The sequence below is a fragment of the Gossypium hirsutum genome, chromosome A07 (genome assembly GCF_007990345.1).
Source record: "Gossypium hirsutum isolate 1008001.06 chromosome A07, Gossypium_hirsutum_v2.1, whole genome shotgun sequence".
Taxonomy (NCBI): Eukaryota; Viridiplantae; Streptophyta; class Magnoliopsida; order Malvales; family Malvaceae; genus Gossypium; species Gossypium hirsutum.
In genome coordinates, this window is record NC_053430.1 from 21,487,100 (window position 1) to 21,559,188 (window position 72,089).

At 33.2% G+C, this 72,089-nt stretch overlaps 2 protein-coding genes and 3 long non-coding RNA genes across 11 annotated transcripts; all 5 read left to right on the plus strand.

Moving 5' to 3' along the window:
• Positions 1–2,003: 2,003 nt before the first annotated feature.
• On the plus strand, positions 2,004–6,012 carry LOC107953116 (BEL1-like homeodomain protein 1). 2 transcript variants are annotated; one of them, XM_016888342.2, is made up of 5 exons: positions 2,041–2,272; positions 2,793–3,733; positions 4,395–4,774; positions 4,874–4,934; positions 5,014–6,012. In XM_016888342.2, the coding sequence occupies exons 2-5, from the start codon at positions 2,840–2,842 to the stop codon at positions 5,758–5,760; spliced, it is 2,082 nt and encodes a 693-aa protein (XP_016743831.1). In that variant the 5' UTR covers positions 2,041–2,272; positions 2,793–2,839; the 3' UTR covers positions 5,761–6,012. The 2 variants fall into 2 exon arrangements, with proteins under 2 accessions (XP_016743830.1, XP_016743831.1); XM_016888341.2 differs by having other exon boundaries at positions 2,004–3,733.
• Positions 6,013–7,033: 1,021 nt separating this feature from the next.
• On the plus strand, positions 7,034–9,600 carry LOC107953115 (uncharacterized). Its single transcript, XR_001699075.2, has 2 exons — positions 7,034–8,569; positions 9,401–9,600. It is a non-coding gene; the product is annotated as an uncharacterized lncRNA (long non-coding RNA).
• A 26,967-nt stretch (positions 9,601–36,567) lies between these two features.
• LOC107956507 (uncharacterized) lies at positions 36,568–36,810 on the plus strand. The gene is made up of 2 exons (XR_001700135.2): positions 36,568–36,600; positions 36,717–36,810. It is a non-coding gene; the product is annotated as an uncharacterized lncRNA (long non-coding RNA).
• Positions 36,811–49,429: 12,619 nt separating this feature from the next.
• On the plus strand, positions 49,430–51,101 carry LOC107956506 (E3 ubiquitin-protein ligase PUB23). The gene has a single exon (XM_016892142.2). It carries the CDS (start codon positions 49,659–49,661, stop codon positions 50,874–50,876), a length of 1,218 nt encoding a protein of 405 aa, XP_016747631.1. The 5' UTR covers positions 49,430–49,658; the 3' UTR covers positions 50,877–51,101.
• A 1,719-nt stretch (positions 51,102–52,820) lies between these two features.
• Positions 52,821–56,613, plus strand: LOC107953113 (uncharacterized). Of its 6 annotated transcripts, XR_005930499.1 has the most exons (6): positions 52,821–52,927; positions 53,166–53,226; positions 53,816–53,901; positions 54,892–54,990; positions 55,125–55,349; positions 55,480–56,613. It is a non-coding gene; the product is annotated as an uncharacterized lncRNA (long non-coding RNA). The 6 variants fall into 6 exon arrangements; XR_005930501.1 differs by lacking the exon at positions 55,480–56,613 and having other exon boundaries at positions 53,816–54,749; positions 54,888–54,990; positions 55,125–55,421; XR_005930498.1 differs by lacking the exon at positions 55,480–56,613 and having other exon boundaries at positions 54,888–54,990; positions 55,125–55,386.
• The last annotated feature ends 15,476 nt before the right edge of the window (positions 56,614–72,089 follow it).

Sequence of the window (72,089 nt, forward strand, 5' to 3'; positions counted from 1 at the left end):
TAAATCAGTTACTTAAGTTCTTTGCTTAGCCTATAAAATCGGGTTTATGCACATATTAATTGATGACCTAGTTCAATACACAAAATCAGCTTCTTTTCTATTTATTGGTTCGTTTCTGTTTTGCCTGTTATCTCCGGTTATATTCTTCGCAGCTGCTACACATATATTATATAATAACGGTAAGTATTTGGCACATAGGTAGTGTATATTTTTTATTCCACAAATAGTTTTTATTTTGTGATAATTATATCAAACTTTATTCTTTTATATGAAATAATAACTATAAATTTATTATTATAAAAGTACGTTAAATTATTAATTAATATAAATTTATTTTATTATATTTTATTATTTAATATAAATATCTTAAAATAAATATATAAACAAAGGATATAATAAATTACTATTTTAACTATATAAAATATATAAATTTTGAGTTTTATAATAATTTAATAAATATGAATAAATTATATGTATTAATCATAATTAAAATATATGAATAATAAAAATAAATACAAATATAATTAATAGAAATGTAATTAATTATTAATAAAATTATTATTTTAACATAAATAAAAAATTAATATATATAATTTATTATTTAGTATGGAATATGATTATTTATCCAATTTAATTTAATTTAATGTCCTCAATAGTCTTTTCCTAATCATCTTAGCGCTACAACTGTAATGAAATCTAAACACATATTTCACCACTAATTTTAATCTCACCGCTATAGTAACTAATCTTATCACCATCATTTTTTTTATCCTCACTTAATCAATCTTACCAATGACCTAAAGGAAGCCTTAAGGTCACTACTGTGGTTGAAAAAATAAAATGAATTGGATCGAGGTTGAAGTTATGTTAGCTGTAATCGTTTTACAATATTAAAATTAATTAGATTGAAATATGTCAAAAGTTCATGTGCTTTTAATAATTTTGAAATTTAGCACTTAGATTTTCATTTCTAGGAATTTAATTCTTCTACTTTTTCTAATTTCAAAATTTAGGTCTAACTGTTAATACTATTAAAATTTAAATCATCGAACCAAATGATTTTCAATTCAATTGTGGTTTTACAATCATGATAAATATATATATAGTTAGCTTTCATTGTTTTTATTCACATTATTTAATTTGAACCCAAAATGTTGCCAATAAATATAAAGGTTGATTTTATGTAATGATTTTTTTTTTGAGATGCTGTTGAGTAATTAATAGGGTTGGAGATAGGGTTAACTAGTAAAATTTCATTTTGATATCAAAAGTTAAAAAGATTTTAACTTCACACAAGTTGGAATATAAATTGTGTGATTTAGATCTTTGCATAACATTGCTACCACAAATATAAATTATAAAGGACAGAAGAAAAGGCAAATGAAAGACAAAGATATAATTGGACAAAGCTTTAAAAAAGCCAACAAAGAGATGAGCCACTTCTCTAACTCTTACTCCTATTGTTGGTCATTATTATTAAAGCCTTCTCTAGAAATTGATATTTCCTTGTTTTTCAGCTGCCCCATTCTTTTAACATCTTTTTTCTTCTTTCTCATATTATACAGTTGCATGTGTTGGATTTTTTAAATAAAGGGTAAAGGGTTCCGAGATTTAAATTTGAGATTTAATAACGAATACTTAGTTGACTTGCATATATTGAATAATACTTACATCTTTTTAAGTACACTTTGCGATTTACCAACCATAATATCTCAGACTAAAAATCACATTGCATTCTAAAGACACTTGTGAGGATCTTGCGAGCCTATAACCTCACAGACATACACAGTAAGTACCACACTCTTCATTTGCATAGACTGTTTGCCAGATATCATATTTATTCATTATCGTGATATGAATAAAATGATTATATATAGATGTGAAACATTTTGAGTTGGATTATGATTATAGTTTTCATTTGGTTCCTAGCAAAGCTTGTTGCTCGCACCTAATTGGAGATAAGATTAAAAGTAAGTGTACAAAAAGCAAAAACAATGTATCAAACAGTGATTTTTTTTCTTTTAAATAGTTCAACCTCAAAGCCCCATTTACAAACCAGCAAAAGCCTGATATTAGAGGGTATCATTTTTTTTCTTTTTCTTTGCTTTCATAGTTGCAATCTTGAAACCTCATCTCTCACCTTTCTCTTTCTTTGAGTTATATTTAGTGAAAAGGGCTGAAAAATAACGAAGAGTCTGAATCTGACAAGGTCATCAAAACCACCAAAAGCTTGAAAAGATTTCTTCCATGACAGACATTTAGACAGAAACGTGTGAGTTGTCAGATGCATATCCTCTCCTTCTCTTGTGTTTTCTTGCCATAATTGGACTGCAAATTTTGTACTAGTTTCCTTTTTATCTGATGGGTTCTTTTCCCTGTTCCCCCGTTTCTTTTCTAATTTTTCTCAGAAGTTGAAGTTTTTTTTTTTTTTTTGATGAGCATATCTATTATCCCGATACCTTAAAATTGTTTCCTTATCTTTCCCTATCTTTCTCTTTCTATACATAAACAACTTTCTTCAGTATTTTATATCTCTCTTGTTTTGTCATCTTCTACCAAAGTATTCACTCAATTTTCTTCTTTTAATTATTTCCAAGTTACAGTTTCAGATCAGGATTGCTAAGCTTCTCTCTTTAATTTTTGCTGTGGGTTTCCCTTTCTTTTGCACGTTATGCTAAGAAAAAGCATGAACTGAACATCAAAATGGGTTGATTTCTTGACTTCAAGTCAAGCTTTAGTCTTCTCTTCGCCAAGTTCTTTGGAGATTTTATTTAACAAGAAGAATTTTGCAGTTCCCGTATACTGCAGCGTCTTTTTTTTTTAGGGCTTTCAAATCAATATGGCGACGTACTCTCATGGGAGCTCAGAATTCCAAGCTGCTTCAGTTGCTGCACCTGATGGGATGCAAACGCTCTATCTCATGAACCCCAACTATATACCCTACTCTGACACAAACCAACCAGTTGCTGCCACTAATCTGTTATTCTTGAACCCCGCCGGCAACGCGCTAAACCCTTCAAGCTTTCCCCACACGCCACCACCTAACTATCACCACCTCCTTGGCCTCCCTCTTCCGACACCCACCGCTTCGATCGTACCGGCCAATTCCAATGAGACCCACCGTCCATCATCCCTTCATGGTATAGTCTCCGGTGTTCACTATAACTCATGGGGATCAAGTTCAACTATTGATCATCAGACTTCATCAGCAAGTACCTATCCTCAGATTGTGTCGACTGCGGTAGATAACTCGGCCGCCAGGCCCCATGATGTTGCGTCGCAGTTGCGGCCGGTAGTGGTTTCACCAAGGCAAGGCTTGTCCTTGAGTCTATCATCCCAACAAGTTCCTTATAGTTCAAGTAACGTTGAAGCAGATCATATCCAAGGACAAGTTCCAACTATGTCACCAGCAGCTGCTGATGAAATGAGGATATCTGGGAATTCACCGTCATCGGCTTCCGTTGTTTCGAATGGGATTCTAGGCGTTCAAAGTGTGGTTTTGGGATCAAAGTACTTGAGAGCAGCACAAGAGCTTCTCGATGAAGTTGTTAATGTGGGGAAAGTGATAAAGCCTGAGGTGTCTGAGGGGACCAAGGAGAAGATAAAGGCGGACAAAGAACCGGTAGGTTCAAGTGCTGGTGAAGATGGGGCTCAACGTGGACCTGAGCTCACCACCGCACAAAGACAGGAGCTTCAAATGAAGAAGGCAAAACTTGTCAGCATGCTCGATGAGGTTCGCTTATCTTTTTCTAATCCCCATCATGTATTTTCGAAGCCAACACGCATCAAAGACCCCCATCATTAATATTTCCCCACAATTCTTTGTACTGAAACCATAATTTACCACGCAAAATAGAGATCTATTATTCTTACACTTTCATGCAGGGAAAGAAAGATTTCAGATATTTCTGGAACAGTTTTAAGCTACCCATAATGGAAATGTTACTAGTGTATGGTATTATACTATTACCCAGAGATTAAATAGCTGCCAAGGCCATTGATAGTTAAAAATCTTGCTGTGCTTGGTATTCAATAGACAAGATAATGTTTGATATATAATAACTATATTTTATAGAATTAGGTTAGTTCTGGGAAATTGGGACCCTCATAGTCATGATCAAGCATTCGATAACGTTGAGCTGTCAGCAAAATTTGTGGCTACGGCTCTTTCTCTTTATCCGATGGTTTCTATTGCTTCACTAGGCGTAAATGCTTGACCTAGAGGCTTTAGGTAAGAACCCTAAGGTTCATGTGGATCGGGTCCATTTGCTTCAATATCTATTCCACTTAAGACCGACTTTCGTACGATTTCTTTCACTTTATTTCATTTCATTTATTTTATTTCTACTGACTACTTTTCTTTTTTTTTTTTTTTTTGGTTACGAACTTTAAAGGTGGAACAAAGATACAGGCAATACCGTCAACAAATGCAAATTGTTGTTTCATCTCTAGAGAAGGCAGCGGGGTTTGGTGCAGCAAAATCGTACACCGGAATTGCTTCGAGGACGATTTCGAAGCAATTCCGTTGTCTAAAAGATTCAATATCTGAACAAATCAAAGCTACAAGCAAGAGTTTAGGAGAAGATGATTGTTTAGGTGTGAAATTGGAGGGTTCAAGACTACGATACGTTGATTATCAGCTACGGCAACAGCGGGCACTGCAGCAATTGGGAATGATCCAACACAATAATAATGTTTGGAGACCCCAGCGAGGATTACCTGAACGAGCTGTTTCTGTTCTACGTGCTTGGCTTTTCGAGCATTTCCTTCATCCGTATGCACTTCTTCAACTAAATAATGAGAACTAGCCAAAAAAAAAAAAAACCTCTTTTTCATTTTGAGCTCATCGGAAACTCCTTAACTTTGGGTGCAGCTATCCTAAAGATTCAGACAAACACATGCTCGCCAAACAAACTGGGCTTACAAGAAATCAGGTACATAGCCTAACTTGTTTAATTTAAAGATCTTTATTCTTTATTTGTATTAAAGAACATAGGGCACGTTGGTTCGCAGGTGTCAAACTGGTTTATAAATGCTCGAGTCCGCCTGTGGAAGCCAATGATTGAAGAGATGTATTTGGAGGAAATGAAGGAACATGAAATGAAGGGTGGTGAAGAAAATACAAACAAAAGTGAGCAAAAGGAGTCAGGGTCTACCAGCTCCAAATCCAATGCCCAGCAGCAAGAGATGAATGCTTCCCCTACTCATCAATTTTCCAACTCCACTATCTCCACATCTCCCATGGAAGGGTCCCTTATGCCGCCGCAAACATCCTTCAATCTCATCGGATCATCTGAATTTGACAATGGCGTGGGCCTGGCTCAAAGAGCTTCAAAAAAGTCAAGGAATGCTAATGATGAGTTGCAGAATTCTCCCATGGAGATGAAGCCGGGTGAAACGTGGGAAACCAACATCAACATGATCAAGCTCGGCGATGAAGAAAGGCTACTCAAACACAGTTTTTCATACTTGAGTGGAACAGCTTACTCTAGTATGGGAGAGATTGGGAGGTTTAATGAAGAACAGCAACTGCCACCAAAATTCCATGGAAACAGTGTTTCCCTCACCCTCGGACTTCCTCATTGCGAGAATCTATCTCTATCGGGAAACCCACAAAACTTCCTATCGAACCACAACATTCAACTTGGGATCAACACCCCGCATGCTTCCCATTCAAACGCCGCCGGCTTTGACAACATTCATGAGATGCAAAACAGGCAAAGGTTTGCTGCACAGTTGTTGCCAGATTTTGTTGCCTGACTGAAATCCAATTTCACATTGCACATTGATGCACTCATGGCATGGGGTATTATACTTTTACAATATTTACTTCATTTCCTTTCTAAACGACTGGGGTTATTGGGATTACTAGTTTGGGAAATTACCCAATAGGGTTCTCATTCATTAATGGTATTATATTTCCCCCGACATTCAAAGGATATATTTGATGAACAAGTTTGGTTAGCAAACGATTTTCTCGGCTTTAATAGATGGGAAAATATTTTGGAGTTTTAAGACTGGCCAGAGGTTTAGAAGGATTGTACAGGATATAGTATAATATCTTCAAAAATAAATAGTAAAAAAGAAAAGATAAATAGTACTTTTTTAAAGTTGATAGTAGAATAAAAAAATTGTATTTTGTTAATGTACAAAATACTAATGCTTAATAGATTATAAATAAATGATACATTTTTAGAAGGAAAAAAATAATTTCCTTTTAATAAAGTGGTTTATTTTAAATTCTAGTTTAAATTGATTTATTTAATTAAAGATCTAATATAAAAATTATTATATTAATATTTTTTAAAAAAAATTAGGTATATTTCGGTTTTTAAAAATATTTTTTTATTTTCAAAAAATAACTTTTATTTTCTATATTTAAAAATTAAAAAATATTTAGTAAATACAAATAAATATTTATCTTCAAAAAAAAGAAAATATAAGAACATGTTTGGTAGTTATTTTAATATAATAGAAACATGAGAAATAAAATTAAAAAATATATATTTATATAGATTCAAGCCAAAGTACCTGATTAAACATCTAAAATGCTGTTGAAAAATAAAAGAATATTTTTGCAGTTATATGGGTTTGAATTGGATCTGATTATGAGTCGGGTTATCCGTCTAGACTTAAAGGCTTGCCTGCAAAGTAGGAAGGTTTAGTCAAAAATAAAGACTCGAAAAATTATCTTGAACAAAAAAATAACGTCCGTGTTCTAAATAGGTCGTGTCTCAAGTACGATTTTTTGGCCTTGCCCAAATCGGTTGTTTTGCTACTATTTCGCTATTGTTTTATTGTTGTTTCACTATTGTTTTGCTACCATTTCACTATTATATTGCTATTATTTTATTGTTATTGTTTGGATATTGTATAACTCTTATTTTATTATTAATTTTGATATTATTTTAGAGGCATTTACTTGCTAAGTTGCAACTTTGTGTTATTTAAGTATAAAAAGTTTTTTTTAATTATTTTCAATTTGTTGGAAAATATTTATTTTTAATGTTTTTAGTGTATTAAGTATATTATATTTTTTAAATTTAGTTTTATATAAAAATAATATAAAAATTTAATATGGGGGGCCGAGTCGGGCTCAGATTTAGTATTTTTTATCTCGATCAAGCTTGGGCAAAATTTTAAACTCATTTTTTAAGTTGCGCCTGGAAACCAGGCTTACTATTTTGCATCGGTCTAGACAATGATCAAGTATAGTTTAAATCAAAGTCAATTCATTTGAAGTTAAAAGTGCTTTTATTATTTTAAAAAGTTGTTTTCATTATTTTCTAATTTTCAAATATTTTTATTTTTCAAAAATTATTTCTAAAATAAGTATCAATTTTCTTCCATATTTTTGTAAAACCTCTATTTTCTAAAACCAAAGAGAGCCTTACTTTTAAGGTTTTTATTTTAAAAACTAAACTGATATGACATCAATTTAATCTAAAAATTTTATAATAGATAAATGTATATCAGTCTGTCATAAGAATTTACATGATAATATTAACATTTTTTTTTCAAATTAATAGTATTTGAGAACTGGAAACAACGATTGTTATTCCTCACTTATTCAATATATATTACCAATGCTATAGAAGATTAAGACAAGTAATAATAAAAATACAAATCTATAGACAAATTTTCATATATTTGATAAATCATTTAATTTTTGAATATATTGATTGAACAAGAAATTTTTCGATAGATTAATCTTTAATGCATTTAATTTAGATAAATGTTAATAGATTTTATTTCTTTGATAATTAGAGGAGTAAGATGTGTTTAGAAAGTAAATTCAAAATTAAATATCAAATAAGATTTTATTTCACTAGAAGTATTTTACCATTATACTAGGGTTCGTTTCATGTTAATTGAAAATTTATTAAAATGGGATAAAAGTAAGGGCAGAACTACTTACCTCATTCTCACCCTTCCAAGGTGCTGGATTTCTTAAATAACCTAAAATGATTGTGTTGAAAAAAAGCTCACTTAAAAGTATCATCATAAGTTTGTATTGTTGTTAGTGCAAAAAGGATATGATTAGAGTGTGCTTAGGTGCGTCTTTTCCTCAAAGGCGAAGCTAGAGATTTTTTTAGGGAGATTAAGTTATATATTTTTACTATAGTAAAAATGTAATTTCACTATTTTGATAGTTTATATCATTATAATTTTTAAAGAATTAAATCAATTTTTTTACATTTTTAGGGCCAAAGTACAATTTTATCATTACTGTTAAGTACTATGTAAATGCACTGTTAGCTAGATTAATTAAGTAGTGGTTAAGTCTATTAGGAACAATTAATTTGTTAATGATTGTTAGGCTATTAGCATTCAATTATAAGTTAGTTGGTATTCTTCTATATAAATGCTCATGTACGAAGATTGTTCAACTCAAGAATGTAATTTTGATTTCTCTGAGTGTTCTCCTCATTGATTTTGTTATCTTTCTAAGACATCTTATCAGTAGTTCATTGACTTTATCATCGTGATATCAAAGCTGGTGTTTTCAAGGTAATCAGAGAAGTTTCAGTGGTGGTGAGCCATCAAGATGAGTCCTGCAATAGATCAGGTAGTGATGGTTACTTACACGCCTCCTATTAATAACTTCAAATACTGTGAATACATATGGTAATGTCTTTTCTTTCACAAATGCATCTGAGTTCTTTTCTACCCAAAATACAACAATTCCCTCAACATGATGTAGTCAAGTCGATAGATCAAAACTTTATTCTTTGGAAGCATTAAGTTAATCTGGTCATTGAAGGTTATGGTATTAATGGATATATTTTAGGAAATTTGTCTATACTTGCTTACTTTTTACTTGATAAAGATGGAATGTTAGTTGAGAATTCTGATTTCTTATTTTATAAACAACAAGATAAATTGTTAGCTTATTGGTTGTTGTCCATTTTCAGTAGTGAAGTTCTTCCCCATCTCACTTGTACCAATACTTCTTTTGAGGTTTGGAATGTCATCACTAAGTTGTATGATGTTAAATCTTCCATTAAAATTTCTACACTTAGGAATACTTTTCATTCACAAAAGAAAAAGGAATCAGGCTGTAAAGGAGTATCTAGCTAAAATCAAGCTGCTTTGTGATACACTGAATGTATCTAGGGTATAGTGTCAAAACGGAAACATGTTTGTGTTGTTCTTGCAAGGTTATCATATAAGTTTCAGTTAGCATTGGCTATGGCATCTTCAAATTGAGATTTTTTACTACTAGATTTAATCATTGATATGTTGATGGAGTGTGAGTCTTGACAAAATGAGTTTGTTATTGAGTCTTCTGTGTTTTCCCCTATGCATGCTAATCTTGTTTAATAGGATCATTCAATTGAATCTAATTCTCAGTTGCGTTCTTTTCAGCTTAAGTTTGTTGATGATTTTCAATCTACAGGTGGTGGTTTTCAGGCTTGAGGAGGAAGAACTAGGCATCGTAGTAGATTCCATTATTTTAATTAACCACAATGTCAACTTTTTGGAAAAGTTAGTCACCTTACACAACATTGTTTCTATAGATTTGATTAAAATTTTGAGGGTTTTGCAGTTCTACCTTTTCAATTATCTAGTTATGCTAGTTACACCCCATTCACCTTACTACAAGCTTCTTTCTCCATAGATGTATACCCATAATGTTTATGCACTAGCCTTCGGTCCTTTGTTCTCTATTCCTGTTCCTTCAGAGTTTACAATTCCTGTTGTATCTCAATGGTGACCCTGTTGGTGGCCACAGTCGAGCTATGGTCTTATACCCTTTCACCAATTGTTTAGTGTCCTTATGGACTAGCTCATGTTTACTATCCCTACAGACTACCCTGTGTTTACTGTCTAGACAGAAAACCCCATATTTAGTGTCTTGACAAACTATACTGGTTTTCATATCCAGGCATGGTCTTACACCTTAAACCTTTTAGAGGTGTCGCCCAGAAAGACCTTACCGTCGTCACGATGTCATCTCATAGAGCCTATTAACCGATGTCACGGTGTTGCTCTATGGGACCTAATAGCTTTCAATATCATCTTATCTTATATCCACCTTGATGCTTGAACACCGAAGTGTCCCCCCACAAGGCCTGGAGCTTCGCACATCATGGTTTACTCCCAACAATCCCAAAAGGCGAAATTTTAATGGAATTCCATTTTCTTCTACTCCTCTATTGCGCCTTTCTTAACCTTGATGCTCAAACACCACAGTGTTCCCTTCACAAGGCCTGGAGCTTCGCACATCACTATTTTCACACAACAATATCATACAGCGGTATCTAACAAAAGTTTCCATTCCCAAATCCTAACTTCATCTATGCCGTCAATTATTTTCCTACCATTTTAAAATCATACAATATATGTGTTTCGCTTACATACTGACATGGAATACGCCATTTGTTTAAACATGGATTTCTAATTATCTCATGCATACTAAACTATGTGGCGGATGCCATATATCTAACGATCTTAAACTTACTTATCATTCCAGGGATGGAGTGTAGTGACTCACCTGATGCTTCTTCACCTTATCAGCTTAGCTTTTTCAAAAGCCAGAGCTTCCACTCTCCTAGAAGTTAAGCATGACAACCAAATCATGAGTTAAACTCAGTATTTTTAACTTAAACCTCAGTTTTCTAAAAACATGTAGATCCCCTAAAATGGTTCTGAAACCCTTAACTTCATTTACTTAACCTTACGTGTGCAGAAGGACTAAAAACCTTAACTGTTAATGGATTCTCTACTTTTCCAACTCCAGCTTCATGGTTTTTGCTCCATGGAAAGCTTCCCATAACTATCTCTTCTTCGAAATTATCCAGGAAGAAGATTTAAGAAAAGAATAAAGTGAAACATATTCGAGAATAAGTCTCTCCAAGAAGTCATTTCCCAACTATTTATAGCCATTCTCACGCGGTCTTCAACCGTTTAGAAACCATTCATTGACAATTATTTTGTCCCCCATTAAGGGACTAGTTGGTTCTAATCTAACCGAACTAGATTTGGAACTCAACTATGTCTAAACCTGCCTCTATATTTCTCTAATTTTTCAATAGAGACCACTAGCTTACGGTCTATTTCAATTTAAACCCTAGTTGTTCCAAATTTCCAAGTTGAAAAGGAATCGGTGTGACAATGATACCCAAAATAGTCTTGAACTTGGGAGGCTTAGGGGTATTGGTATCGCGATATCATTGTAGTTGGCCTCAATTTTCCTCACTTTAGTATTGTCAAGGTTATCACGACTTCCATACTGCAATATCATGCTACCCCCATCTAAGTGATGTTTTCTTCAAGTTCGAGTCATTATCAACTCTTTACACCACTCAAGAACATTATTAGGTTCCTCATAGCACATTTGGCTAATTTGGGTCTCAAAAGTGTATAAAACTCACAAAAATAATTTATTAACAACAAAAACTAAAAGTCGACAAAAGTAAATAAAAGACACCTAAATTGCTTGAGAATAAACTTTTAAGTGTAATGGAGAGCCTAATTTGGCGTATCAAATTATAGCAGATTAATATACACATGTCAGGTTACCCTTCCTGGCTAAACCTTTAAATTGACATTAGGTTACTAGTCCAAGCTATACATTTAATGACACATTCGATTGCTTGGCTAAGATGAAAATATACATGCAAGGTTACCAGTCCAGGCTAAACTTTTAAAGGACATCAGGTTACTAGTCCAAGCTAAAACTGTGTCACATGTATCTTTGAGTCTGCAACAAATGTTGGATCTCGGTAATCATCGGTGGTTAATCTATACAAGTATGCACAAAACCTTTACTAAATTCACCCAAGCATTTTCAACACACATATATATAAATATTTTTGTTATGATTTAGTCCAAATCTCACATTTTGTACCAAATTGTAAACAATCCAAATTTCAACCCAACATACACATTCATAGTTCAAATACACAACAATTTAAACACAATCATACCATATGAACTTACCTAGTCAAATCAGCAAATAAGTTGAATTTGCAAGGACTAATCGATAATTTTAGTCTTTCCCCGATTATTTCTAGTTTGATTCAAATCCTTATCTATACAATTATTCAGTTCGATCTATCAATATAAAAAACTTTTATATCATCCCATACTATGCATGAACCACTTTAATTTTATTTTTTAAATACCCTTAAATTTTTTATTTTATTCAATTTAGTCCCTAAAATAGAAATAGCCATTAATTTCAATTTTGAGCTTTGGTTTTAGAATTAGTCTCAATCACTTTCTTCTATGAACCTCTGTTATCTATTATTACAAAAATTTCACATCAATTTCATAATTTATACACTTTAGTCCTTATGTTCAAAACTAACAATCAAACTTTACAATCTAGTCATTTTTACATCTAAGGTTAAAATCTAACAATTTAACACCAATTTCTTTAAGAAATAAAAAATGACAACTTTTAAAAACTTTAACATTTTTGCAAATTGGTACATGCATTATCTAAATCAAGCTCCCATGACCTCAAAAACATAAAAATTACAAGAAAATGACTTGAATTACTTTAACAATTGAAGGCTGATTGTTTTTTTTTTAATATTCAAGAATGGTGTCTAGGTTTTCTTTAGGTAGATTCGGTCGAGAAGAAATAAATAAAGATGAAAAAAATATTAAATTTACGGGGTATTAACATCTTTCTCCATTAAAAGATGAAACAAAATGGTTCAAATGCTCTTTTGGTCCTTTAGTTATTTAAAAATCTATAGTAATTGGACAACTTAGTGCTTGTACCTTAATTAACTATCAATTCGTGAAAATTTCTAGATCAAACTTATATATTTTTCTATACTAATCTCGTAAATATTACTTGAACTATGAAACTGGGGTTCTGAAATTGTCATTTTTGACACCATTAAAAATAAAGTTGTTACAACTCTCTTTTCCTTTAAGAAATTTTATACTCAAAATTTACCTGAGAAAATATGTGGGTATTAGGATTTTTCTAGTCTCTTCTGGCTCCCACATAGCCTCTTTCGTACCGTGTGGGTGCCATATTACTTTTTTTAATGTCACTCATTTATTTCTCTGTTCTTTAACTTCCCGAGACAACATCTTTACCAGTTCTTCATTATACGTCAAATTAGGTTGTAACTATATTTCTCAGGAGAAATCATATGAGAAGGGTAGGATCTATATCATCGTAGCATCGACACATGAAAGACATTGTGAAACTTTTCGAGTTTTGAAAGCAGTGCTAAACGATAGCCTATAGGTCCAATTCTTTTGAGAATCTTATACAGCCTTATAAATCTCATACTGAGCTTCCTTTTTGTGCCAAAACATAGAAATTTCTTCCAAGGTAAAACTTTTTGGAATACCTTATCACCAATTTGAGATTCAATGTATTTTCTTTTCAAGTCTACATAAGATTTATGTCTATCAAATGCAACTTTTAAACAATCTTGAATAATTCAGACATTTTCTTTTGTTTCTCGTATCAAATTGGTTCCTACTAGCTTTCTTTCATTTAACTCTGACCAGCATAGAGGAGTTTTGTATTTACAACCGTATAAAGCTTCATGATGTGTCATTTTAATGCTCAAATGATAGTTTTTATTATACGTAAATTCAGCTAACGATAAAAATCTTTTTCAACTACCTTCAAACTCAATCACACAACATAGCATATTTTTTAGTATCTGAATCACTCGCTCTGATTTCCCGTCAATTTGAGGATGGTATGTTGTACTGAAATTCAGTTTTGTGCCTAAGGCTTCATGTAACTTACCCCAAATTTTGGAAGTAAATCTTGGATCTCGATCTTAAATAATATACAGTGGCACGCCGTGTAATTTGAAAATCACATAAATGGAAATTTCAACCAACTTCTCAAGTGAGTAATTTGTTTTAATAGGAATCAAGTGAGCCAATTTTGGTCATGTCGAAACCTTTTCTGAAATCGAATTTTTTTTAAATGAAAATGAGAGTCGCCACTAATCTTTTTTTATGAGATATGATCGAATCACCTCATGATTTGATCGTCTTAATAAAGGTTTGATTTACAAAAACAATAATATTTGGTCTACAAAATCCAAAAAATGGGTTCGAGAGTCGATTACGCATGAGGAATAATTAGCACCCTTGCGATGCCCAAAATTGGTACCTAGTTGATTACTTGATGTCTTTAGTGTTGAAAATTAAAAATTTGAAGAGAATTTAAAATACAATCCCTTTTTGTATTTAGATATTTTAATAGAAAAGACTTTATTCTGTAATAATCGAGAAGAAAGATCATGCCCCATGAGTTAGGATACGACGCCTTTAGTTTTCAAAAACCAAAATAATCATCGTTTTAATCATTACTTGAATCTTTTTTATATATTTTTAAAATGGATATTCGATTATTTCAGTTTTAGAAAGAATCCATATGCCGTAAGTTAGGAACACTTTTCTAATTCCAAAAATAACGAATATTGCCACTGTAACACCCCAAACCCAGCCTAGACGTTATGGCCGAATCTGACGATGTCACACGAGAGTGTTTTTGAAAACTTGATGTCCTTAAGCTGTGTCAATTATTATCTTTCATTTAATTCAGAAAAACGCGGGTTTTTTTGCTTAGCTTTAAAACATTCCCTTTATACGGAAGCTTTTGTTGAAGTTTGTCTTTAAAAAAATAGTATTATTTGATTTAAAACCGAGTTTTTAGCTAAAATCCCATAAACCGTTTTAAAGATCGAAATAGAGTCTATAAAGTCCTCAAATTACATTAACCACAACCCAAAAAATAATTAAGGAAGAAATACCAAAACTGAATTTAAAATAGTCCAAAAGTATGTGGCCACCATCAAGTCCTCTGCTGCATCGATCTATCTACTGTTGGGGATTACCTGAACAGATCAAACAGATAAAGAGTGAGTTTTCGCAACTCAATGTGTACATCCCCATAGTCTAACATGTATACAGTTAGATAATAGAACACAGTCATAATTCGGGCCTGAACCCTTTATAGAAGCTGTGGGCCCCTTGGCCCACTCAAAAACAGAATCAGATACAGACTTAGGGCTTCATCCCCTCTCAGATATATATACCATGCATAACAGATTAGAATAACAGAACATGCCCACCAACCCTGCACACCATCTCCGTCCAACCCAACATACCATGTAGGGATAAAATCGACCCACCAATCCTTGCACACTAAATATTGGGATAAAATTGACCCATCCAACCCTACACATCATAAAGTACCGCAATGCAGCCCATGTCATAAACACGTAGTTTATCAAACCCACCCCGATGCAATGCATCATATGATATGGCATGCTATAATGCAGATAAACAGATCATACATTTATATATTCAGAACAGTACAGTTATACATGCTAGAAGTAATATATTAACACATACATCACAATATCATATCACGAAACAAGGGTCTAAGTAATGCTTACCGACTCTACGACAGGTCAAAGTAGACTTGGGTGACCCGTACAACCTTACAATTCGATACAGAAAAATGGGCTCACATACCCGTGTAGCCTGCCCATGTGGGCCCACATGCCCGTGTAGCCCACACGCCCCAATTGGCTGAGCCCGTGCCTCGCACATGACCTTGTCAGCCATCACACGGTCGTGTCCGTCGCGCCCGTGTTGCACGCGCATGACTTGGTTTATCGACCACACGCACGTGTACTACCACACGGCCTACCACACAGGCGACCACAAGCCCGTATGGCATCGACAGAATGCTTTTCGACTTTCATCAAATCTCATTTTCAGTGCAATCAGAGTACACACCTGGTTTCGATTCACTGCAAAATACTCCCGAGCCTCTAGAGACCTAAAATCAGTATATTTCATCCATTTAGAAACCTAAAAATGAGTCTAAAATGATTAATTGCAAAATCAACAAGTCAGCTTACCGCTACAGAACGAATACTACACCGAATCAAATCGACGAAACGCTAACACCAGCCTCACGAGTGACTCCTAAACATCAATCAAAACTCCATTAACACACTTAATCAGAGTAATGTACCAGTTAGAGAACCGAAAACTTACCACCCACGCCCTCAACAGTGAATAAGCAGAACAATTACAAGCAAGGAAGAAAGTAAGTCGATCAAGAAAAGAGACAAAATAATTTCGGCAGCACAAGGAGTAAAAGGAAGGGGAAACGGCAGCAAAACAAAAGAATAGAGGAAAAGGGAGAAAGGGTAGCCGAATTTGCCAAAAAGAAAGCAGTAAAACTGAAACTGTTAACTCCCCAGTGACTTTCCCCTTAACTCTCTCCACTACTCAAATTTCCAATCCAACTCAAACTCTCCTGAGTGATCGAGCATAAAAATAATGCCCACACCACGAATTTAACACATGACTTCCAACATCTCCACACTCCACTTAACCACCAGACCAGCAAGCCCGTTCTAATAAGCTTTTACAAATAAATACTTATGAGCCTACAAACCAAAGACAAGGCTTTATTCAAAATAAAACCAATATTTTTCCCAAGCTGAGGCTTGAACTTAAGACCTCACACATACACCCAAAACACTTAATTGCTAAAGCAGATACACAGTTGTGTGTCATATTCTAATAGAATCAGAAATATAAATTTTGGGGCGTTACAGCCACGATTTAAAATTTTACATTTTTTATGCATCGTGCCGAAATGAACGTAACATTTGAAATAACGTGTATTTAATTTATTTGGGTATAGTATAGAAACAAGTAAATATATTTGAACACGGTTCGTGACATGGTTGTAGCAATAATAAAATAATAGCGTGCATAAACAAAATGATGATATACGAAAAAAAAACAAAAAACAAAAATCATACTAATAAATGATGATGATATATCTATAATAATAAAACAACAAATAAACAATGGCAATAATCATATTATAGTTACTAATTCTAATACTAATTAAATAATGATAGGAAAAATAAATAATAATAGTAATAATAATGATAATAATAATAATATGAAAAAAAACTAGTGTACGAATAGAGAAAATATAAACATCATAATTTTTAAATATAAAGAGGGTAAAAGATAATAAATAGATAAACAAACAAATAAAATAATATATGCAATTACTATTCTAATTCTAATATAAATAATTAAAACATAGTAAATAGTGATAATAATAATAATAATAATAATAATAATAATAATAAATATTATAAATATTACACATTTTAAATATTATAAAAAGGGTAATAAGATAATAAATAAGTAAGATAAAAAATCTATAAAGGGTTGCTATTAAATAAACGAGGATTAAATTGGAATTAAAATGAAATTAAGGGGACAAATTAAAAAATAAACTAACAAAACAGAAAAAGGATCAAAATAAAAAACATGCGAAAAGACGCAAGGATTAATTGGGAAATTATCCCAAACTATCTACACGCATCTTTCCAGGGGACAAAATTGAAAATAAAATCAAAATTTCATGGCGTAAATTTTAAATAAATAAAAACAGAAAAAAGGACTGGATTGAAGATCACCCAAAAAGCAAAAGGATTAAAACTAGAAATATACGCTCTTAAGAAAATCACACGAATCCCAAAAGGTAGATTAGGTCGGGCCATGGGTCAAGTCAAAAGACGCCGTTTTGGGCGTTAGAAGCCAAGCCTAAAATGATGTCATTTTTGAGGGCTTATTTAAGTTAAAAAGATGCACAAAAAATAATTTTTTAACTTCTTTTTTTAACAAAAGCCTTCTTTTCTTTTTTTTCTCTGAAAGGGATCCTAAAATCCGACCAAGGGAGCCGTCGCGGCCACCGATCGTCGGCGACGACGACCGCCGTCCCTGGTGGCCAAAAAAACCCAAAATACCCCCTTTTTTTGCCTCTTCGTGTAGAACTTCGATTTGGAATTGAAACTACCGAAACTAAAGCCAAAAATTCAAAAAAGAGATAAGTTCTTTCGGTTTTAAGGTTTTAAAAAAAAATTCTGTCAAAAATGAGTCACCTTTCATCGGTGGTGATGACCTTGGCCACTCATGGTGGCGGAAGATGAAGAGTCAGGTATTTTTTTAACCCGTTCCCCCCCTTTTCTTACTTCGAAAATAAAATAAAATAAATAAAATGCTACCTTTTGTTTGAAATTTGATGCTTTTTAGGCTTTTTTATAGCTAGATTACACTATTATTTTTATTTATTTTTCTGTTGTTCTTGCTGCCATTGCGTGTTGTTGTTCTTGCGCGTTGCTTCTTCTTTACAAGTGGTGGCAGAGGGTGACGGTGGCAGAGAAGCAACGGTGGAAAACCTCGGGGCACGAGAATGCTGACGTGGCACGATGAGCTACTCAAAGGGGCTAGGGTTCCTTTTGTTTTACTGAAAATATTTAGGCTTTTGGGCCATTAGGGTTTTAATTTTTTGAGGGGCTTTGTAATTTAAGTTTGATATGGACTGTTTTTTTTATTTGGTTTGGTTTGATTTGTTTGGGACCATACAAAATTGGGCTTCTATAGGTCAATCTGTCAACTACTACTCAGATTTCATCTTTCTTTTTCGGTGAAAAAGGCAAACCTAATGCAAAATCCATAATGATTCACTCTCATTTCCACTCCAAAATCATTATAGGTTGTAATAAACCTTACCAGGACTAGATGTTCTGCTTTGACCTGTAAACATACTAGACATTTTGCCATGTATTCAGAGATTTCTCTTTCCATTCCTGACCACCAATACAAATATTTCAAATCGTTATACATCTTATTACTACCCAAAACCATTGGTATCCAATGATTCAATGTTGCTCACATAAGCTTCAGAGAATCCACCACACATGTTGTGTAAAGCCCAAAAATTTGGCCTAGAAGTTTAGACTAAATCCTGGAGGTTACATTTTCCACCAAAAGTGGCAAAAACAAAAAATTTAATTTAAACCAAGAAAACCTTTTTTATTCATTATGTTTGAAACAATGTTAAACCGATGTCAAACATTCAAAAATAAAATCCATAGTTTCTAAAGTTCAGTCCTAATAACACCTTACGAAAGTCCAGCAAAAAAACTTATAGCACAGTTTATATAGTTGTTTTACAAACCGACTTAAACTTAACCATATAAAACTTGTGAAATTTTACTTAAGTCAAATCAAACTGTATCTTTCTTAGACCTCTGGTATACTAAGTCCAGCTCCAAAACACAAAAAGTACCTGAAAGGAAAGACACTACAGAGATGAGCTACGAGAGCTCAGTGTGAGTCTGAAACATGAACAGACAATGATAGACGGAGTGACACAATAAATACTTCAGACAAGCATGTTGTAACAACTCGTTTTTAGTCAAATCGGAACAGTGGTTTTGGGACCACAAATCCAAAGTTAAAATATTTATTTTATTACTATTTTAAGGTCTACAGAATGAATATATGATTTCTGAAAGTTTCGTTTAGAAATTTTATCATTTGAGTGTTTAATTTGATAAAAATGACTAAATCGCGTAAAGTGCAAATGTGCTATTCTATTAGTTAAATGTATTCAATAGTTATAGAACCATAAAGTTAAGGTCCTTATGTTGTAATTAGACCACTAATAGTTTGAGTGGGCAATTATGGTCATTAAAATGATATTATAAAGGTTAATGAATAAGGTTAATTTTGTAAATTGGTAAATAATGATAATTAAAAACAAATAAAATAAGAATCCATTTTTATGTTCTTCTTCATTTTGGAACTGATTGCTAGGGCTAAAAGAATCCATTTTTATGTTCTTCTTCATTTTGGAACTGATTGCTAAGGCTAAAAGAATCCATTTTTATGTTCTTCATTCGTCTAGGCTATTTTGCTCATTAAGGTACGATTTTTGTCTCATTTTTAATAATTTCTATGTTTTTGAGATCGTTGCAACTAGGTCTAGCGAGCCAGGAACGATTTTGCAAAACTGTTAAAGATTTTGAATGTTGCCATTGATGAATAGATGATTATTTTGATGTTTAATGATAGATTATGAATGTTTGATAGTAGTTATACAAGTTTTGTTAAATGATTTTTAGTGAAAATGCAAATTAGGGACTTAATTGTGAAATGTGAAAAATTTGTGGTTAAAATGTAAAATAAATGGAAAATATGGGCTGCTAGGGACTTATTTATAATTCAGCTAGCATGAGTTGTGATTAAATTACATGAATTTGTGTTTTAATGAAATAAAGGACTAAATTGTAAAAGATGTGAAACCTTAGGGGCAATTGTGTAAAAATGCCTTAAAGTGAATTTTGGAATAAATTGAATAGAGATATGATTAAATAAGTTAATTTTGATTACATATAGATCAAAAAAAGTGAAACTCAAATCTAGATCGAGGAAAAAACAAAGTTATTGACTAATCGACTAGTTTAGCCGTTTTTACATCCGAGGTATGTTCGTATATAATAAGTTTCATTATAAATGTATTTTAAATGCTTTGATATTGCATAAACTGTAAATACAAGACTTCGAACATGTTCAACAATGATACTACGATGGCCCGACATTTGAAATCCCGGTTGTAACCTTAGGAATAGATTTGGATGCTAGTGACATGTCATTAGGGATTGTTGTGATTATATGATCCGAGTGCTAGTCCTGTATATCCTACCGGAGGCTGAGTATACCAGCATGTGTTGCAGTTACTTGACAGCTTGTGTGAGCAGCACCGTGTAGCTACGTCTTGACCCACAGCTTGTGTGAGCAGGCCCGTTGATAGCTCTAGTATGAGCAGTACATGTGATATGAGATTGAGATAGCTTCGGCTATATATGTGGCACTTCGGGTGCAAGCTTCCCATATATCTGATAGTATTTCGAATGGTTCAACGGGTAAATAAAAGATGTCGTTTTGTATGAGATTGATACAAGATGGTACAAGTATGTACATGAACCGTATAAGCTTAAATCGAAGAAGTTGTGAAGTTCATATATAAGATTATGATTGAAAATGTGAAAGGTTTGTTTGTTAAATGAATTACATATTGTTATGTTCAAAATTGATGATTTGTATATTCATGTTAAGATTGAGTATAATTCATACGAGCTTACTAAGCTATAAAGCTTACTATGTTTATTTTATCGTGTTTTATAGAGATCTTAAAGCTAACTTAGACTGGGAGATCATCAAAGACTATATCACACCATCCAACTATCAATTTGGTACATTTGAGCTTATGTTTTGACTAAATGGCATGTATAGGGACTTTGGTCATTTTGATTATGTGTTGGTAATGAATTTAGCCATATGAATTGGTTTGTAAATGTATATGTTTTGGTTTGTATATATAGCCATGAGTGATGGTTCAATTTGGATTATTTTGGTAAGTTTGAATCATGTATATATATGTGTGTCTATCTCTTGTGAAATGTGTTGAATGATAGTTATGTAATGTTTAATGGTAATAGGCATTATGTGTATCAAATGGTTGATTTGTGGATATTGATTTGCTTGCGAACAGAGGCTAAACGATGTATATTTAGAAGTGTATATCTAATTGAATTGTTTATGTGATTTTGGTCTAAATGGTATGGTATATTTTTGTGTCTTGTGTGTATTGAGAAAGGTGGTATATATTATGTATGAATTAAGCTTGAATTGGTTGGTTAAATTGTCATATTATGCTATGTTTTGGTGCCAATTGTGTTGATGTAGGTGTGCATAAGATAGGGTGGCAAAATGGCTTGGTAAATAGCCTATTTTTGTCCACACAGGCAGAGATATGGGCGTGTGTCTCAGTCGCGTGTGATACACGGTAATGTATACAGCCCGTGTGTCCCCTGGTGTTGAAGTTGAAATCAAGTCAGTATGCTCCACACGGCCTCACACATGGGCGTGTGACTTGGCCGTGTGGCATAAGTCAGTATACCGTACAGGTTTACTACGGCCTAGCACACGGCCTAACACACGGGCGTGTATGGCCATTTTTAAGGCACAGGGGATAGTCACACGGGCGTTTGTGTTGGTTGTGTGACCCAAGTTAGAGAGTTACATGGGGCCAGACACGGGCCAGGTGATCCCATTTCAAATGTCCACACGGCCTCTGACACAGATGTTTCTGTTGGCCATGTGAGACACACGGCCGGGCCACAAGGGCGTGTGTCTTCTATTTTTGAGAAAATTTTCTAAGTTTTCTAAGAGTTTTCAAAGTTATCGGTTTAGTCTTGAACCACTCCTAATGTATGTTTTGGGACTCGTAGGCTTCTATTAAGGACAAAATGTTTGGTTGTGAATCGAATGTATATGATTTGATTAATTGTATGTGAAATGTATTTTTAAAATGTGGTATAAGTCTGGTAATGCTCCCTAACCCTATTCTGGCGTTGAAAATAGGTGAGAGATGTTACATTTATTGGTATCAGAGCTACGATTTAGTCGATTCTTAGAAAAACGTAACGTGTGTGAGGGTCTAGCTATACATGCCATATACATGCTATACATGCTATACATGTTATACTATGTTTTCGTATAGTAAATGAATCCCGGTCGAGCTGTGGCTAATGATGTCGAGAGTAATACGCCAGCTTCCGCTCAAGGGGATATGCCTTCTGAATCTAGAAACGTATCGAGTAGTCACAGAGGAGAGGTTAAAGAAGCCTTTTTCCAAATGATGAACGAATGGTTCACGTTATTTATCCAGTCAAATCTTACTGCTCAACAACCTCCACCCCTACCTAATTCCTAGTCGGTTCCCGTGGAACTTCAACGACTGAATAAGCTGCCAGTAGATAAGATCCGAAAACACTTGGCTGAAGAGTTTAGAGCTACCGTTGATGATGATCCCGAGCGAACTAAATTTTGGCTTGAAAACACTATTTGGGTATTTGATGAATTGTCGTGTATGTCAGCCCAGTGTTTAAAGTGTGCCTTTTCCTTACTGAGAGATACAGCGTATCAGTGGTAGAATACTTTAGTGTCTGTGGTACCCAGAGAAAAAGTGACTTGGGAATTCTTTTAGACTGAGTTCCAGAAGAAATACATAAGTCAGAGATTTCTCGATCAAAAGCATAAAGAGTTTCTAGAATTGGAACATGGCCATATGACTATGACTGAATAGAAAAAAGAATTTATACAGTTGAGTAAGTATGCTCGGGAGTATGTTTCTATTGAAGAAATCATGTGCAAGCGGTTCATTGATGGGTTGAACTAGGACATTAAACTTTTAGTAGGAATTCTAGAATTGAAAGAATTTGTTGTCCTGGTTGATAGAGCTTGCAAAGCCAAGGAGCTTAGCAAAGAAAAGAGAAAAGCAAATTCAGAGGCTAAAGACTCGAGAAAAAAATCGATGAGTAAGCCATATCAATCTTCGTCAAAGAAATTCAGAAATTTGTTCACTCATCCAAATGTTTTAATCAGGCATTCAAGTAGAGATCATGGAAAACAATTCTCAAGTCCTAAAGCTTAAGCTACATCAGTATCGAGTGTTAGCAATGTGAGAAATTATAGACCTGGATGTCAGCAATGTCGAAGACGACATCCTAGTGAATGTAGAATGAATAACCGGGCTTCTTTCAAATATGGTTCACAAGATCATTTCATACGTGATTGCCTAGAGTTAGCTGAGAAAGATAAGATTCAGAATGCAAGATTGAGTAACACAGCCACTAGAATGAGGCCACGAAGAAATATGGGAAATGCGAATGGTAATCGCAATACTATGAGAGATTCTATAGTAAGATCCGAGGCTAGAGCACTGAGTAACACAGCCACTAGAAGGAGGCCACAAAGAAATGTGGGAAATGCGAGTGGTAATCACGGTTCAATGAGAGATTCTACAGTAAGATCCGAGGCTAGAGCACTAATGGGCGTCGAAACCAGCAAAAATATTCCTACAAAAATAACTCTAAATTGTAGTAAAGAGTGGTAGTAGCGTCAAGTCCACAGGGATTGAATGTTGTAACCAACTTCCGTATTTACTTATGAACAAAATATTTGTCATGTCAAAGGTAGTGGCAAGATTCCTGCCCATGACTCCAAATGTACCTGCAACAAAAATAAACAAGTGAATCGAGGGGGTTTGAAAATGTTCAGAAAGTAATAATCTATTAGCATAAATAAACAACTAAATAGTTTCAGAAATAAATTTAGTTCGGGAAGTAAATTCAAAATTTTGCAAATAGAAATGATAAACCTTACGGTAAATTCCGTATCAAGAATCGATCCTTGAAAAATTAATATTCTCCTCCAAAAGATAAGTTGGTTATAGCAGTTAAGAACGTCTTAACCATCAATTCTTCCTCTCGTAGCTGGTCCCGATACGACCTACAAACCAACCTTTACAGATTATCTAACTGAGATACACGTGTTCCCGATTCAAGATTCTGGCAACCTTGCACTCTGAAAAACCCAACTCGAATCAATGGCCTCAACCGCGTGGATCGTTTAAACCCGATCACTCCTTTCTTGATTTGTTCTAGGAGATCCAAATACAGCATGGCTGACTCGTTTCTCCAACTGTCAGCAAACACAACTCCAACCCAACGTCCACTTTGACTTGAAATCGAGTTTAACTTTAAGGGATGATTGGTCTATCCCGATACTTAAGAAAAAAATTAATACCGATTGGAAGGATTTTTTAGCACGAGTTAGTATCTCACGGTTCCCCGACCAAAAAGAACATCGACCTAAGGCTAAGATGAAATTTAGTGAAACATGAAATTATTTATGCTTTGTAAGCTTTGGAAGGTGGTTTGATGATTATGGTAAAGAAAGGAAAAGAAAGGTACTTGGAGAGAAATTGGACCAATTTTGGAAAAGAAACAAGAATTGGAAACAATGCTACAAAATGTTAACGCCAAATTAAAAGGAAAAAGAATAATTCAATTCCAAATTGAAGTAGGAATGTAGAATTAACTGATGATTTTTCAAAGGACATTAAAGCCCTATTTATATACATAGAATTTGCAATTTTTGCCTTTAACTAATTTAACATAAAATCAAAATAAAATCAAATAAATAAACAAATAAAAAAATAAGATTTTTTTCTATTTTTGGCTTTTACAAAGTAAAAAATTCTAATAGGTCCTTGGATTTTCTCTACATTTTTTATTTGACCTTATTTTTATTAATTGTGTTTTAATTTGGTCTTTTTCTGCTCGTTTTTGTCTCTTAGCGTCCCAATTGCATCTCTAACAAGATTAAAACGTAAAAGTACTAATTTAACAGGGATCAATTCAGAAATAAACCAAATTAAACACAAAATAACATACAAATTAATATGTTATCAAATCCCCCTACTTAGCTCATGCTTGTCCTCAAGCATATTGCTCCTTCAAACACTAGTAATTATTTTACAATTTATTACAAATCGAGCCTCTTTTCCGCATCCGTAATCAAATCAAACAACATAGGAAAAAATAAAAAAATGCTTAGAATATATAATTTAATCAACAAGTGTCATAAAGTTAAAATATGTGAACTAAATAATTTCACTAAATTGAGTTTGAATCCAAAATTTGCAAGACATTATTAATTAATTTTTTTTAGACATGGTCAAACCTTTTTACGCGAACTAGGGTGACAACCCAAGCACCCTATTCTTATTACTCAATTCGGTGACGTTTTCGAAACTTTCACTCATAACTTAAGCCTTTATTTATTTATTCATTTTATTCATTTATTTATGTACAAGCAAATTATTTATGTACAAGCAAACATGTTTTCAAGCAATCAATTTTTATGAAAAGTCTAGTTACATATATCAACCTTAAAACACAAATGTCGACTAATCTAAATACTTTGAACACTTCAATTCAAAATTTGCCCAATTGTCCATATTGACTACGTAATGAGATTAGAGGCTCAATGTCGGAATAAACTATCGATTAATTCTAGTATAAGATTGAACATATGCAAAAGAGAGACATGCAGCAAAAATCATGCATGCATACTTACAATTTTCAATCCCCCCAACTTACTCTATGCTTGTCCTCAAGCATGTTTTATATGCAATAAAGTTCAGTAACTCAAACAAGTAAAGAGAAAGGTTAAGAATACTCCTCATGTGTTTCTAACGGTGTTGTCGGTGTTGGGAAATAATTTTCAGCATTTAGCACGGCGTCCCTACGCCACCATTATTATCCGACATTCGGAAAAATTCATAACCTCCATTATGTTCCTAAAAATAGCAAATTCATTAGATTAAATAAAAATTTATTTATTTACAACCTAAATCTTATTAAAACTCAAAATTAAATAAATGAAAATAAATTTGGGTTGCCTCCCAAAAAGCGCTTTTATTTAACGTCGTTAGCTCGACGACTTGGGAATTTATTTATCCGACTCTTCGAGGACTAACTCCTCAACCACGTGGACTTGAAAATTCTCGTAGAAAGGCTTTAATCGCTGTCCGTTGACCTTAAAAAATTTTTCGGGATCTTCGCTTGACGGTCTTCTCCAAAATCAACTTAATTTCATGATTCGACACTTCCACTTGACAGTTTGATTGAGGGTGATAAGCCGTAGTGACTCGTTGCACTACTCTGTATTTTTTCAAAAGTGTGTCGATTACCTTATTACAAATTTGCATTCCACAATCGCTGATCAATGCTAGCGGTGTGCCAAATCTGAAAAAGATGTAACTCTTTAGAAAATCGACTTTTATTTTGGCGTCAGCATGATGAGTGCCTTTTGCTTCCACCCACCATTATCGCTAATCAATGCTAGCTGATCACTGCAACTAAAATATAGACGTTACCGTATGACGAGACAAAAGGTCTCATAAAATCTAAGCTCCATATATCAAATATTTCACAAACATGTACAGGGGTTAAAGGCATTTCCTTTTTTTGACCCAAGTTTCCTACCCTTTGACACTTTTTGCATGTTTTACAGAACAAATATGCATCTCAAAAAATATGTGGCCAATAGTCCACATTCAAGTACTTTATACACGGTTCGTTTAGGACCAAAATGCCCACCACATGCATAAGAATGACAAAAAGATAAAATCGAGTTTACCTCAGTTTCTGCAACACATCGTCAAATTACCTGATCGGAACAATATTTCCAAAGGTAGAGGTCGTCCTAAACATAGTACCGCGATTCAATTTTGATCTTATCTTTTTCAAAACGCGATAAGTTAGAAGAGACTATACCTATGGCAAGGTAATTCATCATGTTTGCATACCAAGGAAAAATTGTCTGAGTAGCAAGTAGACTTTCATCCGGAAAATCGTCTTTAAGTGGTATGACATCCTTTGATGGAGGTATTCAACTCAGATGGTCAGCTACCAAATTTTCGCGTCCTTTTTTATCCTTTATTTTAAGATCGAACTCTTGCAAAAGTAATATCCGCCTAATAAGCCTCGATTTTGTTTCCTTCTTCCTGATCTGAATTTAAGAGCTGCATGTTCAGAAAAAATGACAATCTTAGTCCCTAACAAATACGAACGAAAATTTTTAAAATAAAAAACTATAGCTAGAAACTCCTTTTCAGTAGTCGAGTAATTGCTTTGGGCAGCATCCAAAGTCGTAGACGCATAGGAGATAACGTGTGGTTCTTTCTCGATTCTATGCCCAAGGACTGCCCCATGCCATGGTCACTTGCGTCGCACATTATCTCGAAAGGATAATTCCAGTGTGGTGGTTGAACAATAAGTGCCGAAATGAGCTTATGTTTGAATGTGTCAAACGCATCTTTGCATGATTGGTAAAACTCAAATTCCTTATCCTTCTATAGGAGATTGCAAAGTGGTTGCGCAATTTTTGAAAAGTCTTTAATGAACCTCCTGTAGAAACCTGCATGAACAAGGAAAGAATGAATCTCTCTCACAGTTATGGGATATGGCACTGAGTTAATGATATCGATTTTTTCTTTATCGAAAAAATTCCCTCAGCAGAAATGATATGACCTAAAACTAACTCTTTATCTACCATAAAATGACATTTCTCATAATTTATAACAAGATTAAATTCTAAGCATCTTTCCAAGATTTTTGCAAGATTTGATAAACATACCTCAAAAGACTCACCATACACAATAAAGTCGTCAACGAACACCTCAATTATTTTCTGGACGTAGTCGAAAAATATACTTATCATGCAACGTGGCTAGTGCGTTGCAAAGTCCAAACAGCATCCGTCTGTAAGCGAACGTGCCAAATGGACACGTAAATGTCATCTTTTCTTGATCCTCCGGTGCCACTAGAATCTGGAAAAACCCTGAGTAACCATTAAAACAACAATAATGAGACTTTCCAGCTAAACGTTCTTACATCTAGTCAAGAAACGGAAGTGGAAAAAAATCTTTTCGAGTTAAAGAATTCAACTTCCTGTAATCGATGTAGACTCTCCACCCATTTTGGACCCGAGTGGGAACTATCTCACCTACCGAATTCTTAATTATGGTTACGCAGATCTTTTTCGGTACTACATGGACTGGGTTGACCCAATTACTATCATAAATGGGATACATCATCCCAGCATCAAGTAACTTTTGCACTTCTTTCCTTACCACTTCCATCATAGGGGGATTGAGACGCCTTTGAATCTCTCTTTTGGGAATAGCATTATCTACCACTTAAATTTTGTACATGCAAGTCGAGGGGCTCAACCCCTTAATGTCGGCTATCGTCCATCCAATTACCTCTTTATAGTCTCTAAGAACTCATACTAAGTTTTCGTCTTCTGCCTTCAAGAGTTTACTCAAGATTATTACCGGTAAGGTATTTCCTTTGCCAAGATAAGCGTACTTCAAATGGTCTAGAAGTGGTTTGAATTCCAACTCTAGAGCCTACAAAACAGATGGTACAAGCTCAGTTTTTAAAGGTAATAATTCAAGATATTTACATGGATTTCTCTATAATTGCGACGCCTCCAAATAAGCCACTGTTTCACAAACAGACTCTTCAAAGGTTTCCACTCTTCTTGTTCCTCTATGGCATCAAAGTCTAGACTTCTACAAAGAAAAATTCATAATTCATCCTCGTCATGATATTCTAAATGTAATTCAATTAAAGGATCAATTATATCAATATTAAAAATATTAGAAATCAGGTTGGGGCGATTAATGGCCTCATAGACATTGAATTTCACCACTTCCCCATCAAACTCCATAGTGAGTATCCCACTTCGTACGTCAATTTTTGTTTGTGCGATACTCAAAAATGGCCTCCAGAGAAGTATGTCAGACGAATTAGCCAAATTTTAATCCTCCATGATGATAATGTAGAAGTCTGCAGGAAATATTAGCTCGTTTACCTTGACAAGAACGTCCTCCAATACTCCATCCAAATATACCATAGATCTATCTACAAGCTGAATAATTAAACTTGTTTTCTTCAAAGGACCCGCGTTAAGTAGTTTATAAATTAACAAAGGTATAACATTAATTGATGCGCTTAAGTCACACATTGGTTTTTTAATACCGACACTTCCTATTTTACAAGCTATGAGAAACATACCTTAGTCCTTACATTTGGGTGGTATTTTCCTTTGCAAAATGGCGGAGACATTTTCTCTGACACTTCCCTTTTCATTGCCCAGGAGTTTCCTTCTACTCGTACATAATTCTTTTAAAAATTTTATGTATACTGGAATCTACTTAATCGTGTCGAGAAGAGATATGTTAATCTCTACATTTTGAAAAGTGTTGAGGATCTCCTTCTCTTCTCGCTCATTTTTGTACAAGACAAGTTTTCTAGGAAATAGAGGCAGTACTGTGCTGATTCTACTGGAGCCTCCGTATCAAGCATCTCCTTCTCTTGACTAGTGTCGTGGGCGCGACTTGTGTCAAATACGGGCTCCAATACCTTTCCACTCCTCAATATCATAACACTTGCATTGTGTCTAGGGTTTGGCTCAATTTAGGATGGCAGCTTACCTTGGGACTCCAAACGGCTAACCGTGAGCGTGAGCTTGCTCGCTTGCTTATCCAACTCCTGCAAATGCATGTCAGTTTTTTGTTGAAATTTCTCAGTACTATTGGCTAGCCTTTCCACTATGACTTCCAAAGATGATTTTGAGGGTGGTAACTTTTGATTCTGAGGCGGCCTTTGTTGGTACGATTGATTGAACTGAGGGTTCGACCCATAATTGAGATTCGGGTGATCTTTCCACCCTACATTATATGAGTTCGAGTACGGGTCATATCACTTTTGGGGTGGCCCTGAAAAGTTTTCGATGACATTTGCTTGTTCTGTCGAATCTTCATGTAGAATCGGATATGAGTCCGTTGGATGATCTGGTTTAGCACAAATTTCGCACAACCATGTTGGGCCTAATTTTATCTACAAGAAAAGTTTGAACAACGTTAGTCAGCTTGTCAATTTTATCCTCTAGAGATAGAGAGTTTAACCCATGAACCTGTCTTGTGGGTTCTATGGATGGTCAGAATTGCTGAGAGTTAGCAGCTACTGTTGAAACCAACTTTTGTGCTCTTTGAGGAGTCGTGTTGACGAGTGCCCCCCACTTGCAGCATCTATCCTTTTTATCTCCATCGAAAGTAATCCCTCATAAAAATACTACAAGAGTGACTGTTCAGTCAGTCCATGTTGTGGGCAACTTGCACACAACTTTTTGTATCGCTCCCAATAATCGTAGAGTGATTCAGTCTCTTTCTAATAGATTTTCACGATTTCTCTCCTTAGTCCAGCCGCTCGAGTTGTAGGGAAGAACCTATCAAGAAAAAAATGAGACATGTTAGACCATATGTTGGCAGATTTCGAAAGTAAATAAAATAACCACTCTCTAGTAGAGTCGGTTAGTGAGAAAGGAAAAGCACAAAGTTTAATTTGGCTTCGATAACTCCCTAAGGCTTCATGTTGGTACACACCATATGGAATTCCTTAAGGTGGGTGTGTGGATTTTCGTTCTGTAGTACACGGAAGGTGGGTAGTAAATGAATTAAACCCGATTTTAACTCGAACGACGTTCCTTCCATTAGATAGGTTATACATAAGGGTTGTTTCTCATATGATGCCGCAGCGAGTTGGCGTATCGTCTATTCAACCATCTCGTTTGGTTCATCAAACCAGAAAATTTCCTCGATGTATGATATGGTTTTGAATCTAGGATTTAGTCGTTTACCACGTCGAATGGCTTCTTTCTGCAGTTCCAAACTCTATAGTTCTCGGTTCTAATCTACTCATAAGGTAAACGAACAAAAATTAGAAAAATATCTCCAATCCTTGGCAACGTAGCCAAAATTTGATGGGCGTCGAAACCATTAAAAATAATTCCTACAAAAATAACTTTAAATTGTAGTAAATAGTGGTAGTAGGGTTGAGTCCACAGAGATCGGACGTTGTAATCAACTTCCGTGTTTACTTATGAATAGAATATTTGTCGTATCAAAGGTCGTGGCAAGAGTCGTGCCCACGACTCCAAATGTACCTGTAACAAAAATAAACAAGTAAATCGATGGGGTTTGAAAATGTTCAGAAAGTAATAATCTATTAGCGTAAATAAACAATTAAATAGTTTTAGAAATAAATTTAGTTCGGGAAGTAAATTTAGAATTTTTCAAACAGAAATGATAAGCCTTAGCCTTAGACTTGGTAAATTTTGTATCAAGAATCGATCCTCGAAAAATTAATATTCTCTTACAAACGATAAGTTGGTTATAGCAATTAAGAACATCCTAACCACCAATTATCTAATCGAGATACAAGCGTTCCTGATTTAAGATTCCGACAGCCTTTCACTCTGAAAAAACCAACTCGAATCAACGGACTCAATCACGTGGGTCGTCCTTCCTTGGTTTGTTCTTAGAGATCCAAATACAGCACGGCCGACTCATTCTCCAACTGTCAGCAAACACAACTCCAACCCAACGTGCACTTTGACTTGAAATCGAGTTTAACTTTATGGGATGATTGGTCTATCCTTATACTTAAGAAACAAATGAATATCGATTGGAAGGATTTTTTAGCACGAGTTCGTATCTCACGATTCCCGACCGGAAGAACACTGGCCTAAGGCTAAGATAAAATTTAGTGAAGTATGAAATTATTCATGCTTTGTTAACTTTGGAATGTGGTTTGATGATTATGATAAAGAAAGGAAAAGAAAGGTACTTGGAAAGCAATTGGACCAATTTTGGAAAAGAAACAAGAATTGGAAACAATGTTACAGAATGTTAATGCCAAATTGAAAAGAAAAAGAATAATTCAATTCCAAATCGAAGTAGGAATGTAGAATTAAGTGATGATTTTCCAAAGGACATTAAGGCCTTATTTATATACATAGAATTTGTTATTTTTGGCATTAACTAATTTAACATAAAATCAAAATAAAATAAAATAAATAAAAATAAAATATGATCTTTTTCTATTTTTGGCTTTTACAAAGTCAAAAATTCTGATGAGTTATTGGCTTTTCTCCAGTTTTTTATTCGACTTCATTTTTATTGATTATGTTTCAATTTGGTCATTTTCTGCTCGTTTTTGTCTCTTAAGGTCCCAACTTCATCCCTGATAAGATTAAAACATAAAATTACAAATTTAGCAAGATCAATTCAGAAATAAACCAAATTAAACACAAAATAACATGCAAATTAATATGTTATCAAGCACCTGCTAGAGCTTACAACATTTACGCTCGCGAAGAGGCGTCATCACCCGATGTTATCACTGGTACATTTTTTCTTTACGAAACTAATTTGATTGCATTGATTGATCCTGGATCAAATCATTTGTATATCTGTACGAATTTAGTGTTTAGTAAGAATTTTCCTGTTAATTCTACTGAGTTTGTGATTAAAGTATCGAACCCCTTAGGCAAGTATGTTCTAGTTGATAAAGTTTGCAAGAACTGTCCTTTAATGATTTGGGGTTACTGTTTTTCGGCTAATTTGATACTACTACCTTTTGATGAAGTCGATGTAATTCTAGGTATGGATCGGTTGAGGATACATGATGTCGTTGTGAATTGTAGACGAAAGATTATTGAATTGAAATGTCAGTATAGTGAAATCCTTCGAATTGAATCTGATGAATCGAATGAATTACCTATTGTGATTTTGTCTATGTCAGCTCAGAGATGTGTGAGAAAAGGATGCAAAGTTTATCCTACTTATGTTTTAGATATAAAAGTGTATGAATCAAATATTGAACCAATGCCTGTAGTCTGTGAATATCCAGATGTATTTCCAGAAGAATTACCGGGCTTACCACCGATAAGAGAGGTTGAATTTGCTATTGAGTCAGTACTTGGAACTTCACCGATATCTATAGCTCTATACAGAATGGCTCCGACAGAATTGAAAGAGTTGAAATCTCAGTTGCAAGAGTTAACAGATAGAGGTTTTGCACGACCTAGTTTTTCGCCCTAGAGTGCGCTAGTATCGTTTGTAAAGAAGAAAGACGAGTCAATGAGAATGTGTATTGACTATCGAAAACTCAACAAGGTTACAATAAAGAACAAGTATCCGTTGCCAAGAATAAATGATTTATTTTATTAGTTAAAAGGCGCAACAGTGATTTCGAAAATTGATTTCCGGTTTGGTTATTATCAGTTGCGAGTTAAAGATTCGGATGTGTAGAAAACTGCTTTCAAAACGAGGTATGGACATTATAAATTCCTTGTTATGCCTTTTGGATTAAATAATGTTCCTTCCGTTTTTCTGGATTTGATTAATAAGATTTTTAGACCGTATTTAGACAAATTCATTATTGTATTGATTGACGGCATTCTGATCTACTCTTGAGATGAATCTGAGCATGCCGAGTATTTGAGAATTGTGCTACAAATCTTGAGAGATAAGCAATTGTATGCTAAATTTAGTAAATGCGAGTTTTGGCTCCGAGAGGTTGGATTTCTAGGACACATTGTTTCAGCGGATGGTATACGAGTTGATCTGAGCAAAATTTCAGCAGTTGTTGATTGGAAACCACTGAGAAATGTATCTGAAGTCAGAAGGTTTCTAGGACTAGCTGGCCTCTATCGACGTTTTGTTAACGGGTTCTCGATGATTGCGACACCAATAACTAGATTGCTACAAAAAGATGTGAAGTTCGAGTCGTCAGAAAAATGTCAGTAGAGTTTTGAACAGTTGAAAACATTGTTAACTAAGGCATCAATGTTGGTTCAACCTGAGTTAGGTAAAGCATTTGTGATTTACAGCGACGTGTAATTGAATGGTTTGGGGTGTGTTTTGATGCAAGAAGGAAAAGTTATAGATTATGCCTCTAGACAATTGAAACCACATGAAAAGAACTATCCGACACATTATTTAGAGTTGGTCGTTATTATTTTTGCATTGAAAATTTAGCGACATCATTTATACGGTGAAAAGTGTCACATCTTTACCAATCACAAGAGTTTAAATTATATAACAACTCAGAAAGATTTAAATTTGCAACAACGAAGATGGCTTGAGCTATTAAAAGATTACGAGTTACTAATTGATTATCATCTAGGAAAAGCAACAGTAGTCGTAGATGCTTTGAGTAGAAAATCTCTATTTTCTTTGAGAGCAATGAATACGAGACTGATTTTGTCTATTGATGGTTCCAATCTAGTAGAGTTGAAAGCTAAACCGGTTTGTTTCAACAAATTTGGGAAGTTGAAAAGTGTGATAATGAGTTACAAGCTAAAAGAGTGCAATGTAAGTCAAATAGTGATTTAGACTATCAAATCGGAGCCGATGATTATTTAATGTTCCGAAACAGAACTTACGTACCAAAGAATTCTGAACTTATTCAGAAAATTTTGCATGAAGCACACAGTAGTTGTCTATCTATTCACTCGGGGAGTACCAAAATGTACAATGATTTGAAACAATTATATTGGTGGTTAGGTATGAAACGAAACATTTTTGAGTTTGTATCAAAGTGTTTGATTTGCCAATAAGTCAAAACTAAACATCAAGTGTCTTCGGGATTACTACAACCTGTGATGATACCAGAGTGGAAATGGGATAGAGTTACGATGGATTTCGTATCAAGATTACCCCTGTCTACGAAAAAGAAAGATGCTATTAGACTTGTCGTTAATCGACTGACAAAATTTGCACATTTCATTCCGGTACGTACTGACTATTCACTTGATAAATTAGCTGAACTGTACATATCTGAGATCCGTTAGATTGCATGGGGTGCCAATTTCGATAATTTCGGATAGAGATTCGAGGTTTACATCACAATTTTAGAAGAAATTGCAAGAAACTTTGGATACGAGGTTGAATTTTAGTACATCTTTTCATCCACAAACCGATGGTCAGTCTGAGAGAGTAATTCAGATTCTCGAAGATATGCTTCTTTGTTGTGTATTGGAATTTAAAGACAATTGGGAAAAATATTTACCGTTGGTTGAATTTGCATACAATAACAACTTTCAATCAAACATAAAGATGGCACCGTATGAAGATTTCTATGGTTACAAATGCCGAAGTCCATTGTATTGGATCAAGTTGAGTGAGAAAAAGATTCACGGGGTTGATTTGATCTGAGAGACTAAAGAAAAAGTGAAAGTAATTCGCTACAGTTTGAAAGTAGCTTCAGATCGACAGAAATCGCGCGCAGATTTGAAACGAAAAGTCATTGAATTTCAAATCGGTGATAAAATATTTTTGAAAGAATCTCCGTAGAAGAAAGTCCTTTGATTTGGTCGTAAAGGTAAATTAAGTCTGTGATTTATTAGACCGTATAAGATAATTGAAAGGATAGGGCCAGTGGCATATCAGCTAGCTTTACTATAAGAATTGGAAAAGATTCACAATGTGTTTCATGTGTCAATGTTACATTGATATAGATCAAATCCATCACATGTAATTTCTCCGGCAGAGATTGAAATTCAACCTGATATGACGTACAACGAAGAATTGATCAGAATTTTAGCTCGAAAGGTTAAACAGTTGAGAAATAAAAGCAAAGCTTTAGTAAAAGTCTTATGGCAACGTCATGGGGTTGAAGAGGCTATGTGGGAGCTTGAGCAAGCTATAAGAAAACAGTACCCTAACCTATTCACTGGTAAGATTTTCGGGGATGAAAATCCCTAAGGGGGGAGAGTTGTAACAGCCCGTTTTTAGTCAAATCGGAACACTGGTTTTAGGAAAACAAATCCAAAGTTGAAATATTTATTTTATTATTATTTTAAGGTCTACAACATGAACATATGATTGTGTGAAAGTTTCATTTAGAAATTTTATCATTTGAGTGTTTAATTTGATAAAAATGACTAAATCGCGTAAAGTGCAAATGTGTTATTCTATTAGTTAAAGGTATTCAATAGTTATAGAGCCATAAAGTTAAGGTCCTTATGCTAAAATTAGAACACTAATAGTTTGAGTGGACAAATATGGTCATTAAAATGATATTATAACACCATGTTTGGTTGGGTGTAATGGATTAGCCATTACACCCCTAATCCGTGGCCCCACTGAATACCCTGTTTGGTTCGCTGCATTGGCCTAATACGGGCCTATTACGTTACGGACGAATTCGACTTTTCTCTGCTTCAGCGCCGATTTGCTATTACGTTCCAAAATCAAAGATTGCCTAATCGGTCTCCCTTTTACCCTTCCAAGCAGAAATCGATTCTCCACCCCACCCCACCCTCTCCCTCTCCCTCTCCCTCCCAACATTAACAGAAGCTGCCAGCGAACCAAACCTCCAGCCAGTCCCGACTTTCATCTTGGCATGTGGTGAAACTGAACCATTTGTAGCTGCCGCAGTTCCCTTCTCGCCAAAGATCTCCTGTCCTTCGACGACAATGGTTGCCGCTAAGAAGACCGTAAAGACCCTTTTACTCTTTTTCTCTTCTTCTTTTTTTTTTTGAATATTTAACCTAAATTTTCTGAAAACATGCTAATTCATTTTTATGTTGTTGATGATGGTATTTTGATGCAGAAGAAGACCCATGAGAGCATTAACAACAGATTGGCTCTCGTTATGAAAAGTGGGAAATACACTTTGGGTTACAAAACTGTTCTCAAATCTCTCAGAAGCTCCAAAGGTATTCCATTGTTTCTTTAAAAGTAGGAAATACCGCTTGACTGGAAGTTCTCTCAAGTGTTCAGAGAACGGACGGCCGGAGAGGAAATTCAGGAAGGTGTGCTATTTGGATTTATTCGATTTGGTTTCTCTTAGTGTTGATTTTGTCTCAGTGCTAAAGAATTATCGAATTTTATTGTTTTTTAATCCTTATAGCTAATAATCTTTTTTTCCCTTGCTATTTATTTTTCCATTGTTTAAATTGGTAATATATATTGTTGGATTAGTGTATAATGTTAAGATCTAGGTCTAGCTTCATGCACTGTATAGCTTCTCAAAGTGTGATGTGAAGCAATGAAGAATTTTTTGTGTTCTGAAATTAACTAATTATCGGTTGAGTTCAGTAATTAAGTTGAGATTAGATGTTATTTACTGAAAGTCTGAAGAAGGAATTCAATGAACTGTAGATTGATCTAATTACTAGGTTCCTGGTCTTGGAGGGTGGTGCACCATGTAAAAAATGTACTAAGCAAGTCCTTCGTGGTAAAAGACTGAGTTTGCTTGCGTGACTGATGCTCTTTGACTTTAGGGTGTTATTTATGGACTAACATGGAAGTAAAACTAGTTTCATGCATTAATCAGATGGTCTTACTTAGGAGTCTGGCCATGCAAGTGACAGTTCGATGAGGTTTTGATCCAGTAAGAACCATAATTTCTTTGTGAACCATCTCGGGATGGGCTGTTATTAGTTTTGCTCTTCATGATGCCTTCCTTGCATTGGCCTCAACTCTAAGCGTGATTAAATAGAAAATTTTGAAGAGCTTTTCCATGATGCACTTTGCTTGATGAGTCTGCTTGTGTGAAGAAAACAATTGCGGGCGCGATATACTTGGTACTTATATGTCCTACATGTTCTGCTTCTCTTTTCACTTCATTTACATGGCATTGTTTCTTTTGCAGTTGATATCATATCTGCAATTGAATTCAATAAAAAATGGCGATCACCTTGCTACCGGTGATTGTGGAGATCGGGTGGTTTTGTTTGAAAGGACTGACACTCAAGACGTACGTTCTCTGACCATTTTTCTTTTTAATATTTCTGAACCTGCTTGTTTCACTTACTGTGATTCTCCGGTGTTCTGTTCTCACACTTTGTCATACCGTTTTATAATATGTAGCATGTTGCACATCGAAGAGATCTAGAGAAGATGGATTATCCAATCAATAGGAATCTTGAGTTTCGCTATAAAACAGAGTTTCAGAGCCACGAACCTGAGGTATTTATGTTTGGTTTGTGGTAGACATAAACATAATGATTATTGGGAGTACATGCTAAAAACTTTATAGACTTGAATATTGAAAACGTGTACTCCCTTGGTTTAATACAGTTTGACTATCTGAAGAGCTTGGAAATTGAGGAGAAAATTAACAAAATTAGGTGGTGTCAGTCATCTAATGGTGCTCTTTTTCTTTTGTCGACAAATGACAGAACAATCAAGTTATGGAAGGTAGGTAAAGGCATATTTTCTATTCTGAATTTTACAGTTATGAAGTTATACACAAATTATTATTGTGATAACTCCACTATTTTTTCCCAAGGAATATCAATATCCCAAAAGCAGCAACATAGCAAATCTACAAATTTAACCTTGTCATCCTGTTGGGTATTTCTAATGTCATTTCAAACTTGTAAAGGTACAAGAGAAGAAAGTCAAAAAAGTGTGTAACATGAACGTGGACTCAACCAAAGCCATGGGAAATGGTCCTATTGTTGGTTCAAGTATATCAACAAGCTCCAAACAATACATTGCAAATGGAGGATGCACAAGCAATGACTTCTCATTCCCAACTGGGGGTTTCCCATCTTTGCATTTGCCTATGGTAGTTGTTGTGAATCCAGAATGCTTATTTATTAAGATACTTTGGAATCAATTACTTTTTTTGTCATTTTTCCATGGTTTAGGCGGTGTTTGATATGCCAATACTTTTATTATATGGTTTACTGATCTAACATATAATGCTTCTGTCACAATTGTAGTCTTAACATTTTAGCCGTTGGAAATTACTTTGAATTTTTGTTATAAGAATATTGGTTATTAAGAATATTGATTATTAAAAAATTTTATTAAATTATATATTTTAATTAAAATATATTTAATAATAATTATGTTAAATTATATTTTATAGTATCATATATTATGATTTTAATAAATTTATATAAGAATATTGATTATTAAGAATTTTATTAAATTATATATTTTAATTAAAATATATTTAATAATAATTATGTTAAATTATATTTTATAGTATCATATATTATGATTTTAGTAAATTGACATAAGAATATTAATTATTAAGAATTTTATTAAATTATATATTTTAATTAAAATATATTTAATAATAATTATGTTTAAATATGATTAAATTATTTATTATTGATATTAATAATCTTATTAAAATTTAAATAAAATAATTTACCAAAACAAATTTCTGCTAATTATTAAGAATTTTATTAAATTATATATTTTAATTAAAATATATTAAATAATAATTATGTTTAAATATGATTAAATTATTTATTTTTGATAATAAATAATCTTATTAAAATTTAAATAACAATAACAATAATCATTTACCAAAACAAATTTATGCTAAGGGTATTCTGGTCATTTTAGTTTTCTCCATTATGCTATTACACCTCTATTACATTCAACCAAACACAGTTTTACTATTACGCCTCTATTCCATTACATTCAACCAAACAGTTGATTTGCTATTACACCTCTATTCCATTACACCTCTAATCCAATACACCTCTAATCCAATACAGCGAACCAAACGTGCTAGCCTAGGGATTTGTAAATTGGTAAATAATGATAATTAAAAATAAATAAAATAAGAATCCATTTTTATGTTCTTCTTCATTTTGGAACCGATTGTTAGGGCTAGAAGAATCCATTTTTATGTTCTTCATTCGTCTAGGCTATTTTGCTCATTAAGGTATGATTTTTGTCTCGTTTTTAATGATTTCTATGTTTTTGAGATCGTTGCAACTAGATCTAGCTAGCCTAGGGACTATTTTGCAAAATTTTTAAAGATTTTGAATGTTTCCATTGATGAATACATGAGTATTTTTATGTTTAATGATAGATTATGAATGTTTGATGATAGTTATACAAGTTTTGTTAAGTGATTTTTAGTGAAAATGCAAATTAGGGGTTTAATAGTGAAATGTGGAAACTTTCTGATTAAAATGTGAAATAAATGGAAAATATGGGCTGCAAGGGACTTCTTTGTAATTCGACTAGCATGGGTTGTGGTTAAATTGCATGAATTTGTGTTTTAATGAAATAAGGACTAAATTGTAAAAGATGTGAAACATTAGGGGCAATTGTGTAAAAATGTCTTAAAGTGAATTTTGGACTAAATTAAATAGAAAGATGATTAAATAAGTTAATTTTGATTACATATAGATCAAGAAAATCGAAACTCGGATCTAAATCGAGGGAAAAACAAAGTTCTCGACTAATCAACCAGTTTAGTCGTTTTTACATCCGAGGTAAGTTCGTATGTAATAAGTTTCATTATAAATGTATTTTAAATGCTTTGATATTGCATAAACTATGAATACGAGACTTCAGACATGTTCGACAACGATTCTACGATGATTCGACAATCGAAATCCCAGTTGAACCTTAGGAATAGATTTGGATAATAGTGACATGTCATTAGGGATTATTGTGATTATGTGATCCGGGTGCTAGTCCTGTACATCCTACTGGTGGCTGAGTATACCGGTATGTGTTGCGATTACTTGACAGCTTGTGTGAGCAGCACCTGTAGCTACATCTTGAACCACAGCTTATGTGAGCAGGCCCGTTGATAGCTCTAGTGTGAGCAGTACACGTGATATGAGATTGAGATAGCTTCGGCTATATATGTGGCATTTTGGGTGCAAGCTTCCCATGTATCTAATAGTATTCTGAATGGTTCAACAGGTAAATGAAAGATGTAGTTGTGTATGAGATTGATACGAGATGGTACAGGTATGTACATGAACCGTATAAGCTTAAATCGAAGAAGTTGTGAATTTCATATATAAGATTATGATTGGAAATGTGAAAGGTTTGTTAGTTAAATGAATTACATGTCGTTATGCTCAAAATTGATGGCTTTTTTATTCATTTTAAGATTGTGTATAATTCATACGAGCTTACTAAGCTATAAAGCTTACTATGTTCATTTTATCGTGTTTTATAGAGATCTTAAAGCTAACTCAGACTAGGGGATCATCGGAGACTACATCACACTATCTAATTGTCAATTTGGTACATTTGAGCTTATGTTTTGAGTATATGGCATGTATAGGGACTTTCATCATTTTGATTATGTGTTGGTAATGAATTTATCCATATGAATTGGTTTGTAAATGTATATGTTTTGGTTTGTATATATAGCCATGAGTGATGGCTCATTTTGGATTATTTTGGTATGTTTGAATAATGTATATATATATGTGTCTATGTCTTGTGAAATGTGTTGAATGATAGTTGTGTGATGCTAAATGGTAATAGGCATTATATGTATAAAATGGTTGATTTGTGGATATTGGTTTGCTTGTGAAATTAGGCTAAACGATGTATATTTTGAAGTGTATATCTAATTGAATTGTATATGTGATTTTGGTCTAAATGGTATGGTATATTTTTGTGTCTTGTGTGTATTGAGAAAGTTGGTATAGATTATGTATGAATTAAGCTTGAATTGGTTGGTTAACATGTCATATTATGCTATGTTTTGGTGCCAATTGGGTTGATGTAAGTGTGTATAAGATAGGGTGGCAAAATGGTTTGGTAAATAGCTTATTTTTGTCCACACAAGCAGAGACACGAGCATGTGTCTCAGTCGTGTGTGATACAGGGTCATGTAAATGGCCGTGTGTCCCCTGGTGTTGAAGTTGAAATCAAGTCAGTATGCTCCACACGGCCTCACACACGGACGTGTGACTTGGCCGTGTGGCATAAGTCAGTATACCATACAGGTTTGGCACGGCCTAGCACACGGCGTGACATATGGGCGTGTATGGCTATTTTTAGGGCACACGGGATAGTCACACGGGCGTGTGTGTTGGTCATGTGACCTAAGCCAGAGAGTTACACGGGGTTGGACACGGGTTGGGACACGGCCATGTGATCTCATTTTGAATGTCCACATGGCCTGTGACATGGACGTGTCTATTGGCTGTGTGAGACACACAGCTGGGCCACACAGGCGTGTATCCCCTATTTTTTTTTTTTAAATTCTAAGTGTTCTAAGAGTTTCCAAAGTTATCAGTTTAGTTCCGAACCACTCCCAATGTATGTTTTGGGCCTCGTAGGCTCGTATTAGGGACAAAATGTTTAGTTGTGAATTGAATGTATATTATTTGGTTAATTGTATGTGAAATGTATTTTTAAAATGTGGTATAAGCCTGGTAATGTTCTGCAACCCTATTCTGACGTTGAATATGGGTGAGGGGTGTTACACGTGTGCATAAATATCACTTACGAAAGTCTCAATCGGTATATCCAGTACAATATCAAACAACAAAAATGATTTTCAGTCATACGCAATTATCATATCAAATTACATGACATTAACTATATTGTCAAGAACCAGAAGTTCACACAAATAGTCAGAATGTTCTAACAAACAGACGTATATTCTGAGGCAAACAGATGCACCAGTCAAAATCTCACCCCACCAACCGTACACCACTCCATCCATCCATCCATCACACCATATAAGGGTTATGGTAAGCCTATCCACCATGCAGACCACATAGAACCATAATAAGTTCATCCACCTTACACACAACGTAGAACTATGCCACTTGAATAACTGTATACAACTGAGTTGATATACGTATAGGATAGTGCGGTAAACCGCTATACAAAAGTATCACAGATAAAACTATTAAGTCTATTTTCCTACTCTTCATAACCAGATCCTAAAATTTTCATGCTATGCAACAATGCACACATTACACAGACACTATACAGAAACAAACATTAACAGTTCCAATTGAACAGATTCAAATTTAATTACACTTGTATTCAAATATTCAGTTACGACAACAATAATAAACTCATACATATTCATCACATAAAAAAGCAATAAAATTGAAGCCCATAAACGCATGTATATATACGAATCAAACTAAACCGAGTTCCAAACACACTTACCGAGGCTTGAACGAAGGTCAGATTACACAAAAACATAAAACAGACAATTTATTACTCAAAACAAAAATTCTGCAAAATAAGGGCACATGGCTATGTACCCCGGCCATGTGGATGTGCCCAAACCGTGTGGGGATCTACACGCCCATGTGAAGGTCACACACGCCCGTATGGAGAAGGCACACGCCTGTGTGGAGAGGGCACACGCCCGTGTGAATAGCCCATGTAACTTACTGTCCAAAAATGCCAAAAATAAAGAATAGAGGTGACACGGCCGTGTGGAGATCTCACACGCCCGTGTAGGTCACATGCCCGTGTGGTTAGGCCGTGTGACACCAAAATTCACCCCAAAACTCTAATTCCCAATTTTGCATGGTCGTTTGAGCCACCTATGTGGGGCACACGCCCATGTGGCCACTCGTGTGGTCACAAAACCACACCGAAATAGCCCAAAATTTATTCTTTTGATGTCGGAACGATCCCCAAGCATTGGTAACCCAGAATTATGCCAAAACATACAGAATTTCATGCACTTCAAAAACAATATGATACTTCAAATAACCAATCTCATAAACACACAAGATATTATCGAATTTCACCGTAATTCGATATCGAAGTTAAACCATTTCAGAACACACACCTTAGAACACGATATCAAGCAGTAAAGATCAATCAATTCTCCCTCATAGACTGTTCGGAGACCTCTATTTCACAAATAAACTTAAACTATAAGAACTTCCATTAACAATTAATAGAAATAGAAGCAATTCTATCGTAAACTCTCATGAACAAAACTTACGCATTTCACCTTCGATAAAACGAAACACACAAGTGCGGTCAGTCTTGACAGACAACACGTAACGTGTGTAAAATAGAAGAAACAAACGAAATTGGAATTTGGTAAGAACAGAAAAAGAACGATAGGGAAGAAAAAAATAAAAAGTAAAAGCAAAAGAACGTAAGCTTATTTTTCTCTTTAAAAAAAAACTTCCTCTTTAAAAAAACATAAAGACAAATAAATATCAAAACATTCACACGGATTCGAACTTGGATCCCAAAGACACACTAACACACAACTAACCACCAGACCAGCAAGCCCATTCTAATATTAAAATGCAAAGTTGAACCCAAATGTTCAACCCACTCACTGACCTTAACCACAACCTCAAAACTTCTAACCCTAGATTCCGGGATGTTACATGCTGAATCTCAAGCCATAGATTATGGAATCCCTGATCAAACATCCAATTCCTTCGAACCTTAATAACATTTACTAAGTTCCAACGAATACTATTTGTGTTTCTATAATATTTTAACATTTCTAAAATCAGTATATACATATCATTCAATCATATTTCATTTCACATCCATTTGATTCCATTTACTTACTTGTATTTATCATATATCTCATATTTTACGAGTTAATCCCTCATATGCCAAACCAACAATGTTACAATTAATCTAAGCTAATATACACTAATTATAATTAAAATAAAAGTAAAATAACATAGTAAATTACATACAAACTTACTTGACAAAAGCTACAACAAGAAATGTCCTAGGGACTAATCTACAATTTTCTCATTTCCCTGATTATCTTCCGTTTGGTTCAATTCCCGATCTTTAATAATAGTTCATTCCAATTATCAATTTCAAATACTTTATAACATTCTATTTTATACATATGACAATTTTATTTTATTTTTTTAATGTTTCCTAATTTTTTTTTATTTTATTCAATTTAGTCCTTAAAATCGAAATTGCTATACTTTAAAATTTGATCTTCAATTTCAAAAATGACCTCAATTTCATCCTTCTATATCCCTATATTATCAATAATTACAAAATTTTCATACCAATTTTAAAATATTTACACTTTAGCCCCTATGTTCAAAACTAACAAATTTTACTTTACAAATTAGTACTTTTTTTTTCATTTCTAAGCTTAAAATCTAATAATTTAGTACCAAAAACTTCAAGAAATCATCAATGAATTTTTTACAAAATAGTACACGGGTTAGCTAAATCAAGCTCATGGGAACTTAAAACATAAAAATTACAAGAAAAATACTAAATCGAACTTACCAATTAAGGGACCTAAGCTTAAAAATCGGTCAATTCTCTCTTCTTCAACAATGGGGTCTCGATGCATGAAAATAAAAAATGGGAAATGTTTTCTTTCTTTTCGTGTTTTATGTTTCTTTTTATTATTTTTATTTTATAACTTTAATATAATTATAATTTAAATATTATTTATAAAATTTATTAAACCAGTCGTGCACTAACATTTTAAAATGGATTAATTACCATTTTAGGCCCTATTTTAAATTACTTTATAAGTTCTTAAGCATTTGAAATATATAGCGATTAATTATTACTACTTTTATAATTTAGTCATTGTACCTTAATTAACTACATGATTGAAAAAACTAAAGAACAAAAAATTTAATTAAACCTTATACTAACCTCGTAAATATTTAATAATAATATTTACGGGCTCACTCGTTAGAAATCTGGTTTCGGAACCACCATTTTCAACACTATTGAGAAACAGGTTGTTACATGAATGTTATTGTCAAAATGTTTATATTACAAATCTTGACTTCCAGATTCGAAAATCTTAAAATGAATGAAGATGAAACTATTTAAAATTTCTATACTAGTTGTGACATATTTAATGTGGCGTTTTGTCTTGGTAAATGTTTTTCTGATTTGAAATTGGTGAGAAAAGTTCCGATGTTACTGCTAACACGTTTTGTTATCAAGGTCACAGCAATAGAAGAAGCCAAAGATATCACCACTCTTAAATTGGATGAGTTGGTTGGTTTATTTAAAACCTTTGAGCTAAATCTAGAAAAGCAAAGCGTGGAAATTAATACCTAATTAGATAAGAAAATTGACTAAGGAGGCTACTAATAAGATCAATGAGAAATTAGCCTTGCTCAAAAGAGCATGAAGAAACCCTCTAAAAAGGGAACAAAATTAGTTTCTGGTGGAACAATAAAGACTCATATGAAGAGGGAGAATTCAGAACCAAAGAAAATGGTTGTTCAATGTTTTAAATGCAAAGGTCATGGTCATATCCAGTATGAATATGCTAATACCAACAAGAAGAAGAATTCTATTGCTATCACTCGGAGTGATGGAGAAAATAGTTCTGATATGGATGAAGATTTGGGAAACTATGTAGCTTTTCCAACTTGTTCAAACACCTTTTTAGACAGCGTATGAAACTTCTAAAGAATCTGACTGTGACATTGGTACTCCTGAAAATGCATATTTCCAAATGATTAAAATTTGGAAATTGTGTGTTTGATGAATGATGATTTGAGAGGAAGTGTGTATCTTCAAGGATGAGAATCAAAAGTTCAAAATGAAAGTGCAATAATGGATTTTATAAATGTTGATCTCAAAAAGGCTAATGAGATGCTTGACAAAACTATTAAAGAAAGTGATTAGTCATTTGTTGTTGTATGACCTAAACTTGGTCATGATGAACATAGTCAAAAAAACCTATCTCCTATGAATTTTGTTAAATCTAAAGGATGGTCGCTACTTCTTCTTTTGAGACAAGTGACAGAAAACTAGAGATATATTTGTTTTTATTGCAGAAAGGCCGAGCATATTAAATTTCATTGTTACAAGCTAATGAAAGATCAAAAATGGAGAAAAACAATGATTTTTCAATCTAATATTGCAAAACTGAATAGAACATCACTTAAATAGCGATTTGTTTGCAACAAAATGAAATTGAAGAATAAAACAAAGAGAATGATTTGTCATTACTATGGAAAGGTTGGCCATATTAGGCCTTATTGTTTCAAGTTCCAAAATGGCTTCTGGAAAGTTAAATCCAGTACAATAATTGTTCAAACAATCGTTAAGATAGGTAGAAGAACAAGACAATTTGGTGTGAAGTCCACATTTGAGCTTTAAATATCATCAAGTTACTGATGCTCAAGTGAAGCATGAGGTTGTAATTCACGTTAATCATATTGAGGATATTTCAAAGGTCAAACATACTCCATCTTGTGGAAAAAGATACTTATTGTTCCACGAGTTATAACCCTTGCTATTGAAAAGGTATCATCTTATCCCCTTAAATAAACTTAAGGCAAAACAAATAAGGGGAGCATAGAGTAAGAGGGAGTAAGTTTGTTGATTTTGGTATGGTATGGTTCATGTTTATGTTGACTATGGTTCATGCATTTGAGATTATTTAACTTGGTGGCTATTTTTTTAGCACGCATCCATTTTTGGTGATTGGAAGTACATGTAGATGAACTTATTTTCACGTGAAGTTGGGTTGAGGCTCATTACTTTTTGAAAGAAAATGTTGAACTGAAATAAACATAGATGTTTAAACTCATGTTTGAACAAAGAATGGAATAGAACATAACTAATAGGGGGATTCTTTTAGCCTTTTGACAAAAAGGGGGAGATAAGTTGATAGTTGCTTGTTGTTGATTTTTGCTAATGTTGCTGTATTTTTTAAGGAGAGCTTGTTGGTTTATCCTTGTTGTTGGCTTTTATGATTTTGCTACTATAGTGTCATGTTTTAGGGGGAAGTTAATTTGTGCTCTTGTATGAGCAATGTTGGTGTATTGGACGTCATTTGTTATGAGTTATGTTGATTTGTTTTTGGTATCTCATATGTTTATATGGCATGATAATATAGGCGGAGTTCTAATCATTTGCTTATGTTCTGTCAAAAAGCCAAAAAGGGAGATTGTTAGGACCAAGGTTGTCCATGGCTAAATTGACTCTTTTTCAAACACTTGTTTGAACACTGCATGTTTAAACAATTATTTAGGCAACTGTTTAGACAAGACCTTGGGACAACTTATGTGAAATGTTGGCTTTTTTACTTGGGCCTTCACAAGTGTTTTCTCCATAAGCAAAAGAGTCCCTGAATGTGTTTTATTTCATCCCAAACGATAGTGGTCAAATTTGGATGATTGAAGGGACTATGAGATCTTATCCCATAAGACTTACACTTATTCTTCAAGTTATTTATTTGGTGATTTATCAATTGTTTTTACTTGGTTGATAAGGATTTATTTTGCGATAATTATTGGAAAAATATATTTAGATTATAATTAAGGGTTTTATCTTATCAAAACTACTTGGCGAAGCTATAGATTTTGGCGAGCAATTTGGTGGTTGTTGTGCTGTTCATATGAGAGTGCCTTTTTTTAGTTGTTTTGGCGAGCTATTTGTGTATCATTTACTTGGTATTTTGGACTCTTGTGTTAAGCTTGTTATTGGATAATTTTACTAATTGCATTGTAAAGTCATTTGGGTTGAGTGACTTGTAATAATTGGGTTCATTATTGGGGCTACAATTACTTCTTTGTATAATGGTAGATTGGGCTTTAACTAATACGTGATCCGGAAGATTGTTGAATAAGAACCATTCAGTAAGTGAAGCCCTGTAGAGTAGATTTGTGAATCTGGATTGCATTAACAAATTTGTATTTATTTCTCCCCTCCTCTTATTTAATTAATACTTGTGTTCTGTTCGAACTTGTGTTCAAATATTTGTTTGAGTAGCTATTGTTTGAACACATGTCTGACCATTTGTCTGAACATTGAATCAGACAGAGAGCAAACCGAGGTTCTTATAATGTTCAAAAACCAAGAGTATCACACTGCAAATCTTTGAGTGTGTGGAATAAGGTCACTAATGATGTTATGGGAGTCTAATATTTAAGAGTATCCTTACTTATTTTAGAAAAGAATATATAATTTACATTTTATGTATTAATAATATCTGTTTATATAACTGAATCAAATAACATTATTCCATTTAAAAATTTATTTATATTTATAGTCTTTTAATTTTTTAATAAAATGATATATAACCTAATTAACCTTTTTTTATTATTATTATCTAATTACATTATCAAGACGTTATTATATATGGTTTTGGTTTGGTATTTTCTCTTTTTCCTCAAAAGTCCCATTGCCCCAAGTTGTGCGGCCTACAAATTTTGCCCTGATCTTACCTACTTTGAATTGAATTTTTAAAAGCATAATAATCCATAGTTTACTACTCATACACCCGGCATCTAGGAGTTTTTATGGGGCAGGCCAGGACCACCATTGCCTTTTCTTAGCGTGAAGCATACAGCCTGACCAATAAACCATTGCCAACTGGTGGTGGTCAATTACCAGCCCCAAGAAACTTCTAACCAATGTGATTTGTATTATTCCTCTTGCTTTGACCATTGAAGCCCTCACACGCGAATCTATGACCGGTAAAACAAGAAAATAGTAGAACCAGCTGAATATAGATAAAACATTAGTTTTGGTTTTTTAGGGTTGTAAATACTATACGTGTAACAAAACATTTGTTCTTTTTAGTAAAATATTAGAATTGAAATTCTAAACTTTGTTGCATGCTACATTAATTAAACCCAAGTACACAAATTAGAACACATTTAAGAATACTCGGAATTCTCCTTTGCTTACAAATTGTCTAAATGTTTTAGTCTTCCAATCCATCGCAATTAAATATGTACAATGTAAGTCTCTTTTTCATATCATTGTGGCCTGACTAATCAGTTTTGTATACATCTCTGTATTTCTTAAGCAAACTCGGCAATTTTCAGCATCTTAGAATTTGAGCTAATCAATGGATGAAATAGAAATACCTCAATATTTCATCTGTCCAATATCACTGCAAATCATGAAGGACCCTGTTACAGCGGTTACAGGCATCACTTACGACAGGGAAAGCATAGAGCAATGGTTGAAGACTTCAAAGGACACGACCTGCCCCGTTACCAAGCAGGCTTTGCCATCGGATTCTGATTTAACACCCAACCACACGCTGTGGCGGCTGATTCAGGCATGGTCTGCAGCAAATGCAAGTAATGGCATGGATTTAGTTCCCACACCCAAAACTCCTGTCAGCAAGAGCCGTGTTGTTAAACTCATTCGTGACTTTGGGGTCCCTAGTTTGTATATGAACGCTTTGAAGAAAATGGAAGTCCTTGCCAAGGACAATGAGAGGAACCGGAAATGTCTGGAGGAAGCAGGTGTCCCGAAGGCTGTAATTTTGTTATTAATCACATGTCACAGACAAGGTAAAATTAGCTGTCTTGAACAAGCTTTGAGGATTCTGCATCTTATTTGGACACCATGTAGTGAAATCAAGGCTCTTGTAAATCAAAATTGCGATTTCATAGACTGTTTGACATGGATTCTTTTGTGTGAGACTGAGAATCCTGTTATTGTCAGGACTCATGTAATGGTAATCTTGAAAAGGGTGATTGAAGTCACTAATTCAAGGTTGTTGGAGAAGTTGAAACCCGAATTCTTCAAACAAATGTTACGGGTACTGAAATCCAAAACCTCTCAACAAGCTACCAAATCCGCCTTGCACATCTTGATCCAAACATGTCTTTGGGGAAGAAACAAATCCAAAATGATGGAAGCCAATGTGATTTTCGAGCTCATCGAATTTGAGCTGGAGAAACCCGAAAAGCATGTCACGGAACTGATCATCAATCTCTTGGCACATCTCTGTTCATGTGCCGATGGAAGAGCTCAATTTCTAGGCCACGCCGGGAGCATAGCCATGGTGGCTAAAAGGATCCTAAGAGTCTCTCCGGCGACAGATGATCGAGCTGTTCAAATACTTAAATCAATCTCCAAATATGCTGCAACAAATCATGTACTTGTAGAGATGTTGAAGGTTGGGGCAGTAACAAAGCTTTGCATGGTAATGCAAGCAGATTGTGCCGCATATGTCAAAGAGAAAGCCAGAGGAATCCTTAGATTACACTCCACCTTATGGAATGGTTCTCCCTGTATTGCTGTTTATCTGTTAACCAGGTACCAAAGGTAACCCCGGTCACAAATTTATTAAGTAGTTCAGTTTTAAGTTGAAAGATTATGATAAAGAGTGATCAATAATCAAATACCATTGCCTTTTAAATGTTTATAGGAAAATTTATGATATTTGGTTGTGTTTTAGTGAGAATAGTTGCCTTGGAAAATATCAATTCGATATTTGGTTACTCATGGACCTTTATTATTGTAATAATTTAAAAAGATGAACAAAAGAGAATGCTAAAGGAGCATTTTTCAATAAAATTATAAATTTATTGTTATTACTAGTCTGCTTTTGTCGGTGATTTTATAATTTTTTTGTTTATAAAGAAGTTTCATTAAAATTAAATTAAATTAAAAAAAAAGACCACGTGAAACACACGGGGGAGTGGAAGAAAGTAAAAAGTGAGTTTGATGAGATGAAAATTGGTAGGGAATTTCCGCAATCAAAGGTTAATTGCTGGAAAATGACTTTGGAAAGGAAAACAAATAAAACGTGGTGTTTTTCAAGTTGGAGTGGTGCAGGGCAAAATTGGGTGTTTATCATTTCCTTGTTTTATAATTATATTAAATTAGTCCCTAACAGACATTGAATTATTTTAATGAATGCAGTAAATAGGAAAATAGATTGAATTTGGGTATTTTCTCAAATTTGAGCTTTCAGATTCTACGGGTTTTGGGATTAGTCTGATGGTAAAATTTCCAACTCAATGCTTTAAAATCCATATAATTTTTTATCTTAAAATATTCAAGTCATTAAATTAAAAAAGGCTTTTTTAAAATTCTCCCCACTAAATTACTTCATTTAATAATATAGAAATTAATTTAATACATTCATCAATATATTCATTTCGTTTTTTTTTGTTAATATTGAAAATTAAGCATTAATATATTTTAAAATGTTAAATTTATTTTTATTTTTTTAAAATAATTAAAATATAAATAAAACAAAGTAAAATAAAGCAATTGGCAAACAATTAAATACAAAATAGGCTTATTGAGCAAATTGCCCCTAAAGTATTTCAGGACTGAAAGTTTGTTTCCTTTACACGGTTTACCCCCAAAAGTTAACACTGTAAACCGGCCGCCTCTTCTAGCCAGTCGAAAGACGCCACGAGGCGCATTTCGGTAAAACTTAAAAATTAACAAAAAAATCATAAAATTTGTAAAAAAAAATATTGCTAGAAATGTAAAATTCATAAAAATATATATAATGTAAAAAAAATTTAAATTTTAAAATTAAAAATATAAAAAAGTATATAAAATTTATGAAAATTTCGAAAAGTATATAAAAATCTAAAAATTCATTTAAAATTTTAAAAATATAAAAAAAATTAGCAAAACTTATGGCTCAAAACCCATAATCATTTTCCCAAAACTTTCTGTCATGTTTTACGAAACCCAGAAAAGTTAAAAAAGAATTGAAGCAAGCATACTCGCCAGATGAATACTGTATTAAATGCGTTTTATTTTTTCAATAAAAATATAAAAATTTCTACCAACTTTCGTCAGTGTTGAAAATTGAAAACCCAGAAAAAGAAAAATGAAAAAAAAAAGAACAGACACAAAGCCTCAACCTTAAAAAAACACCAAATCAAGAAAAAAAACGACAAACCAAGAAAAATAAAGAAAATATAAAGTAGATGAGAAGTGTCGAGAAAGCTTTTTGATATATAATTTTTTTATAATTTTATTTTTTGGATTTATAATTTTTTTATAATTCAGAGAATTTTAATATATCATGTTTATTTTTTGAATTTAATTTAATTTTTATTTTTTAAAAATAATTTATTTTATTTATAAAATTTTACTGATTTTATATAATCTTTTTTATTTTTTTCAAATTTTAAATATTTTATATTTTTTTACAAATTTATGATTCTTTTGTAATTTTAAGTGTTTTTACCAAAAATTTGCCACGTGGCAACTTTTGATTGGTTGAAGGAGGCAGCTGATATTTTTTTAATGTGTTAACGTTTTCAGGTAAACTGTGTAATGGAAGCAAACTTTAGCGCTATGTTTGCTTGGATGGAATTGTGATTCCATTCAGGGATTATTCTGAGTAAGGTAGCTATTTCATTGTTTGGTTCACAGAATACTAATCTTCATTCCGATAGTATTCCTTGAAAATGCTGAATGGTCATTCAGCACTTAGCCCATGGAATGGTTATTCAGCAAATACAAGGAATAGCTTAATTTTTTTTTCTTCCTTGTCGTACCCATAAAAAAATCACAAGTTTACAAGCTTGTATTTGGCAAAAACTTGGGGACGTTATTCATTCACCATTTTCTTCCAAACTTTCAGTTTTCATTGTTCTATCGAGCTGAGGGGAAGGAAAGCTCAAAACGCTCGAAGTCGTCTCTAGGTAAGCATCAACTTTCATGGGGAAGATTCAAGCTTCTTGAAAACTGAACAATATGGATCTTTGATGCTTAAGTTTGATTTGAATTTTTGGGATTTTTTTTTCCTTAAATTGTTCAAGAACTTGAAAACTGAAAAATATGAATCTTTGATGCTTGGGTTTTTTATGTTTTTCTCTGTTAATCTCCGGCTCTCTGAATCCCTTTTTGTCAATCATCTTTTTTTAAAAAAAATTGATTTTTGGGTATGTTTTTTGTTTTCAGTAATTGACATTGGTTTGAAAGCAATCTTAGATTAAAAGATTTTCTTCAAAAGCCACGTGTTTTCAGAAACGAGATTCAAGGGTTTTTTTTTAAATTTTTTCTATTTTTTTTAGATAAAATCAGCTTAATGGGTGTTTTTTGATACTTCAAAAGCTTGTTTTTTTTAAGTTATCTTGGATTTAAAGGGATTGTCTATTTTAAATAAAACCTCCTTAAACCTTTTTTGGGTTTTTGAAACTTGTTAAATTTTGAGAACCAAGAGTAATTGCATTCATCTACGCGCAAGTAGTACTTCAGCCGAGAAGTAATTGAGAACCATTCTCCATCTAGGAAGGACAGAATTGACCTTGGAAGAGAGGAGTATTTGCGAAGTCATATTGTTCTTTTCTTCAAGAGCTTGGAATGAAGCTTAGAGTGTAAGCGCAAGGGCTATGCCTATTTTGAAGTTCTTTACTAACTTGATGAGATGCTAATTGCTTTCTAATATATCACCAATTAGGTCCTTAGTTTTGCAGTTCTCAAGTTGTTTCGAATAATAGTGCTTTTGAAGCATTAAGTTTTGTTTTGTGTTTTAGTGTGTGTAACATTTTTTAAGTGGTGATTGAAAATTTTACTTACAGGCCTCAAGTAGCAATAGCATGTGCAATGATGCCGTGTCACCAATTTTACATGCGCCAATCCATGCAAAGAAGGATTGGCAAGTGGATGCTTTAATTGTTTTCCCTTATTTTAATGCGCACTTGCATCTTTCTCGGTCTAAATGAGGAACCATGTATTAATGGACATGAGTGCTAATAGGGAAAAGATCAAATGATTATGTACTTTTCACGAGACCAGTTATCTACATTCTTTGGAAGCAGAAATGACGGAATTCGTACAAGAAATGAACGATTATACACATAATATAATCACATGCTATCGCCTATTTTTGGATATTTAATAGTTTTTGTTTAAAGAGAAACTGTATATTAAATTGTTCAAATCCAGCGGCTTGGTTTTCTCTTTTCTAAACATATCGATGAAATTTGCAGACCATTGCAACTGTAAGCACATTTCTTGCATACAAAATAGAGAGGCTAAACCTACTCTTTGTTATCTATTTCAACTTTAAACCAACTTGACTTGTGGCTCATCTGTTTTTAAGATGTTATCTAGTGTTTGTAAATTCATTTTAATGCTTGGGATGTCGATCGTGTTTATATCGTTGTTTTAAACATTTTAACCATGGATGATGATTTTCTTAGAGAGGCTACACCTGCTCTTTGTTAGTTGAACAAATTAATTGCATTTTTTATTATTCAAATTGCTCTCATAATTGAAATCATGCAATTTAAGTATCGTTTTTTCATTAGTGTAGTTGGTTCACTTTCAATTCATTAGAACCTTTTTGTTTCTTGTGAAGATAGGTGGTGCCTTGCTGAGTACCTTACCAATCCACCTTGGTTACAAGCTGAAGCAGGCACTTAATACCAAGCAACAACATGAGGCTTCTACTAGATCGAAAGGTAAGCTAGCATCTTTTTTTTACAATAGTTTGTATTGAATACCTAATTGCTTTGTTATCGATGCTATCTTGTTGGCTGGAAGAGTAACTTTGTCAAAGTTTGTTTTGTTGACTATTCCCAGTTATTTTATGCAGACAACCATGATCCCTGTGGGTGTGTGTCAAACAATCGAAAAAATGGTGAGAAATTTTGTGTAGGGGTCTTCTAATGGAGTGAGGAAAATGGCATTGGTGAGTTGGGAAACCTGCTGTCAACCGATGAAGAAATGTGGGTTAGGCTTAAAAAGAATGGTTCCCCAAAATTTTTCCTTCTTGATGAAATTAGCTTTCCAAATTGTAACCATGTCGGATAAGCTATGGGTAAGAATTTTGCGTAATAAATATCAGATGTGTGACATATGCCCTTCTTCTATTCATAAAACTAATTGCTCATACATTTCGCAATCGCTTAATAAGGTATAAGACTCATTTTGTGAGAATATTTGTATAGGAGATGGGAGGTCTGTTAGCTTCCTCTGTGATAACTGGATACCAAGTTTGGGGACTCTCCGCAACCACATATGAGATCCTTCGATTGTTCTATGGAGTTTAAAGTTGCTAATTTAACAGATTCAACTGGTAAATGGAAGTGGAGTACGTTGACTCAATGTTTTGATAAGGAAATATTGGAGTGTATCGTAGTCTGCCCTCCACAGAAGGATGATTTGGGCAAGGATATGTGCTTATAGAAGACTAGCACTTCGGGTAGATTATTCATGAAGGAAGCTTATAAAAGTCTTGTCCAATCTGATCACTTCACATAATTCTCTATGGAAAGTTGTCTGGGAGAATGATCTGTCTCCTAGAATAAAGCAGTAAAATGTTATTAACAAACTAAGAAAGGGCTCGAAGAAAGCTGACTGATGATATTAGTTGTTTCTCATGTGGTGGCTGCAAGGAAACTATTACCTATATTTTGAGAGACTGTCCAATTGCTAAAGTATTTGGTCCAAGGTGATTCCTTCTAGTTCCTACAATCAATTTTTTGGGATGGTTTTGGAAGAATGGATGATTGCTAATTTGAGGAATCAAATAGAGTTAAATACCGACACTACAGAATAGGGGTGTTATTTGCAGTAATCTGTTGGTACTTATGGAAAAGTAGAAACAAAGCAATATTTAAGCAAAAAAGTAGTAATTCTAAGGAGCTTTTAAGACAAACTGAAAACTTCGTTATTAATATCTATAATGCAGCAAGAGTAGAAGGTTCAAGTGAGCTTGTTCGAAATATTCCAATCAAATGGAAGTCACCTAGTCATGGCTGGGTGAAGATAAGTATTGATGGTGCATTTAACGTGAAGGGAAACTAGTCGGCAATAGGGGGTGTTACGAGATTTTATGGCAATTGGATAACAGGCTTTCGAAAAGGAAGAGGTTCAGCTCTTACGACCGAGTTATGGGCGATTCTTTATGGACTAGAAATATCTTGGCAAAAAGGTTAGGCATAACGCCAAAAATAGCCTCAATGTTTGATTGTTTGATCACTATAAGATATATTGACCTGGTCGTTAATTGATTAACGGTTAACATTAACCATTAACGTGGTGATTCAAATGTAATTAAATACTAATTTAATATTATTTTATATTATATGTCATGTCAAGTAATTTTAAAAATATTAAAATTATTTTTTTTAAAATATAAAATTATTAAGTGCATATAATTCCCAGTTTCCTCAGTTTCTTCTTCTCCATAGTTTCTTTCCATCGTTAACCATCATCGTCATCGTCTCCGATTTTCTTCCCCATTGTTTCTTCCTTCCACAGTTTCTTCTTCCCCATTGTTTTTTTTTTTAAAACCTTAAAATCCATCCTTGAGCTTCGGCCTTCCTTGTCTCCGATTTTATTTTCCGTTCGTCAGATGGCCTCCATTTTTCAACTGAATCTTCAGTTCATTTTCATCACTGTTATCGCCCCCTATTGCCCCCTAACAAACCCATTACCCCTAACAGTTCATTTTCATCACTGTTATCTCTAGTTCATTTTCATTAGATAGCCTCCCACCAAACCCATTTCCCCCTAACAGAACCACCATACCCATCTACCATCACCCCCTGTCCCTAATATAACCCATTTTCCCATCGTTGAACCACCACGCCCAAAACCCCCGCAATACAATAACCCAATATTTTCTCACCATTTCTCTTCACTTATTTAACTTCCCATCCAAGATAATAACATTTTGGTTTCCGCTTCTATCAAGGTCTTTTGAACCAGATTGCTTATTCCCTGAAAATTTTCTTATTTCCCATACCTTCATGTAAATCGATTTTCACTTTATGATGCCCATGGTTTCTCTCTAAAACTGGATTTCTCTTCTTCTTTTGGAAATAAAATTGTCCAAGAAAATGTTGACCAAGAATTCTTGATTTCAACAGTGATGTTCACTTTTCTTCTTTTTATTTTGGTGTGTTTATATTTATATAATTTTGATTCGTTGATTGGCATAATCTCAAATTGAATGTTTGATCTTTCCTATTTTTTATATTTCCCCGTCTCATGAAATCTTCAAATATTTTTACATGAAATCTCAAGTTAAATATTAAAGAAACTATGGAAGGAAGAAACAATGGGGAAGAAGATTGGAGATGACGACGACGATGGTGAACGATGGAAAGAAACAATGGGGAAGACGAAATTGTGGAAAATGGAAATTATATGCATTTAATAATTTTATATTTAAAAAAATAGTTTTAAAATTATTTAGTGACGTGGCATTATTTTGTCAGTATTTGATTATATTTGAACTGTAGTATCAACGGTTAAATGTTGATGGTTAGTTAACTAATAACCACGACACGACAGCATATTCGTCAAGAACATATCAATTTGACCAAAAAATATTAGGTGTTAAAATTTCCAAAAAAATCATAAAAGGTAAAAGTGACCAAACACCCAGTTAAAAGGCTATTTTTAGTATTATGCCAAAAGGTTATTCCAAGGCGATAAATGAGTGTGATAACAAAATTGCAGTTGATTTTCTCAAAGATAGCTCAGAGGTAATGTCATTGATGTCATTGGTTTGAAGAATAAAAGAAGAATGCAAGTGAAATTAGATTAACAAAGTACAACATGTTTTTAGAGAAGCAAACAACGTTGCTGATTGCATTGCTAAATCGGATTCCAGTACTGATTATGAACTGAAAATTAATGAGTTTCCTATGTTTTGTATTAGATAGCTCCTTTTAGAGGACAAAATGAGGAGTTCTCATGTAAGGATAGTTAGACCTTAAGCCTATTGTTTGCCTTCTTTACTTATAAAAAAATATTATTTTCATTGGAATTGTTAATCTAATAATAAATGTAGTACAACTCTCCATTTTTCTAAGTATTATAATCTAAAGCACCTTCTTTTTCTTCTCAAAGATTCAGTGTTTCTTATATACTAATATTGTGTTATTTTCTTCAAATTTCTCTTGAAGGCTTAGGAGTCATATTATCCAAGGCTTGAAGAAAAACCAAGCTGATTGTTTTAACATGTATTTGTTGTTTTTAACACATCTTAGGATGAAATTTTAAGTTTTATATCGAAAGTTTTATGTCATGTAATATTATTAAAAAAATTATATAGTTTAAACATGAATGAAGATATTTTAATTTTTATAAATAATATTATTTGTTAAAAAATTATATCTATCAAATTTGTTTAAGATAATGTTAAAAATAAATTATAAATAGATAATAATTGTTTAAATTTATTTTTATGAAACATTAAGCACTTTTTAAACTTTTTTATTTAAAATGTTTTTAAAACTTTTAAATATTTGTAAAATTATAAATATGTTTGATAAATATATATAGAATTTAATTTTTATATGTAATTAAAGAAATAACTTTTTGATTTTGTAAATGGTATATTTTGTATCCAATCAATATAATTTATCAAAATTAAGCCAAGTTTTCAAAACATACACACATAATTTCGATGAACTCAATTCAATTCATGTACTCATAAATTTAGAATATTAGAAAATAGAAACCATTATCAAATAAAATTATTTAAAAAAGTTTATAACTTTCAGTTAATCGTAAATAATTCCTTAAATTCTATTTGTAACTTAATTATAAAAGAAACCTATTTCCTTTTTAAACCCATGACTTTATAGTACAAATATGTATGCATGTCTTTTCCTATGGAAATACTTTCTTATTTGTGTTAATGGGTTGTAAGTGTTTGAATATAGCCATTACTTCTCATTGCGTTAGACTCTATAAATTTAATAGTGCATTCATTTTATTTTTTATTTTTGCAATGTTTGAAGAAATGTCAAACTTTCGCAACCACTTCTCTTAATTATTTGCTTGTTAGTTGACAATTGTTTTCAAGTTAACACTTATTACATTTTATTATAGGTTAGGCAATAAAACCCTTAATTATTTTATTGATAATTTAGAGTGTAATTTACCCAAAGTTTTAACTTTGATGAAAAATTAACACATACCTAATTCTTTATTTCTTTTTATTATATTTTTTAAATATAAGCTAAGGGTCTCAACATTACAATAAAAAAAAAAGTAATTTTTACTAAGAGAAAAATATCATTAAAACTAAATATAATTTAGAGGGCTTAAATTTAAATTGGTCATAGAAATGCTTTCGCCATTATTGTATTTATCGCAATTGTTAAAAAGTATTCACAATTATTTTGTACAGTAAAATTATAAGTAATTCATTACGAGGAAAAAGACATTAACATTAAAAGTCACCATGAAATACTAAATAATCATTTAGGTCCTTGTGTATACCTTTGTTGGTGGCAAAACTTTTTTTTTTTCTACGACAATATAAATTTAGATATCATAACTTTTAGGTAGCAATATTATATAGTTTCCAAATTAAATTTTATAAAAATGTTATTGTGGTAAATATTTTGTGTACGTAATAATATTCTTATGGCTGTTAAAATTTCTATATTACAATATTTATTTAATGACCAACCCAAATTATAATTTATTGATCAGGTGATGACTTGCCAGGGTATTACCCAAAAAAAATCATTTAGTTGCAAACTGATATGCAATTATACCATATTTTGGTTTGGGCAATGACTATTCATTGCGTAAATAAAAATAAATCATAATTTTTAGTTGCAAACAAATTGTAGATAAAAAAAACTAAAATTATATTATAACATTTAACAATTCTTTTTATTATACATGAACAAATATAATTATTAAAAATTTACAATATGTTAATTAAAACATTAGGGGTTAGTTTAGTGTTACTTTTGAAAAGTGTTTTTAAGAAGTGCCGTGGAAAAATAATTTTGAGGAGTACTTTCGAAAATTTTGGTTTAAGATTTTAAGTATTAGTTTTGCTCTTAAAAAGTACTTTTGAGAAATAAAATATATATTTTAGACATGGTGTTATAAAGTAACAAATATGCATTTAAATAATATTCAATTAGTTAATATTATGATATTTTAGTAAGAATATAAAAATAATTTATTATAATTTGTTGTTAATATTTTAATATATGAAATATAAATTTTATTTTTTTAAGCAATTAATAATAAGTATTTATAAAATTTAATTCGAATATATAAGCTATATTTTAAATATTAAAATATAACCAATAAAAATTTAAATAAATAATATTATATATTTTAAAATAAATTTTAATAAGAAAGTAATAACATATCTAATATAAACATTATATAAAATATTTTGTAAGGGTTAAAAAAAAATTGTTCCTAAAAGTGCTTTTACTAAAAGTAGAAGTTAGAAAAAATTGTTTTTGCTTTTGAGTTCAAAAGCATTTTTGGAAAGTATTTCTGACTCCAAAAGTTATTTGTTTAGTATTGTTTATGGCTCTAAAAACACTTTAGACCCTAAAAATACTTTTAAGAAGCAATGTTAACAATAGTTCCGAAAAATGATCACTCATGTTAATTTATTAGTGACAAATATATTTTCACTAGTTATTGTGAATAAAAAATATAATGATAAATATAAGTTTTAGTTGTAATTAAAAGTATAAATTGTCACAAAAATGGAGTCACTTCATCATTGTTATATGAAAAATGACAAAATTACATTAATCAAAATTATTAAAATGGCTAAAATATACAGCATATTAAAAGGTTAAAAAATTAATATCCAAAATAAATTTATAAATTAAATTCATATGTACATTATTTTATCTGAAAAAAATATGTGAGTGAAAATTCAAGTTAGCTCATAAGCAATTTCAACAAAGTTCACTACACAATATTTTCCTATAAAATAGACAATAAGTAGTAGTAAAAAATTATGTTACATAATAGACTCTATAGTTGGGTTGGGCCAGTCTCGGCTAACCAACTGGATAAATTCATTGGACCATTACATGTGAGGGCTTAGTAGCTTTGGTCGGAACCTGTGTTACTAAGGGCTTATTGGATACAGGTGAAGAAGTAAAAATATATTTATTAAAAGGTAAACTCAAAAATAGTCACTTTTGTTTGTTTCAGATTACTTTTAGTTTACTTAAGTTATTGTTTTATTACGAAGTGATCACTCTACCGTTAAGCTTCGTTACCTCCCTAACGGTGGTCCTATGTGGCAGTCCAAATTAAATTTATTTATTTAAAAACCTATTTTAATCCTAACAACTGGATATTCAAGTTGGCATTTAAAACCCATTCGAACTGACACGTAAGATTATCTTTAGGGAGGTAACGGAGTTTAACGGTAAAGTGACCACTTCGTAACAAAACGATAACGTAAGTGATTAAAATGTAACATTTCAAACATAAGTGATTAAAATATAATTTGAGACAATAAAAATAATTATTTTTCTAATTTACCCTTTATTAAAGATTATGTAACGAGGTTAACTATTATCGAGGTTAACTATTATTGTGTCATAGGTTTATTCTGTGGGTTTTTATTGAATCTATATAAAAATATAAAAATACAAAAAATACTTATAATAATAAATTTTATTTTGTAAAAATAATCAATTCATTTTTTATATCAATTCATTCAAAGATTTTAAGCAAGTTATATATAAATATAAATATAAATATAAATATAAATATATATTTAATTTAATTAGATCATTGCAAGAATAGATGACACTTTTAGTCAAGAATTTATTTATATTTAAGTTTCATTATGTACTATCCCTATTCAAATTTATTCTATTCAAAAAATTCCGCCGTTTGGCACGTTTCTGTCTGTCTTTTATGACACGCTGTAATTTCGTTTACTCTTTAGTTTTCTCCTGTTTTACTTTCGTTTTTACTTCTTGCAGTGTTGTGTTGTTCGTGTTGTTTTGATTGTGTTTGTGTATTCATCTTATTGTGTAAGAAGATGGAGCAAGATCTGGCAGAACTCAGTCTTAATGATGGGGAAGAAAAGGCATTCTCTATACCAGAGGATGTGGGAGAACAAAATGCCATGTATAGTTTTTGCTTGGTGGGTTGTTTTCTTACTGCAAGCGTGGTGAATTTTCCAGCAATGAGGAATACTATGGCTAATATTTGGCATCCTTTGGAGGGCGTACAAATTTCAGATCTGGGAGAGAAACGCTTTCTATTCAAATTCTTTAATGAAATTGATATTTCAAGGGTATTTATAGGTGCCCCTTGGACTTTTAATAATCACCTTTTGGTTTTTCATAGGATTGGGGAGAATGAAGATCCAATGGATGTTCCTTTGGTGTATTCTGATTGGTGGATTCAGATTCATGATCTACCTCCAGGGTTTTTAAGAGATTCCATGGTAGTGCAGTTTGGAAATTTTATTGGCAGTTTCTTGGAATATGATTCAAAACAATTGTCTTATGGTACTATGAATTATATGCGCATTAGAGTTCGAATTGATGTTCGAATTCCTTTGAAGAGACGTAAAAAAGTTATGATTTCTGCTACAAAGTCCACTTACGTCAAGTTCAAGTATGAAAAATTAACGTTATTTTGTTTTTTATGTGGATGTCTTGGACATAGGGATAGTTTCTGCCCGAAGAGGCTTCAACCTGGAATGTATGAATTGGTGATGGGCTGGGATTTGTCATTAAGGGCGCAGGAGAGGAGAGCTTCCATTGTCGATAGCATCTGGCTAAGGGGGACTGGAGATGGCAGTATTTTTGGAAAGTATAATTTTGGGCAGCAATCAAGGCTATGTAGCGACGTGAAAATTTTTAACTTGGTCGCTAATTGTGGCGATTTAGTGAAAACTTGAAAACTGATGTTTGATTTGAATAAATAGAAAAAAGGAGAGTCGCCACCGATCCTTTTATAGGTGTGATCGGACACCTAATGAATTTATTTTTAAAACAAAAAAAGAAGGCCGAGTTTAAGTTTACGTCAAAATCCAGAGGAAAAAATTAGGGTTCGGGAGTCGGTTACGCGCGAGGAAGGTAGTAGCACCCTCGCGACGCCCAAAATTGGTATCTTATAAAACACGTGTTGTCTTGATTTTCAAAAATACGAATTCAATGTAACATTTAGTCGTAATCCGATTGGAACACGAGAAATTTTAGCTTTTTTCGATTTTTTAGAAGGGCATACCGTTTTAACACGAGTCGATTGATGTTCACCCAACATAGCGATGAAATCGGCGACTTAGTATTAAACCGATACATTGCCTTACTTATTAAAAAACAAGAATAAGATTTTCGAAATAATGCAAAGCGAATTAATGAAAATAGATGACAGAGCTAGAAATATATTGAAACAAATATAAATGCGACAAATATATTAAAACCATAAAGATATATGCGACATTAAACGTAATATTAGAATCAAACACGAAATGGAAACAATGAATATATATAATAATAATAATAATGGTATTAAGAATATGTACGCCAAAATATATATATATGTGAATAGTAATAGTGTCAGAAATATACTATACATAATATTTGAAATATATACATGAAATAGTCAAAATATATATATACTACTTATATTGTCAAAATATATACATGATGTATAAAAAAAATTAAATCTTGAAAGATGTATGTACATAGTAACACTAAAATACACACATAATGCATACCTATATATAATATATATAATGAATATATACAAAGTACATTATAAATGCTAATAACATAAGAAAATTATATACATTGATAATACTATATAAATACACGTGTATATTTTAAAATGAATACATAATAACATTAGAATAAAATAATAAGTATAGTAATAACTATAAGGATATATGAAAATAATATTATATATAAAAAATGTATACAAAAACGATAGAATGTATGTACTAATATTAGTAATAAATATAGTAGGAATAAAAATATGCATATACATATAATATTATTTAGGAATATATATAAGGTGATATGGAAATATGTACATAGAATAGTATATAAAAAAAACTAATAATATTGAAAAAAATATATATATATATAACATACAAAAAATGCATATATAATATAACATCAAAACATTTACATAATATATACATATTGAAAATAAAAAACCTATTACGATACTACATGGATATATACCTATATGTATATACTAGAGATATATGCGTACATATATAAAACATATACTAAGATTAACAACAATAGTAATAAAGATAAAAATATATACAAAAAATAGTAATAATATATATAACTAATAAAAATAAAAATAATGAAGCATGTATGATATGCATATAAACCTATATGATATATATATTTACATTAGAAACGATAATAAAAAAGACTATTCGTACGCTATATAGATACCTACATATATATATATATAAATAATAATGATGTTATAATATATGATGGTTTTAGAAACGTACATAAAATAGTATGAAAGATAGATAGCTAATAATATTAAAACATATACATAATAATATAATATTAAAAACATATATATATTAATATGAAAAATGCATGTGTATATATGATATAGTATTAGAACACTTACATAATATACAAATATAAATACTATTAATGTTAAAAAACTTAGTAATTATATTACATAGATACATTATAAAAAATATATACGTAATATATATATAGTGGTAACTATAATAATAATATTAGTAATAAATATAAGAGAAATAAAAATAACAGTAATAATATATAAAAAAGAAAATAAAGACAGTACGAAAATAAACTTAAATCTGAAGAAAGGACTAAATTTAAAACAAAAACAAAGTTTTGGGGTAATTTTAAAAATAAAAACAAAGAGAAGGACTTATTAGAACATGGGCAACACTAAGGGGGATCAAAAGCGCAATATTCCCAGTTATTAAAACGCTGCGCATTGAAAGGGACCAATTTATAAAACTGATTAAATTTTAGAGCCGATCTGTAATCCAAAGATAACTTGATTGCGAAAAATAAAATTGCGGAAGGACCAATTGCATAAATATACCATTGAATTAAAAACACGCAGATCCTGAAGTGGGTTCGGGTCGAACGGGTCGAGCAAGGTGAAACGACATCTTTTGGGGCTTAAGTACAGCCCCCAAAACGACGTCGTTTCGGAAGGCTATAAATAGGCCCAATTTCAGAAAAAAATTCATTTCTGAAGGGGGGAAAGAAAAAAAAAGAAAAGAAGGAAGAGGAAGAGAGAGGAGGGAGAGGGGAGGGAAATCCGGCCAGGGGGTCGATCACTGGCCGATCAACGGTCGTCGTCCGTCGCCGGTGTCGGCCACCGTACATGGTGGCCAGAAAGGTAAAATTTCTAAAATATATTTTTTTGCTTTTTATTTATGTTTTTAAAATTGTTATGTTTATTTATATTTTTGTATTTGGAAATGTACAAGGAATAAATTTGAAAGTAAAAAAACAGAGATAAAATAAAAATATTCACCTTAAGGTTTTGATATTGGTATTTAGTTGCTGAATGGATCTTATTTTTTGTATTTCTCCTTATATATTTCCGATCTGTTTGTGCTTGTATTGTTTTTGTTCTTTCTTTTGAATATTCAGAAAGAAAGAAAGAAAAAATGCCCTCGTTACATTCGTTTTTTGTATTAAACCATATTCCCCCCCCCATTTTTACAATTCTGATTCGGGTTTTATAACCCTTTTTCAATCATTTTTTATTGTTTCTGTCTCTTCTTGCAGGTACTGGGGTGGTGGAGTAGAGAGTGGGTGAACGGTGGGTGGCCGAATGTCAGAGGATTCAACGCTACAAGCTAGGGTTAGGGTTTAGGTAATTTTTGTTTCTAATTTATGGTATTGGGCTTAGTGTTTAGTTGGGCTAAGGGTTTTGTATTGGGTTTGGGTAATTGGTTGAATTTGGGTTAGTGGGTTAGTGGGTTAGTGGGTTTAGTTATAAATGGGTTAGGGATATTGGGCTCCGAGTATTGGGGTTTTGGGCTTCTATGATTGGGTTTTGGGGTTTTTGGATAGTGGTTATCAATGTAAAATGGGTTTGTTGTATATGGGCCAAAATTGGCCTGTAACGGCTACCCCTCTTTGTTCATTGTCGTGTAACAAGAATAGAGCAAAGACACAAAGAAAGGCCAATTTTGCCCAGTCTTGCTGAGCCTTGACTTCTTTGGTGCCCTTCTTGTTCAGGTAGTCTCCTTTCAGTCCACCGCATCTTGTAGCTTTGGTTCAATCCACTGCATCTCCTGATATACACCTTGTAGCTTCAATCTTCTCTAATGTAACTTCAAGGATATGAGCTTTGTGGCTTCGATCTGCTTCACTTGTAACTTTAGAAAGATAAGACATACATTTTCAATCTGCTCTTCTATTGCTTCAGTGAGATAGGGTTTGTGGTCTTCTCTTCTGTAACTTTAGAAAATCGAGATCTGATATCCCCGATCAGCTCCACTGCAACTTCAGGAAGACAAGACTTGCAACTTTGACCTATTCCACTACAACTTTTGGAGGGCCAAATCTGGTGTCTTCCATCGGCTCCAATCTTTATTCTTTACTCGGCATGTGATCTTGAGCTCAACTCATTTCTCGCAATATGAATTAACTCTTTAAAAAACAGATGTTAAAAACAGAAATTGAAAATAGTTCAGCACGTGAGCCAAAGCTTAACTCATCTCTTGCAATATGAGTCGATTTTTGAAACTTAAAAGCAGATTTTGAAAATACCTCGACATGTGACCCGAGGCTCAACTCACCTCTCGCAATATGAGTTGATTTTTTGACAAACAAAAATTGAAATTACCTCAGTGTGTACTAAGGATCAACTCACCTCTCGCAATATGAGTTGATTTTTTTGAAAGATAGAAATTGAAAATACTTCAACGTGTCTTGAGGCTCAACTCACCTCTCGCAATATGAGTTGATTTTTTGACGAACTGAAATTGAAATTACCTCAGTGTGTCCTGAGGATCAACTCACCTCTCGTAATATGAGTTGATTTTTTTGAAAGACAGAAATTGAAAATACCTCAACATCTCTTGAGCTCAACCTATTTCTCGCAATATGAGTTGAATTTTGAAAACAGAAATAAAAACATCAAAATACTAAATCCTGTCATCTGGTGGAATTCAGGTGTTTTTTCCTTTGATTCAGTACAGCTATCATCACATCCTCTTGCTCTACTGGAGTACCTGTATATGTCATGCATGATGTCATCATGATATGCACATGTTTGCCTTAAATGCCTTTATGCCTACATGATTTTGCTATGCGCCTCAGGCATGTTTGTCGTATGTCCTTTTTCGTCACGATTTTTGTGATGATCTGCATTCATTACTTCGGTTCTTGACTTTCTCTTTAGGCCCTGTACCCGTCCTCAAGCTTCACGAGCAATTTGTGTTTTTCAGATATCGCTCTTTTGCCCCTAGTTGAACTTTGTCCTTGCTTTGAAGCTCTTGTATTTGTCAAATTTTCATCCAGGTAATGCTTAACATTTCTTTTGTTTAGAGTATGTCATTTCACTATTTATCATGTAAATAAACACATAATGTGATGCGTGAAAACAGTCAGGTAGGGACAAAAAAGGTACCTCACATTCATTTATTTCAAAGGTAACAAACAAAGAAAGTTAAACAAAAATAGTAAAAGGTATCATAAAGAGGAAGGGGGTTGCATTCAATGGATACAAATGCTCTAGATATTCAGCACATGAAGTCTTCCACGTTCTTAATCAAGAATCTTTTCAAGCATGGCTTATTGTGTAGAAGATTTCGAGCTTTTAAAATGCTTCAAATACTATAGTCTTGCTGTTTGACCCACTGTTCAAAACGCCTTGCTCTTTAAGCCTAGTGTTTGTTTCATTAGGACGCCCTTTCGGGTTTTCATCCTAATTTTTCGTGTTAATCAAGACGCTCTTTTCGGGTTTTCACCTTGATCTCTTTTTTTAGATGCCCTTTTCGGGTTTTCATCTTGATTTTCATTTTCTTCAAACATAATATTTCTTTACAGCATCTGAGTTCACTGGATTCAGTAACTCCTTCCCATCCATCTCGGTGAGAATTAAAGCTCCGCCCGAGAATGCCTCCTTTACGACGTATGGACCTTCCCAATTTGGTGCCCATTTTCCTCAGAAGTCTTTTTGTATTGGAAGAATCTTTCTCAGCACGAGTTCTCCTTCGTGGAATTCTCTTGGTTGTACTTTCTTGTCATGGGCTGCGATCATTCTCTTCTGGTACATCTGTCCATGACAGATTGCCTTCAGACGTTTTTCTTCAATAAGGTTTAACTGGTCATATCGAGCTCGAACCCATTCTGCTTCTTCTAGTTTTAATTCCATTAAGACTCGTAGAGAGGGGATCTCAACTTCGATGGGTAGCACAGCTTATTCCATAGACCAGAGAGAAAGGAGTTGCTCTCGTAGATGTCCACACAGATGAGCGGTATGCGTACAAAGCAAATGGTAGGTTCTCGTGCCAGTCTTTATATGTCTCGGTCATTTTCTCAATAATCTTCTTAATATTCTTATTGGCTGCTTCAACCGCTCCATTCATTTTTGGGCGATAGGGTGATGAGTTATGATGCTTTATTTGAAATTGTTCACACACCTCCTTCATCATCTTGTTGTTCAGATTCATGGCGTTATCTGAAATAATTCTTTCAGGCAAACCATATTGACAAATGATTTCCTTTTTCAAAAACTTACAAACTGTAGTCTTTGTCACATTGGCAAACGAAGCGGCTTCTATCCATTTTGTGAAGTAAGCAATGACCACAAAAATGAATCGGTGTCCATTAGAAGCTTTTGGGGAAATTGGCCCTATAACATCCATGCCCCACATAGAAAAGGGCCACAGAGAAGTCAAAACATGAAGGAGCGAAGGGGCTTCATGAATTTTATCACCATAAATTTGACATTTATGACATTTTCGTGCAAAACTAATGCAGTCACTTTCCATTATCAGCCAATAATAACCGAGTCTCATAATTTTCCTACAAAACTAATACAGTCACTTTCCATCATCAGCCAATAATAACCGAGTCTCATAATTTTCCTAGCCATAGTAAAACCATTGGCATGTGTCCCACAAATTCCCTCATGGACATCTTCAAGTATTTTTCTGGCTTCAACAACATCTACGTATTTCAGGAGCACTTGATCTTTTCCTCTTTTGTATAGGATGTCCCCATCGAGAACAAAACCCGCTGCCATTCTTCTGATTGTTCTTTTGTCGTTCTCATTTACTTGTCCGGGATACTTTTGATTCTTAATATATTCTAAGATATCATGAAATCATGGCCATCCATCTGGCTCTTTTTCAATGCTGAAACAATGTGCAGGGACTTCATATATGCTAATTTAAAGAGGCATTATTTATGTTTCTCTGTTTGCTTTGAACATTGAAGCCATAGTGGCCAGGGCATCAACTAACTGGTTTTCTTTTTGTGGGAAGTAATTAAAAGTTATTTTTTTGAATTCTTTAATCAACCCTGCCACGAGATCACTGTATTTGACTAATTTTGAATCCCTCATTTTCCAATCTCCACGGATTTGATAAATCACCAATGCTGAGTCTCCGTATACCTCTAAAGTTTGGATGTTTCATTCAATTGCTGCACGAAGTCCCATGATACAGGCCTCATATTCCGCTATGTTATTGGTACAGAAGAAATTCAGCCTGGCAGTGAACGGATAATGGTTCTCTTCTGGTGATACTAAGACTGCTCCAATCCCATGCCCCAATGCATTCAATGCACCATCAAAGCTCATCTTCCATGACTTTTCTTTTAATTACTCGCACTCTTTTTCTGTAATGCACATCAAGTCTTCATCCGAGAAATCAAATCTCAATGGCTCGTATTCATCCGTTGTTCGAGTTGCTAAGAAGTCAGCTATTGCGCTTCCTTTTATCAACTTTTGACTCACATAGATGATGTCGCACTCCGATAGTAAGATCTACCATCGTGCCATTCTTCCTGAGAGTGCAGTTGTTTCCATCATGTACTTTATTGGGTCTAGCTTTGAAATTAACCATGTCGTATGATACAACATATATTGCCTGAGTCTTCGAGCTACCCAAACCAGAGCGCAACAATATTTTTCAATGGACGAATACTTTGCCTCATATTCAGTGAACTTTTTGCTGAGGTAATAGATCGGTTTTTCTTTCTTTCTTGACTTGTCGTGTTGCCCCAATACGCAACCCATTGAATTTTCGAACACAGTCAAATACAATATCAATGGTCTTCCCGGGGTTGGCGGTACTAGCACTGAAGGACTAGAAAAATATTGTTTTATCTTATCAAAGGCTACCTGGCATTCCTCATTCCATTCTCCCGGATTACGTTTTCGAAGAAGCTGAAAGATTGGATCACACTGGTTGGTAAGTTGAGCAATGAACCGAGCGATGTAGTTTAACCTCCCTAAAAATCCTCTAACCTTTTTTTGCGTGCGCGGAGGTGGTAGTTCTTGAATGGCTTTTATCTTATCTGGATCAACTTCAATGCCTCTTTCACTGACAATGAAGCCTAGCAATTTTCCCGAGGCAACTCCGAACGTACATTTGGCCGGATTGAGCTTTAGCTGGAACTTTCTCAGTCTGTCGAACAACTTCTTCAAGTTCACTACATGCTCTTCTTCCCCTCGGGATTTAGTAATTGTAACAACCCGGTTTTGACCCTAATCAGAATAGTGGTTTCGGGACCACAAATCTGAATTAGAAAAATATTATTAATATTATTTTGTGTGTTTATTTCGTGTGCATTTGATTGTGTAAAATTTTCGTGTTTTAATTTCGTCGTTTAAGTGTTCGATTTAATAAAAGGGTTTAATCGCGTAAAATAAAAGTTAAAGGTTAAAATTTAAAAGCACCTATTTGTAGTTGTCTTTTTAAGTGGGAGGTCTAAAGATGTAATTAGACCAAGATTTAGTTAGTGGGTGGTATATGCCAACATTGCCCTTAAGTTATGTAATTTATAATTTATTTAATTAAGGTTAATTTAGTCATTAAGTAAATTATAATATTATAACTAAAATAAGTCATAAAAGATGAATATGTTCATCTTTGTTAGCCGAATATTGGAAAGGAAGAAACCATCCATGGTTTCTTAAGTTTCGGCACTTTCATAGCAAAATTAAGGTATGCTTTGGTTTCGGTTTTTGATAATTTTTACGTTTTTGAGATCGTTGCTTTGAATACTACCCGACCCATGCTTGAATTTCTAATTTTAATGAATATTTTGAGTTATGCCATTGATGAATATTTGTGTTTTGTGATGTTTGATGATGAATAATGGAAGATATGTCTTAGATTAACATGTTTTGTCTTGGGATTTTTGATGAATTTGAGTATTTAGGGCTAAATTGTGAAAATAAATTTTTGAGGGACTAAAATGTGAAATAAATGCAATGTGTGGACTTGTATGAGAACCATGAATATTCGGCCCTTGTGTGTTATGGGCAAATTTTGTGTATTTGGTGTTTTGTGCAAAAAGGACTAAATTGCAAAAAGTGCAAAATGTTAGGGGCAAAATGGTAATTTTCCCATTTATGTATTGTTGGACTCAAATGAATGTTTTGATGAATAAAAAGGTTAAATTTGACTATGTTTAGATCAAGGAACGAAGAAAACGAATTTGGATCGGGGGAAGTCGAAGGTAATCGAATAGTCGATCGTGTTTGCTGATATCCGAGGTAAGTCTATTAGCAACTAAAAGTTATTAAGTTAATATTTATACATGCATACTAATTTTATCTTATGATTGAGCTATAATTTAAA

Coding starts and splice junctions, on each gene's coding strand:
- LOC107956506 (XM_016892142.2), top strand. CDS start 49,659: ATGGATGAAATAGAAATACCTCAATATTTCATCTGTCCAATATCACTG.
- LOC107953116 (XM_016888341.2), top strand. CDS start 2,840: ATGGCGACGTACTCTCATGGGAGCTCAGAATTCCAAGCTGCTTCAGTT. Junction 3,734..4,394: donor TTGTCAGCATGCTCGATGAG/GTTCGCTTATCT, acceptor CGAACTTTAAAG/GTGGAACAAAGATACAGGCA. Junction 4,935..5,013: donor CTGGGCTTACAAGAAATCAG/GTACATAGCCTA, acceptor GTTGGTTCGCAG/GTGTCAAACTGGTTTATAAA.